The 72089-nt window shown below is 46.0% G+C and overlaps 1 protein-coding gene across 6 annotated transcripts; it reads right to left on the bottom strand.

The window, feature by feature from the left end:
* Positions 1–32097: 32097 nt before the first annotated feature.
* Positions 32098–71546, bottom strand: LOC123442429. 6 transcript variants are annotated; one of them, XM_045118473.1, is made up of 21 exons: positions 71291–71546; positions 68301–68561; positions 67946–68201; positions 67635–67851; positions 67411–67561; positions 65772–66216; positions 65559–65677; positions 65209–65470; positions 61638–61866; positions 61393–61543; positions 61093–61284; positions 59066–59482; positions 52813–52919; positions 52683–52737; positions 49541–49580; positions 41172–41497; positions 40931–41074; positions 40691–40845; positions 39200–39265; positions 38845–38964; positions 32098–32310 (listed from the first exon to the last, which is right to left on the bottom strand). In XM_045118473.1, the coding sequence occupies exons 2-21, from the start codon at positions 68469–68471 to the stop codon at positions 32256–32258; spliced, it is 3678 nt and encodes a 1225-aa protein (XP_044974408.1). In that variant the 5' UTR covers positions 68472–68561; positions 71291–71546; the 3' UTR covers positions 32098–32255. The 6 variants fall into 6 exon arrangements, with proteins under 6 accessions (XP_044974408.1, XP_044974407.1, XP_044974411.1 ...); XM_045118472.1 differs by having other exon boundaries at positions 65772–66222; positions 71291–71545; XM_045118475.1 differs by lacking the exon at positions 32098–32310 and adding an exon at positions 37166–37563 and having other exon boundaries at positions 65772–66222.
* Between the last annotated feature and the right edge of the window lie 543 nt (positions 71547–72089).

The following is a 72089-nucleotide window of genomic DNA, read 5'->3' as shown; positions in this document are numbered from 1 at the left end:
TAGCTGAGACACTCCGAAATAGAGAAGAATGAAAGGGTGAGCCAAATATGAGATTTAATTCAAATAGGCCTTGGAGAAGGGATATGACTGATGAAAATCATACTTACGTCATAGTTGAAAAGAATTAATGATCTCCAGAAAAAGATTACAAAAGCTAAAAGATCCTGGGAAAAACCTGTGGGTTATGGGCCCACTCAAAGAAATCACCGTTGAAACAATTGCTAGAACGAGAGAAATTGCACCGGAATAAGAAAATAGATGAGGTTAGCACCCCAAAATAATTAAAGAATTGAGAACCAGAATTCTGAGATAACTTCAACGCTCCGGATAGAATAGAGAGAAATGATAACAAGACAATAGACTGATAAAAATTTCCAATATAGGAAAGAATTACAAGGATAAATTGGATATGATGAACACGGACAACTGAATTAAATTCACCGGAAAAATATAACCAGGTTGAAGGAATGATGAACTAGAACTCCTGAAAATCTACACAATGAATCGTCGGGTAAGAGAGAAAAGAACAAACATCGGAAGCACCATGAAAAGAAAAACTCTTGGATGAAAATCCAATCACTGAAGAAAAGGGTGGGAGGGCGGGAAAAAAACAAAGACAACATGGGACAGATTAGATGAACTCCGGAATAAAATGAGAGAATGATCTTGCAAGAAAATGGGAGAGGATGGAATTACTGAAGAGAAACACACCGGTTGAATAGAAATGATACGATGACTTCGGTTGAAAAGGAAATGACATGACAAAAGAACGAACAAAAGAATTTGCATTCTCACATAAAAACTATGGTAACACCTCTTGGAAAGATCTGAAATCACCACTTGACATCGAAGCAACACAAATTACCATATTCCAACAAAACAAAGGAAGCGGCTTATGAAACAAGCCAGAACAAACACATGAGAAAGATTTCGTCCGATATTTTCGTGGACAGGAATCCACTAGATGTCGAACCCCAACCTAACATCATGCATTTCTTGGAAGATTGTCCTATAAGTAACTAATTGAATTCCCACCTATGAATTCCCGAAATATCTGGTCATGCAATCTGGTACACGGATACAAGGAGTAATATCACACAACTCCTATACTAACCCGTCACCTGTATCACATCCGTCAACACACGACCAGAATCTCGGACCTTCATCTACAACATACCCTCGTGATCACAACGATACAAAGTATGGCAGTACTCCCGAACAATCTGCACCAGTACTGGGGACATCGGGGTTATCTCGCCACTACTAGTATTGAAGCAATTACGAACATCCTTCGTCCTCAGTTATTAAGAAATCTGAATGATAACGATGTGCTCAGGAATCCCCTGGAGCTCAACTCCCCTGAAACTCAAAGCAGATAGGAGGCACCAAGACAGAACTCTGTCACATCGGCATCATATAGATCTCAAAAATATCCGCGTGATCCTAAAAAAAATTGAGTGAGAAGAGGAGTAGAATTAAATTATTACGTCAAGATTCCTCACCAGAGCATAGAAGAGGAGAAAAAAGAATCCTACTCTCTGATATATAACTAGACTCAAAGCAATTTTTCAGTAGACTCGACTCGGCCAAGTTCGATCAATCAAGGGGGATCCTAGGTCGGTACTGCTCTGATACCAACTTGTCACGTCCAAGATGCGACCCTATCCTCAATTTGGCACGAGGGCCTCATCAGGGATAGAAACGCATCTCGTCGTATCACAAGAATGGATATCGTTACAAGTACATGTACTGAAAAGAAGAGATATAAAGAATTGGCTTACACTCGCCACAAGCTACATCAGAGTCACATCAGTACATTACATAAACATCAAGAGTAAGAGCAGGGTTCGACTACGGACGAAAACAAACGAGAAAATAAGAACGACGTCCATCCTTGCTATCCCAGGCTGTCGGCCTGGAACCCATCCTAGATCGATGAAGAAGAAGAAGAAGAAGAAGCAACTCCAAATGAACAATCAACGCGCTCGCGTCAAGTAACCTTTACATGTACCTGCAACTAGTGTTGTAGTAATCTGTGAGCCACAGGGGACTCAGCAATCTCATTTCCAAAGGTATCAAGACTAGCAAAGCTTAATGGGTGAGGCATGGTTAAGTGGTGAGGTTGGAGCAGCGGCTAAGCATATATTTGGTGGCTAACTTACGAGTACAAGAAATAAGAGGGGGAAGATCTACGCATAGCGGACGTGAACTACTGATGATCAAATGAATGATCCTGAACACCTACCTACGTCAGGCATAACCCCACCGTGTCCTCGATCGGAGAAGGAACTCACGAAAGAGACAGTCACGGTTACACACACAGTTGGCAAGTTTTAATTAAGTTAACTTCAAGTTATCTAGAACGAGTGTTAAACAAAGTTTCCACGTTGCCACATAACCGCTGGCACGGCTTCCCGAAAAGATTTAACCTTGCAGGGGTGCTCCAAGTAGTCCATCACAAATTACCACAAGCTGCATAGAAATCCTCGATCACGAAGCTCGCAATCTCGTCGAATTCCCTAGTGGAAAACCTCAACTCTGAGATTACCCAAAGCATCACCGGAATCCCGATGCACAAGATATCTCGTCAAAGGTAAAACTAATCTAGCAAGGCCGCCCGGCGTGTCGACGATCCCGATAGGAGCCGCGTATCTCGTTCTCAGGACACGACGGGTAAGCACAGCATACGGTGGCCTGATAGAAATCTCCCGAGTTGCCCCGGGTTGGCCCCGCAAACGACTCTAGTTTTGGACCAGCACCAAAAGCACTGGCCCCCCTGTATTATGTAGAATTACTCCTCGGGTAGCGCTAACTCCCTATGCATTTCAATTTAACAGAATTATTATGTTGGGCAAATAGTACCAATATTGGGCTTTGCCAGACCAGCTTTAATCTAAAACGAATTATCAAGGGGGTCCCCATAACAACCCTGATCGTGTTAGGAGCGCTCAATTATGGAACATAACACCGGTAGCCGAAACTAAGGGGGCAAAGGTGAAACAAAACACCAGGCTAGAAAGGCCGAGCCTTCCACCTTTTACCAAGTATATAGGTGCATTAAGTTAAATAGCATTTAATATGGTGATATAACAAGGAACCTATGTTTTCACATGGAAGCAATGGACCTGCAACTAGCAACGCTAACACAGGGTTAAGCAAGCAGTAACATAGCCAATCAGTGGTTTGCTAGGTCGAACAGGTTGAAGGTTTCATGGCATTGTTGAGAGGCTGATATTTAACATGTGGTAGGCAACGAGACATAATTGATAGAAACGGTAAACTAGCATGGCAATGATAGTAATGGTATCTGGGGAAATGGTCATCTTGCCTGAGATCCCGCTTGGAAGAAGAATGCCTCCGTGAAGCAGACGAACCGACGTAGTCGAACGGGTCCTCACAATCCGGCATGCTGCGGAACTCTATCGAGACGAAGCAAACCGGAAACACAAATCAACACGCGGAATTCACCACACGATGCACAACACATATGATGCATGAGCAGTCTAATGCAAGGCATGACAATCACAACAATCCAACACTACACATTAAGTGAAGCTCGATATGCAACGAGTTGCATAGCGACGAAACTCCACATTGAATTATTTAGTTCACTCCCGTTCAGGTACACAGAAATATTAAATGTGGTTAAACGTGGCAAGAGGTGAAGCGTAATTAATCTACCTAACTAGGCATTTTAAATAAGGTCGGAAACAACTCATAGCATCTCCGAAATGACCCTACGTGTTGAAACTTAATTCTGTCCAGATTTGTCCTAATCACATTTTAGGTTTGTTAAACAGGAAAACAAAGTGGAGCATGTGATTCTACTCATCGTTCTACTCGATTTACATATATGGCTCATCTCCAATGGAGGTACGGTTAAATAGTTACGGGTAAAGCGGTATTAGCACGACATGACACGCAAAACGAAACGAACAACAAGCTTAACAGTTTTAATCATGCATGGGAGCTGAAAAAATATTGATCTACGCAAAAATCTACACGATATACATATATCACCTGTCGTGATCCAACGCACGGTCTAAAAGCCACGGGTGTTTGAAAATCGATGCCTCTTTCTAAGAATTAGCAAAATTCCTAGCATAGACAAAAGGAAAGAGCTGGGCTGAATATGAAGCAAGAATGTGACATGGATTTAAAAAAAAACAACACATGAAAATAATATGGGCCAACTGGGATGAAATCGGGTGGAGCTAGCGAGCTAGGCAGCACAAGTGCTTGCAGAAAAACAACCATCAACAGGAAAACGTATATGATACATCTGCCAAAGTTGCTGCAATGCAAGACAATTTTGTCTTGCAAAAAAAATGTATCCGCGGGGATTTGATCCCTGGATCTCCTAATTCCAGGTCTACACGCGTCCAGTTGGGCTACAACGCAACTTTAGACGAAACATGGGATTTGCGCTAGATGTATCATACCCATGTGGTGTTCTGACGAAACTGAACTGAATCAGCAACAACACTGTTTGCCAGATCGGGATTGCAGGGAGACCGATGGCCATGGCGAGAATACGCAGAGAGGGGCCGGGGTTTGACGGATCCGGACATGGGGAATCCATTCCCGGGGACGAGGGGCCTTGGGGTGATGGGACGGGCGAGCTCCATCGGCGGCAACAGCAGGCGTCAGTCTGTCTTTGAAAGAAAGAAACGAAGCATAGATGAGAGGGATCAGAGGAGGAAGCAGAAGGAAGGAGGGGTCGCGAGAGAGGTGCGCTGGGCAGAGGGGGCTGAGCCGGAACCAGGCTGGATCTGGCCGGCGACGCGACGAAGGATGCGCGGGCCGGCTCGGGCGGAGCTCCCCTCGGGATCCATGGCACGTGCAGGTTAGAACAGAGAGAATGGAAGGTCAAGGCGGGGAGGGGTCAGGCGCTCGGACGGGCTCCGCGGCGCTGCTGGTACGCGTACGCCCCGCTGCAAGCGCCGGACGCGTCCTGCGGCTCTGCTCGCGAGGAGCTCCTGGGAAGAGTAGAATCGGGGGATCTGGTGGTAAGGATTGGCTAGCTGAGAGGGGATTGGGTAGGCACGCAAACATTTGCAGGTGGAGAAAACGAGGTGGGTGGTGGCGGCGCGGCTCGGGATTGGGGATTGGACAGACCTCCTAGATTTTAGGGTTGCTACCTATATATATATACACGAGATATGATAGGATGGGGCTATCTCATCACTTTGATTTAAATCGAACAGTCGAGATTATAGGTTAGGGAGTCGAGTGGACAAACCGATGACGGTTTGCGGTATATGGGGTTGATCCGGACCCAACGGTCACGACCGCCGGGTTCGGGTTCCGGGAGGTTTTCGGACTGGGCTGCGCGTAGGGTCGATGCACTGTGCAGAGGGGTTGGGCGGAGATGAGAGGGAAAACGGGCACCTGGCAACATATTTTTTTGATATACCGAAAAACGTCCGACGATAGACCGAATACGGCGCCGCTACGGTCGACCGTTCGGGTACCAGACGGTCTCCGATCGCGACGATATTCGACAGGCGGTCTAGCGATAACTAATTGCGACCGCACGTCAAATCTCAACCCGATCAGAGAAAGTTTTACGCACACTTTTAAAACAGGGTTTTGACGGTGCCGCCGGCGCGTGCGAGTGCGGTCAGACTCAAAATGGACAACGACGAGAACGTGCAACTAACCACGTATGCAAGTTTTGAAAACTGGCGGCAAAGGAGCTGCCGATGCAATGCAGATGAGGTGCATGATGCGATGATGATGCGACAAAAGAAAATAGACACCCGACGAAAACGGAAAGAGAGGGGAATCTTCTGGAACGTCGGCATCGGGCTGTCACAATGTACTGCGTGCAAACTTGTACCAATCAGAGAAAATCCTCCATGTACTTAAGATGCCCTATGAGAAGATACATGCCTGTGAGAACGGATGTGCCTTATTTAGGCTTGAGTATGCGGCCTTGAACTATTGCCCCATTTGCAATTCTTCCAGGTATATTGTGGTAGACAATGGCATGGGTGAGAAGAATCAGACCAAAATCCCCATTAGTGTTCTTCGGTATCTGCCAATCGTACCAAGACTTCAACGTCTTTTCATGGTCGAAGAGACGGCCAGACAGATGACATGGCACAAATTGGGCAAAAGAACCGAACTAGATGCGGATGGGAACAAGATGCTGGTACACACTTCAGATGATTTTGCGTGGAGGCACTTCGATGCATTACATAAGGATAAATCGGAAGATCCAAGGCAACCTAGAGTTGCCATCAGCACGGATGGGTTCAATGTGTATGGTATGACGGCATCACAATACAGTTGTTGGCCTATATTTGTCACTCCACTAAATTTGCCACCCGGAGAGATTATGAAAAGAAAGAACATTTTCCTGACGTTGATAATTCCAGGGCCCAACTATCCGGGGAAGAATATGAATGTGTACATGCAGCCGCTTAAGGATGAGTTGCAAGAAGCCTGGGATAATGGGATCAAGACCTACGACGCGGCTACCAAAACGAATTTGACAATGCATGTGTGGTACATGTACTCGACGCATGATTATCCGGCGTTTGCGCTATTCGCTGGCTGGTGTGTGCATGGAAGGTTCCCGTGCACCACATGCAAGGCAACTCTTCAGTTCCGTTGGTTGCAGGCTGGTCGCAAGTATTCTTGCTTCGACATGCATAGACAATTCCTGGATCCTGACCATAAGTTCAGAAAAGACAAGAAGAATTTCATCAAAGGTAGAGTTGTCAAAAACACTGCACCAGCTGCGTTGACAGGCCAACAGACCCTTGATCAGTTAAACGCTCTCGAGCCTGATCCTTTGCGTCCAGGATACTTCAAAGGGTATAATACGGAACACGCCTGGACTCACAAGTCATGCTTATGGGATCTGCCTTACTTCAAAGACCTCCTTTGCCCACACAACATTGACGTGATGCACACTGAAAAGAATATTGCGGAGGCCATTTTTGGTACATTGTTCGGCATAGAGGGGAAGTCAAAAGATAATCTTAAGGCTAGAATCGACCTGGAGGCTCTATGTGATAGACCGTTGCAAAACTTGCGACACCGGAAAGGAAAGCAAAGCATAGCGAAGCCAAAGGCATGGTTCAATCTTGAAAAGCCAGCTTTGAGGGAAATGCTATTGTGGGTGAAAATGCAGTTGATGTTCCCCGATGGGTATGCTGCGAATCTAAAGAGGGGAGTGAGTCTTGAGAAATTGAAAATATTTGGGCTCAAGAGTCATGATTGGCACATATGGATTGAGCGGGTAATGCTAGTGATGTTGCGTGGCTTTATCCCTGAGGATGAATGGCTAGTACTGGCAGAGCTGAGCTATTTCTTCCGTTCTCTTTGTGCGAAAGAACTATTGCCTGGCGTGCTAGATGAAATGGAAGAGTTGGCGCCGGAGTTGATCTGCAAATTAGAAAAGATCTTTCCACCAGGCTTCTTTAATCCAATGCAACATTTGATTTTGCATCTCCCGACCGAGGCAAGAATGGGGGGGGGGGGCGTTCAAAATCGATGGTGCTACTCAACTGAGAGGATGCACAAGACGCTTCGAGCTAAGTGTAAAAATAAACGTAGAATTGAAGCATCGATGGCCGATGCATTCATTACTAAGGAGGCGGCAAACTTCGTGACAACACACTATGAAGCCAAAAATCATCATTTGCATAACCCGAAGCCTCGGTACAATGATGGCGATCCAAAAAAAGTTCGATCCAACCTCAGCCTATTCAAAGGTAAGCTCGCACCATCCGGTGCTTCGAAAGGGAAATCGTTGGATGTCGAAGAATGGCAGACCATTTCTTTGTATATCTTCACCAACCTAACAGAAGTGCGGCCGTACATCGAGTAAGTTCTCGGTAATTTATTGTTCCGCAACTTCTAATTGCTATGAACTACTCTTATTCCCGGATATTTGATATAGTCGATACGTCGCCGAATTCTCGGATAGAGCGGTCATCGAAAAGGATTCCGTCGAAGAGTATGAGCTTCTCGCAAAGCATGGAGGCTACTATCCCGGTTTCATCTCTTGGTTCAAACAAAGGGTAATTAATTACCATTAAGGGCCCATTTGATTTCTTGGTCTAATTTGCGGCTAATGCATCCATTCTTTCGTATTAAACTTGTAGGTTGATGTAGAGCCTATGGACGCCGAGTTGAGACAAGTCGCTAATGGTTTTGACTATAAGGTCCGTTCATTTGACAAATACAACATCAACGGGTATCACTTTCGTACCTTTGGCAAAGAGCTATCTATGCCCGAACTAAAGACCACAAATTGTTCTTTCTCTGCTATCGGCGAAGGAGACACCGAGTATTATGGAAGAGTTGAAGCAATTTATGAACTTCTATTCTATGGTGAAAACCCACCGACCGTCATAGTCTTCAAATGTTATTGGTTTGAACCGAGGGAGACTAGAAGGACTCATGAACATATAGGACTAGTTGAAATCAACCAAAACACCCACTTAGATGTTCCCGATGTCTATATTACGGCTCAATAGGCGACACAAGTTTTCTATCTACCGTGGGCCTGCCAAACTGATCCAAATCTCAAAGGTTGGGATGTCGTTTATGAAGTGCCACCACATTTCAGACCACCTACCCTCAATGAAGGGGATTACGAACCTCACATTAACCCAGACACATATGAAGGAGAATTCTTCCAAGAAACACGTATGTCCAAGAAACGTTTCAAGAAACGCTCTACTTCACCCCAGAACATTGAAGTAGACAGCGACAATGAATCCGTCTTAACCCCTGAGCCCGAACAGGAAGAGCTGGAAGAAGAAGAGGTTACTGCTGCGGATGACCTGTCACTTATTGACCGATTACATAATGGTGGCCTTCCACATGTTCTTCATGATAGTGATTGTCGTGGGTATAAGCCTGACAGTAGATGTGTAGGGTACGAATGAGATGGGCAGAGTCCTAGCTACGACGAGGTTGTATGAGTTCAGGCCCCTCTGCGGTGGAGGTAACATCCCTACGTCTCAGTGCTCTCGGAGCTTGTTACCGAGTGTGATATGGAGTACAAAGATTTGCCAACCCTTTTACCAGTGGGGGAGGGCGGCTTATATAGAGTGCGCTACCCTCCACAACGGTTCTGATTCAAGGGTGGAGTAGTGGCGATTGAATGCATACGTTACAGGTAACGTATGCTCTAAATGCTAGTAAATGCACCCGGAAACGTACAACAGTTTCTCTCCACACAGGTTACGACACACCTAGTGTATCTAGTCGATAGGCCCGGTGCTCTCCGAATGTTAGTCTCCGACTAGATGATTCTGGGCCAGTTACCGACTGGATGATGGGGGTACTTTAATACAGTCGGGGCATACTTAAGGTCCTGTCCCTTGTGTGGGGTAGTCTTTGGGTAGGACATGTAGGGCAGGCCTATGACCCTACCCTAGGACTATGACCCCATCATTAGTCCCCGAATGGATTGGGGTCGAAACGTCGAAGCAGTGCTCGAGGTTCAGATCCGACTGGACTAGGTTCGGCTTGGGCGTTGCTTGCCTCTATCCATTTTATCTCCCCTGACCAATGATCTCAGTGGAGATGTTTTGCGAAATGGACTGTCGGGAACCGAGTGCTTTCGCGGCATCTTTTGATGCGACCGGTCAACTGACAGCGGCGGATTTTCCGGAATCTCAAATTTCGGGTTCCGCGCCCTTAGCGGGGACGACGTCAGCGCGCTCGAGTAGCGCCTGACTCCTTGATCCTCGCGCCTTCAACTCCTCCACTGATATCACCCCGGCTGGTTGGGAAGATAAGACTCCGGGCCCGCTTGCCAGCGACCCAGTCGGTGCTCTATTTAACTCTGGGCGACGAGATCTTTCGGTTACGCTCGCCGAATCCTTTGCTCTTGCCTGATCCGTCTTCCTCGCCACCTCCTGCGCTCATACACCCTTCTCTTCTCCTCCTTCTCGAGAGCTCGCCGTCGCCGCCATGACCAAAGGTCAGACCAGCAAGATGGAGGCGAGGAAGAAGAAGAAGACCAAGGCGGCGGCTGCTCAGCGGCGGCAGCGGCGGTTGCCGGCGGGGTGGATCCAGGGAGACTTTCTCCCCTCCACGGTGACGGATGGGGACCTGCTGGAGCTGGTAGAGCACGTCCAACTCGTGCATAAGTCCTGGAGGCTGCCGGCGGACGACGAGGTCGAGCCGGCGCCACGGGAGGGGGAGCGCGTCTTGCTCCTCAGCCATGTTCACAGAGGTTTTTCTCTCCCCCGGCATCCCTTCTTCAAAGGCATCATGAATCATTTTGGTGCTCAACTCCATCACTTCCCTCCGAATGCCATTGCCCACCTTTCTGCCTTCATTGTTTTGTGCGAGTGCTTTATCGTTTGCCCCCCATTGGGGTTTATTCAAACATATCTTCTCCGCCCGCTCTCAAACCATCAAACGTCTTAGTCAGTCGGATGACAAGACGCATCTCCTCCAGCTCTGCGGGGGTTTAGGGTTTCAGAAGAAGAGTCGGAGCAGCTACCCTGCTCTCCAGTTGAGCGAGTCGGTTAGGAACTGGCAGTCAACGTGGTTCTACTGCCAGGACATAGCATGTCCGAACGCGTCGACTGGACTGCCTCCATTTAGTCTAGACCGCCCTGCTCCGCCCAAACAACTCGCCCTCTCGAAAGCCGAGAAGAACGACATCCAGCCTTTGGTCGAGGCACTCATGGATGTTGTCAGGAGGGGGGTCACCGGTATTGACCTGCTGGAAGTCTTCATCGGTCGGCGAATCCAGCCTCTGCAGGCCCGCCACCATGCTATGTGGCACTACACAGGGCCCGAGGATTCCACTCGGACCAACGTGGAGGGCATTCTCGAGGAGAAGGTGACCTCATGGGTGCTCCAAATCACGGGTCCCTATGAGAACCCCAAAGGAGCCCGCCGAGTGACGCCTTACAGCGCGGACAACCCTCCACCGAATCAGGTGAGTAGAATTGGCCGAGTGCATTGAACTGTCTTGATTTCAGTCGTTTATTTATATTTCCGTGTGACGCTTAATGTTTCCGACTGAACCTCATGCAGGAGTGGACCAACTGGTCTTCCCCCGTCTCGAACGGGAATGCGGAGGAGGAGGAGGAAGAAGGCAGCCAGGAGGGGAGCGTGGAGAGCGCCGAATACGTCTCCGACAGCGGGGAGTCGGAGGAGGAAGACAACGAGGAAGAGGAAGAGGATGAAGAGCCAGATTCGCCACCTCCGCGGCCAGAGCATCGGAGTAAGCGTCGGCATGAGCCTGCCGTCCCTTCAGCCCCTCCTACAGCATCGAGTGCTCCGCCTGCTGCCCCGGTGGTACCGAGTGTTCGAGGCACCAAGAGGGCCAGGGACGCAGCCGCTGAACTTGCAGGCCAGTCCTCCAGGGCGCCCAAGCCGAGTGGGCCCAAACCTAGGAAGGCTCTGCCGCGGATGAGGATGGCCATTCCCGTCACCTCCACGTAAGTGAATCCGACTTTCAGTTCTTTCTGATGACCGAGTGAACTCCTGCTTTACAAGTCGAATGAACTTCACTCGACAGGGTTGCCACTTCTGCGACCTCGCCGGCTCGCCAAGGGGACGACCCCATGTACACGGACGACGTCGTTTCGTCTCAATCAGGTATGTTGTGGGAGAATCGGGTATTTTATTCCTGTAGACTGCGCCATCCTTTTCTTTTTCTGAGGCGTTATGTTATTTGGCTTGTCAGGGGCGATCTGCCTGGACGAGGGCGACCAGGGGAGAGCCGACCCCGTCGTGGAGCCTGTCCTAGAGCCTGTCCTGGAGCATGTCCTTGAGGCCGCTCTTCCTACTGCCGCACCTGCCGTCAACGTTCCCCCGACAGAAGTGCCTCAACCGACTGAAGTGCCTCCACCGACTGAACCGGTACCGGTGGGTGAGGAACCTACTGGGGCGAACCATGGGATGCCTCAGGAACTTCCCACGATTCTCGGTTCGTCTGAATTCAGCATTCGGTGTGTCCCAGAGGAGCAGGTGGGGGCGGCCAAGGGGGCCATGATCCAGGCGGAGCTGATGGCCGGAGAGGCCAAGAGGGTTTATGACTCCGTTGCGGCCTTGTACCGGCGGAGCTTGGAGCTGCGCGATGACATCCGAGTAAGTAGTCTAGTAAGTACTTACTTTTCTTCTGTAACCCACTGGATGTTGTCTGCTGTTTGCAATGGGTTCGCTCCGAGTGAACCCATTGGGTGTAGTCCCCGAGACTTCTGTCGAGTGCTTGCACCGACAGTTGTCTTTATACATTTGGTGTTTAGTTTAGTTGTGTCCGTAGACAATATGTCCGAGTGCGAGTACTTATTGCAGTCGGAGCACTCTTGCGGTAAGAGTCTCCGAGAGTAAGTTGCACGCAGGTGGAGTAGTATAAGCCCCTGAGGCGTAGGTGAAAACATGCATCTCAATAGGGCGGGCCTGCTTGAGGTGCATGCCAGTGGGGTCACTCTTAGTGAACCCACTGGGTGTAGTCCCCGAGACCGCTGTCGACTGCTTGCGTCGGCAGGGGTCTGAAGAACTTATACTGTGTATTGAGAAACTTGCTGATTACCCTTTGTTTCGTGGTGTAGAAAACTTGTGAAATGGGAATTGCTCTTGAAGCCATGAGGGCGGAGAGGAACCAGTATGCTGGTGAAGTGGAAGCTGCTATGCTCGCCATGGCCGGCATGAAGGACGCGCTGGAAGTTCGAGAGAAGTCCTTGGAGGAGGCGCTGGAGGCAAACACAGCATTGGTGGCGGAGGTGGAGAGACTGAAGAAACAGAGGACTGAACTGCACAATCAAATGGCTGTTCGGAACAAACGATGGACAGCTCAGGAGAAGTATGTCAACGACTGGGCTGTCCAGATGATGACTCGTCTGGCAGGTAAGTCTTATGCTTTGTCGAGTGGTTGTACCGTGTGACGAACACTCGGTTTTTACTGTCTGTTTGCTCGTTTGGTGTAGATTTTTGTGGTGACGCCGAAGCTGAAGTGGCGGTTGTAGAGCGGTCCATGAAGGACAATGTGCCACTCGGCGAGGACGCTAACCGGGATCTGCTCCGGGCACATATCCGTGTAGGCAAAGTGGGTCTGTTCGTCAGCCGACTGAGAGAAGTCATCGGCCGCATTGAGAAGGAGCTTTGGCCGGAAGACGAGTCGCGGCAGGAGATGGAGACTCTGTTGGGGCGACTGGAGGAGATTCCGGACCGAGTGCAATCCTGGAAGAAATCGACAGCGCGTTGCGGTGCTGACGTTGCGCTGTCCTTGGTCCGAGTCCATTGCAAGGAGGTGCGGGAAGATAAGCTGAAAGCATTGAAGGTCGCCAACACGAAGAAGCTTCAATTCGAAGACTTCATGGAGACGTTCCTTGAGACTGCCACTCGCATCGCCGATGGAATCGACTTGGACACTTTTGTGGAGCCCTCTAGTCCTGACGCCGGCCCAGCTGACGCGTGATCAAACTTTATCCTCGGTATGCCGAGTGTGTACCTGTAAGATACTGTGGCCACTTCTGTTGGCCGTCATACTTTTAGATCGGTGCGGGTAATCTTGATCCACACTGAGTCAGCTATTGTTTTTGGACTTATGTTGTCAGAATGAAAACATTTAGTCTTTGGTTGAAATGTTGTGTCGAGTGGAACACTTAGTGCGTACTCGAAGAAGAGTAAGACTTAGGTGATTCTTGGTCACGTCTAAGTCCCCGAGTGGGACTTGTAGTGCACACTCGGAGGAGACTAAGACTTAGGCGATTCTTGATCACATCTAAGTCCCCGAGTGCGACGTGAAGTGCACACTCGTAGGAGATTAAGACTTAGGCGATTTTTGATCACATCTAAGTCCCCGAGTGCGACGTGAAGTGCACACTCGGAGGAGATTAAGACTTAGGCGATTTTTGATCACATCTAAGTCCCCGAGTGCGACGTGAAGTGCACACTCGGAGGAAGTTATTACTTAGGTGATTCGTGATCACAACTAAGTCTCCGAGTGCGACGTAAAGTGCACACTCGGAGGAAGTTATTACTTAGGTGATTCGTGATCACAGCTAAGTCTCCGAGCGCGACGTAAAGTGCACACTCAGAGGATGTTAATACTTAGGCGATTCTTGATCACAGCTAAGTCCCCGAGAGCGACGCATAGTGCACACTCGGAGGAGGTTAGTACTTAGGCGATTCAGGATCGCAGCTAAGTCCCCGAGTGTGTCGTATAGTGCACACTCGGCGGAAGTGATTACTTAGGTGATTCGTGATCACAGCTAAGTCTCCGAGTGCTACGTAAAGTGCACACTCGGAGGAAGTTATTACTTAGGTGATTCGTGATCACAGCTAAGTCTCCGAGCGCGACGTAAAGTGCACACTCGGAGGATGTTAATACTTAGGTGATTCTTGATCACAGCTAAGTCCCCGAGTGCGACGTATAGTGCACACTCGGAGGAAAGTAGTACTTAGGTGATTCTTGATCACAGCTAAGTCTCCGAGTGCGACGTAAAGTGCACACTCGGAGGATGTTAGTACTTAGGTGATTCTTGATCACAGCTAAGTCTCCGAGTGCGACGCATGGTGCACACTCGGAGGAGGTTAGTACTTAGGTGATTCTTGATCACAGCTAAGTCTCCGAGTGCGACGTAAAGTGCACACTCGGAGGATGTTAGTACTTAGGTGATTCTTGATCACAGCTAAGTCCCCGAGTGCGACGCATGGTGCACACTCGGAGGAGGTTAGTACTTAGGCGATTCAGGATCGCAGCTAAGTCCCCGAGTGTGTCGTATAGTGCACACTCGGCGGAAGTGAGTACTTAGGCGATGCAGGACCGCAGCTAAGTTTTCTTTTGTGTGTGTGAGAACTCTGAAGCTGCGCAAAACTGAATCTGCTGAATATATTATTTCTTCAAACTTGTTCGTTACACTGCTTCAGTCGACGATCACGTATAAAAACGCTTGAGGAGATCTCCGTTCCATGCACGCGGCTCGTCTGTCTCCCTCTGAATGTTGCATAGTCTGTATGCTCCGTTGTTCAGCACCTTGGAAATGATGAAAGGCCCTTCCCAGTCCGGAGCCAACTTGTGTGGTCTTTGCTGATCCACTCGGAGCACTAAATCGCCAGCTTGGAATGTGCGATTCCTGACATGACGTGCATGAAAGCGTCGCAGATCTTGCTGGTAAATTGTTGAGCGATTGAGTGCCATCTCGCGCTCCTCCTCTAGAAGATCGACTCCATCTTGCCTTGCTTGTTCCGCTTCGGCTTCGGAGAAGAGTTCGACTCGCGGGGCATTGTGAAGCAGGTCGCTCGGAAGGACCGCTTCTGCTCCATAGACGAGGAAGAACGACGATCGCCCCGTTGATCGGTTTGGAGTGGTGCGGAGGCCCCAAAGTACTGAAGGTAACTCGGTGACCCATGCACCAGCAGCATGTCCAACCTCTCGCAAGAGTCGAGGCTTCAAACCTTGAAGGATAAGTCCATTCGCACGCTCAGCTTGTCCATTGGATTGCGGATGTGCTACGGAAGTAAAATCCACTCGGATACCCTGGCTCGCACAGAAGCCTTTGAATCTGTCCGAGTCAAAATTTGTCCCATTGTCTGTGATTATGTTGTGAGGCACCCCGAATCTGGAAATGATGTCCCTGACAAACTTGACAACTGTTGAGGCATCGAGTTTCTTGATGGGCTTGGCTTCTATCCATTTGGTAAACTTGTCGACTGCCACCAACAGATGTGTGTAGCCTCCCTGGCCTGTCTTGAATGGTCCGACTGTGTCTAATCCCCAAACTGCAAATGGCCACACAAGTGGGATTGTCTTTAGTGCAGATGTTGGCTTGTGGGACTTGTTGGAGTAGAACTGACAGCCTTCACATCGGTCGACCATAGCTTTGGCCATTTCGTTAGCCTGCAGCCAGAAGAATCCAGCTCTGAACGCCTTGGCGACGATTGCTCTCGAAGAAGCGTGATGGCCGCAGGTTCCCGAATGGATATCCTCTAAGATCAACTGTCCTTCCTCTGGGGAAATGCAACGTTGGAGGACGCGTGAAACACTCTCCTTGTACAATTGACCGTCACTTGACCGTCAATGACAGTGAATGCCTTCGACCTGCGAACTATTTGTCGGGCTTGGACTTCATCTTCTGGAAGTTCTTGTCTCAAGATAAATGCCATGATCGGCACAGTCCAATCGGGAACGACTACCAGAATCTCTGTGACCAGATCAACCACAGCAGGTACATCGACTTCAGTCGGATCTTTTGCGCTTTTGGGTTGTACTGGTTCTTCAGTGAAGGGATCTTCTTTGACTGAGGGAAGATGGAGATGCTCGAGGCAGACGTCACTCGGGACTGGTCTCCGAGTGGATCCGAGTTTCGCCAACTCATCAGCTGCCTGGTTCTTCAGTCTCGGAACATGATGAAGTTCTAGACCTTCAAACTTCTTCTCCAGCTTCCTGACTGCATTGCAGTATGTCGTCATGGTGGGGTTCCTTACGTCCCACTCTTTCATCACTTGGTTGACCACCAAGTCCGAATCGTCGTAGACCATCAGGCGACGGACGCCGAGTGAGATGGCCATGCGTAATCCGTAGAGAAGAGCTTCATACTCTGCCTCGTTGTTAGAGGAATCAAAGTGTATCTGAAGCACGTACTTGATCTTGTCACCTTTTGGCGATATGATCACAACACCAGCGTCGGATCCATTCAACATCTTAGACCCATCGAAGAACATTGTCCAATGAGCCGAGTGGATGTGAGTCGGTTGCTGTTGTTCTACCCATTCTGCTATAAAGTCAGCCAGGGCTTGAGATTTAATAGCTTTCTTGGCCTCGAACTTGATGTCGCAGTACAGCATCTCCATCGCCCACTTCGCCACTCGACCCGATGCGTCCCGATTGTGGAGGATTTCCGACAACGGAGCATCGGAAACGACAGATACCGAGTGGTCTTGGAAATAATGGGCCACCTTCTTCGCAGTCAAATAGATCCCATAGATAAGCTTTTGATAATCGGGATACCACTGCTTGGAAGGGGTCAGGACTTCGGAGACGCAGTACACTGGCCTCTGAACTTTGTATGCTTTGCCTTCTTCTTCTCGCTCGACTGTAAGAACAGTACCGACGACTTGATTTGTAGCCGCGATATATAGAAGAAGGGGCTCTTTACTGAGCGGAGCAGTAAGAACCGGCTGGGTGGAAAGTAGGACTTTGAGGTCGTCGAATGCGACTTGGGCTTCGTCTGTCCACTCGAAGGTATCTGACTTCTTCATGAGTCGGTACAGAGGAAGTGCTTTTTCGCCGAGTCGACTGATGAACCTGCTCAAAGCCGCTGGGCAACCTGTGAGCCGTTGAACATCGTGTATTCTGACCGGCTTATCCATTCGGACGATGGTCCCGATCTTTTCGGGGTTAACATCGATTCCTCGTTCGGAAACGAAGAAACCGAGTAACTTTCCGCTGGGAACACCGAATGAACACTTGGCTGGGTTTAGCTTGATATCGTACCTACGAAGGTTGGCGAATGTTTCTGCCAAGTCAGTCAGCAGGTCGGAACCTTTGCGTGACTTGACTACGATATCATCCATGTATGCCTCCACATTGCGATCGATCTGGTCGAGGAGACATTTTTGGATCATGCGCATAAAGGTAGCTCCTGCATTCTTCAGGCCGAAAGGCATAGTGATGTAGCAGAAGCACCCAAACGGGGTGATGAAGGCTGTTTTCAACTCATCGGGACCATACAGACGGATCTGATGATAACCCGAGTAGGCATCAAGGAATGACAAACGCTCGCATCCCGCAGTCGAATCGACAATTTGATCTATGCGGGGGAGCGGAAAATGGTCTTTCGGGCAGACCTTATTGAGGTGTTTGAAATCAATGCACATTCGGAGTGATTTGTCCTTCTTGGGCACCATGACGACATTGGCGAGCCACTCGGAGTGGTGAACCTCGCGAATGAAGTTGGCAGCCAGCAGCTTGGCCACCTCTTCTCCGATTGCCTTCCTCTTGTGCGCGGCGGACCGACGCAGGCGCTCTCGGACGGGCCGAGCGACGGGATCCACATGCAGTCGGTGCTCAGCCAACTCCCTGGGAACACCCGGCATGTCAGAAGGCTTCCATGCGAAGATGTCCCAGTTCTCACGGAGGAATTGGGTGAGCTCGGCTTCCTATTTAGGATCGAGGGTGGTGGAGATGTTCGTCGGGGCGGCAGATTCGTCCGTCGGGTGGATGGTGATTTTCTTCGTTTCTCCCGCCGACTGGAACGCGGACTCAGAAGCTGGTCTCTTCGAGCGCATCAGGTCGGCAGGGTCGACTGTCTTCTGATACTCTTCGAGCTCAAGTACAGCCATCTGCTGGTCGGCGATCCTTGATCCCTCTTGCAGACACTCCTCAGCTCGCTGACGGTTGCCGGTGATGGTGATAACGCCTTTTGGACCTGGCATCTTCAACTTCAAGTACACATAGCACGGGCGTGCCATGAAACTCACGTACGCCGGGCGGCCCAGAATTGCATGGTAAAAGCTCTGGAAATCCACCACCTCGAATGTGAGCTTCTCCTTGCGAAAGTTTTTGTCAGAGCCGAAAGTGACGTCCAACGCGATCTGACCGAGTGACTTGGCCTTCCGCCCGGGGACGACTCCGTGGAACTGCATATTGCTCTCGCTAAGTCTGGACATCGGAATGCCCATTCCCTTGAGGGTGTCGGCATACATGATGTTCAGTCCGCTACCGCCGTCCATGAGGACTTTGCGCAGTCGGACTCCTTCCACCACCGGGTCCACGACCAGAGCCTGTCTTCCTGGAGTGGGGACATGCGTTGGATGGTCCGACAAATCAAAGGTGATCGCAGTCTGAGACCATCTAAGGAACTTGGGAGCAGTCGGAACGGCCATGTTGACCTCTCTGTTCACTAGCTTCAGTCGACTCTTGCTTTCGACGTCAGCAAAAATCATGAGGGTTGCATGGACTTGGGGGAACGGATCCTCCTTATCCTCCTCATCTTGTTTAGGATTCTTCTCACTCGGTTGTCCTTCACTGAACCCCTGGATCAGGAGACGACACTGCCGAGTGGTATGCTTCGCGTATATGGGATTGCCTTCTTCGTCCATCTTCGTGTGAATTGGACAAGGCTGATCCAGGATGTGATTATTGAACGGCTTCTTCTTGGGGGCAAACTGCGCTTTCCCTTTGCCCTTGAACTTGGCGCTCGTTACAGCTGCAGCTTCTGCTTGCGGTGTGGGCGGAACCTTTTGTTTCTGCTTTCGAGTGTTACATCCGTCGGTATCACCGACTGTCTTGTGTTTGCCGCTCCGGATGCGGTCTTCTTCCTCGCCATTTGCATAACGAGTAGCTATCTCCATCATCTTGCTCATGGAGATGTCGCCTATCCGGTCGAACTTTAGGTACAACTCTCTGTACCGTACGCCTGCCTTGAATGCGCAGACTGCTTGATGCTCGGTGACGCTCTCCACCGTGTGATAAAGAGTCGTCCATCGCTGGATGAAGTCGCGCAAGGGCTCATTCGGCTTTTGGACGCAATGCTGAAGCTCCACAAGGCCTGCAGGGCGTTTGCACGTCCCTTCGAAGGTCCTGATGAACACTCGGGCAAGATCTGCCCAACTGTAAATGCTTAAGGGGGCTAACTGGTTCAGCCAAGCTCGCGCCGAGCCGTCGAGCATCAGAGGGAGGTGCTTCATAGCGACATAGTCATCCCCTCCTCCGATCTGGACTGCCACTCGGTAATCGTCTAGCCATGTTTCGGGCTTGGACTCCCCTGTAAATTTATCGATTCCCGCTGCCAATCGGAAGTTGGGCGGGATGTCAGCCGAGCGTATGGCTCGACTAAAACACTCGGGGCCGGACACGATGGTCCTGCTGCCACTTGGACGATCCAGATCGCGGCCATCGCGGTGGGCTCGACCCCTGTCGACTCTTCGCTGGGCGATTCGCCCTCTTGCGTCGGGTCTCGGGTCGTAAGTGGCGCCGACTGAACGCCGATCATCATGATGTCGGGACCCATAGGGCCCACCCCGCGGAGGGGTGCGCGAACGGCGACGATCTTCACGGACCATGGAACGACTGCCTCCCCTGTGGTGCTGATAGGAGCCGGGGTTGTGAACCGACCGATGCGTGTTTGCATGGGCGGAACTATTGTGGATCCGATTGTGCGACTGGGAGACTGCTGAATTCTGCTGCTGCGCCGTGTGCAACAGAGCATGGATCTGCTCGATTCCTCTTCCTGCCTCTGAATCAGTCGGCTGGAGGGAATCGGCGATCTTGGCTGCCGCAGCCAAGTTGAGGAGAGGTGTGCGGAACAACTCTATGTTGCTCTGCCGGGTGTGCCGACTGGAAGAACGGCGAGGCGGACGGCGTGCACCGGATGCTTCACCGGCTTCGCGCTCGTTCCGGCCAGCCTGACGGGGATCTTCATGGGTGTTGGCCATGTGAACTTCTGCTGCAGGCCCGAGGCCCAGGTACTCGGAAGGGAGCTCAGTCGGAACCGAGCCCGAGCATTGGGGACGCAGGGCAACCACAACAGACTCCAGAACCGCCACTTGAGAGGACGCGAACTGACGCGCTCGGGCATGCTACACCCAACGCTGTAGACGTGGACTGCGAGATCGTTTGCTGCGGCGCGTGACGAAGGTGCAAGCCGGCAATGGAGCCGATTGTTGGAGAAGAAGAACGCCGCGAGCGCCGACACGGAAGTGAGTGGCCCCGCGACGGGGAAGCGCCTCGACGTCGAGAGGTGCCTCCCGAAGCCACGCCGAATCGTCGACGACGAAGGAGAGAGCGCCGAAAAGGATCTGGTGACCCATGCTCGAACCTCCACCGGACGACATGACGAAAGGAAGTAGTCGCAAACTCGCCGGAAGTCGCTTAGACGCCTGCCCCACGGTGGGCGCCAACTGTCGTGGGTATAAGCCTGACAGTAGATGTGTAGGGTACGAATGAGATGGGCAGAGTCCTAGCTACGACGAGGTTGTATGAGTTCAGGGCCCTCTGCGGTGGAGGTAACAGCCCTACGTCTCAGTGCTCTCGGAGCTTGTTACCGAGTGTGATATGGAGTACAAAGATTTGCTAACCCTTTTACCAGTGGGGGAGGGCGGCTTATATAGAGTGCGCTACCCTCCACAACGGTTCTGATTCAAGGGTGGAGTAGTGGCGATTGAATTCATACGTTACAGGTAACGTATGCTCTAAATGCTAGTAAATGCACCCGGAAACGTACAACAGTTTCTCTCCACAGAGGTTACAACGCACCGAGTGTATCCAGTCGGTAGGCCCGGTGCTCTCCGAATGTTAGTCTCCGACTGGATGATTCTGGGCCAGTTACCGACTGGATGATGGGGGTACCTTAATACAGTCGGGGCATACTTAAGGTCTTGTCCCTTGTGTGGGGTAGTCTTTGGGTAGGACATGTAGGGCAGGCCTATGACCCTACCCTAGGACTATGACCCCATCAGTGATGATGATGATGCATTTATTGATGATAGTGATGATCATGATGCATTTATTGACCCCGAAGCATATATAGACGAGCACGATTGTTATTAGTTCATGTCAGTTATTCAACTATTATACTATATATAAATTTTGAGTTCATGTTAGGTATTCAATTTTTATTAGTCATGTTGGTATTCATGGCGATGATACACTTAAATTATATACATTTTATTACTCATGTTGGTACTTATTTTGTACTAATTTCATTTACTCTTTTGTCATGACATGTGTTGAAAGATGGTGGGAAAGGGTCGAAAGCACTCCGCGGCTCCTTCTTCGTCGGCGGGTGATGGGATGGGTACTTCCATTCCTGCCTCGCCTCTTCGGAGAGCGTTGCTCTCTACTCTGCAAGGAGCACCCCCCGTGAGAGGAGGTCGACCCCCCGCGAAGCCGAGAGGTACTAAAGGTACACGTTGTATTCATGTTGGTATTTATGTTGTACTCATGTTGTATGCATATTGGTATTTATATACATTTTATTACTCACATTGGTATTTATGTTGTACTAAAGGTGCACGTGGCCGCGGGAGAGGTAGGGCGGTGGCTGCCACGCCTTCTGAGGTGGCGGCTACACGATCTCCGCCACCACCCCAAGCTGTTTCACCTGAGCACATGACTTCTAGGGTGGATTCGTCTGAGGTGGAGGCTACACGGTCTCCGGTTGACGAGCCTCGGGTTGACGAGCCTTAGGTCGACGAGCCTTCGACCCACGAGACTCATGTCCCAGAGGCTTCATTCCAGGCGACTCCGGAGCAAAGCAGGGATGAGGGTACGTCCCAAGAGACTCAGTGGGATGCTGGTAGCAACGAGGAGCTGGGTGAGGGGGCTACCGTCTACCAGCGTGGTAGTTCGGGGCTCCCGCTCGTGCCAGCGACCCCCGAGCAGAGGTGGTCGATTAGGCCAAATGGGGACAAGTAAGTTAATTTACTCTTATTTAACCTTTTGCCTTCGCGTTTTCTCAAATATCTAATGTTTTGGCTTTAATTTTTCATAATGTAGGGGTTGGATTGTTGCCAAGGGTGTCCACAAGCCCAACAACGTCCTTGGTCTACTTTGCCGTAAAAACTTCCCACGGTTTGTTACGTTACCCGGTCGGGAGCGAGAGGTAGGAATGACCTGGGAGCACTACTTGGGTGCCCCGGCCCCGCCGGAGGTGGAGATCGACGGTGTTTTGTGCAACACGAGGGCGGACATGGTGATTCGAAAGTTCTGGGTAATTTCTCCTTCACACAATTATAAATCAACCATAGCTATTTATTGTACTAATCGGTGTTGTCTCGTTTGCAGACCTACTACAGGTGTGAGAAGGGATACGAGGAGGACACGGCAAAGGTTATCGAAACCGAATGTCGCCACCTACTTCAAAACTTTTGGCACGAGGCTCGGGTGCAGACTGTTCGAGACTACTATGCCACGCGGCGTATTAGGATTGACAAGGCGAAGTGTCGTGATGCTAAGATGGAGAAGGAGCATTACATGAAGGTAATTACATATTATTAAGGCTTTGTAGTTAGTTTCCTTGATTTGGTTCTTACGCGCTCAAATTTCTCTTTATTAACTTAGGTGCCCCCGAGATGGTGTGTGGATAAGATGGATTGTTGGGAGGCCTTGGTGGATCAGTGGTGCTCCGAAACATGGGAGGCCAGCCACAACAACGCCAAGGAGAGGCATGGCAAAATGGTTGGCGTGCCACACCATCAAGGGAGCATCAACTTAATCCAATTTGGCGAGAACTGGGTATGTGGTTTGCTTCATGCCTCATGCAATTCATTCTTAATGATATCTTGAGCCCTTTACTAATACAATTTCCTCCCTCTCTCTCTTCTAGGCGCGTCACAATAAGACGGAGGTGCCACAGATGTACGACATGTATGCGATGGCCCATACTGCCTCGTACAAGAAGGTCAAGGCATTCTCTGAGTCCGACCTCGAGCATCCAGAAAACTTCACCAACATCTCCTCCCACCACAAGCTCGTGAAGTACAGAGATCACGGGAAGGCGAGGAAAGGGGAGGACTTTAACCCGAGCGAGGGGCCTATTGATCCAGAGCTGGTGATGATAGCTGGCAATGGGAGGCCCCATGGCTCGATCGCCATTGGAGACAGCCTTATACGTTGTCCTAGCACTCTCCGGCAGATAAAGGCACGCCAAACGAGCTCTTGTCCGGAGATAACACGTCGTCCACGGCCAGTCGAGCTCGCCATCGAGGTTAGTTTAATGGACTCAACTATCTTTCCGCATTATGTTGTGCGTTGGAACCAATATGATTACATTGCTAACAATGAGTTGTGTTGCAGGCTGCTATTCAGAAAGAGAGAGAGGCAATACAAGCGGCTATGGCGGAGAAGGATAAGGAAATTAGGGAGCTAGAGGAGAGGACGACTGCATTGATGGAGGCGGAGAGGGCACGGAATGATGCGTCTAACAGGGCCATATACGAGCTCTTCGTCGTAAGTTTCTTCTTCATGTTATTTCAAATCTTGCATTTGAATGTCCATTTCATTAATAAATAAAAAGTTTAACTTGTCGAAACCAAATGTACAGTCTATGTGCGAGAAGAGCGGCCAAGTCCCTCCGCCGATGCCAGTCATTAACGTGGCGGGGACGGTGAGTTTCATTTCAGTGCAATGATCTTAAGAGTGTCCTCATGCTAACTACACATTGCAAACGATGTTTGGTGCAGAATATCTCCCGAAACGCATCACACGACCCTTCTACAGTCGAGCCTTCTCCAGGGCAGCCTTCTCCAGGTGAAACAAGCGAGAGCCACCGTGCTTCACCACTGTGATGACGATAATGGTATGTCATTTCTAGTGTTTTAATAAAAAATAGCTAGACTTCCATCTAAATGACATAATTAGCTTAGTTACCTCCAAAATGGCTATATTGGCTAATTATCCTACGAAATAACATAATTAGCTTAGTTAGCTCCAAAATGACCTATTTAATAAAAAATGACCTATAGTTAGCTAAATTCTCTCCTAAATGACATAATAAGGCTTACGTAGCTGCAAGATGACATATTCTCCCTAACTTAGGTATTAAATGGCCTATAATTAGCTTAGCTAGATCCAAAATGCCTTAATAAGCATAGTTTGCTCCGGAATGACCTATTTTACCCAAGTTAGCTCCGAAACGACCTATAGTTAGCTAGGGTTCCACCTAAATGACATAATTAGCTTAGTTAGCTCCTAAATGGTCTATTTAATAAAACATGACCTATACTTAGCTAATTTTCCTCGAAGTGACATAATTAGCTCCAAAAAGGCATTCTTAGCCAATTTAGCCCGAAGAAGGGGACAAGAGGAGAAGAAAGCGGAAAAATGAAAGGAAGGAAGATGAAGAAGAAGAAGAGAAGAAGAAGAAGAGAAGAAGAAGAAGAGAAGAAGGAGAAGAAGGACGAGAAGAAGGAGAAGGAGCTCCTCCTTCTCCTTCTTCTTCCTCCTTCTTCCTCCTTCTCCTTCTCCTTCTTCTTTTCTTCTTCTTCTCCTCTTCCTTCTCCTCCTCCTCCTCCTCCTCCTCCTTCTTTTACTTCTTCTTCTATTTCTCTTCTTCTACGTAGCTTAGACTCATCCAAGAAAGGCTAAATTGGCTAATTAGCCTATGAAATGACATAATTAGCTTAGTTAGCTCCAAAATGACATATTTAATAAAAAATGACCTATAGTTAGCTAAGTTATCTCCTAAATGACATAATAAGGCTTACGTAGCTGCAAGATGACCTATTCCCCCTAACTTAGGTATTAAATGGCCTATAGTTAGCCTAGCTAGATCCAAAATGGCTTAATAAGCATAGTTTGCTCCGGAATGACCTATTTTACCCAAGTTAGCTCTGAAACGACCTATAGTTAGCTAGGGTTCCACCTAAATGACATAATTAGCTTAGTTAGCTCCTAAATGGTCTATTTAATAAAACATGACCTATACTTAGCTAATTATCCTCGAAATGACATAATTAGCTCCAAAAAGGCATTCTTAGCCAATTTAGCCCGAAGAAGGGGACAAGAGGATAAGAAAGAGGAAAAATGAAAGGAAGAAGAAGAAGAAGAGAAGAAGAAGAAGGAGAAGGAGGAGGATAAGAAGAAGGAGAAGTAGGAGAAGAAGAAGGAGAAGGAGCTACTCCTTCTCCTTTTTATTCCTCATTCTTCCTCCTTCTCCTTCTCCTTCTTCTTTTCTTCTTCTTCTCCTCTTCCTTCTCCTCCTCCTCGTCCTCCTTCTTTTACTTCTTCTTCTCTTACTCTTCTTCTACGTAGCTTAGATTCATCCAAGAAAGGCTAAATTGGCTAATTATCCGACAAAATGACAAAATTAGCTTAGTTAGCTCCAAAATGGCCTATTTAATAAAAAATGACCTACAGTTAGCTAAGTTCTCTCCTAAATGACATAATAAGGCTTACGTAGCTGCAAGATGACCTATTCCCCCTAACTTAGGTATTAAATGGCCTATAATTAGCCTAGCTAGATCCAAAATGGCTTAATAAGCATAGTTTGCTCCGGGATGACCTATTTTACCCAAGTTAGCTCCGAAACGACCTATAGTTAGCTAGGGTTCCACCTAAATGACATAATTAGCTTAGTTAGCTCCTAAATGGTCTATACTTAGCTAATTTCTATCCGAAATAACCTATATATACACTTCTTCATCTAGTATTATTCTTCTAACTTTCTTATTTGTCATTTTGCAGATTACCTTCACTTCACGGGAAGCTTGGATTATATTGATGGAATGCTTGAAGATGATTTCTTGTACCATGTCTTGTATTGAAACTATTGTAGTATATGGATATATATGAAACTTTGTATGCATGTGTATGAAACTAGTGTAATATATGGTTTGGTACGGATGCAACTTGCATAATATGTATGCACTATGGATGAGAGTTATTTTAATATGGTTATGAGTACGGAAAGAAATTTATTTATGTCAAATATATATATATCCTGATTATTGTTAAAAATGCTGGATATAATAAAAAATAAATTAAAAAGGGGCTGGTTCCCCCCTTTGCCGTCTGCCCCCACATGGCAAAGGGGGGATGGCAGACGGCAAAGGGGGGAATCTGCCCCCTCTCTCTCCCCTCTTTGCCGTCTTCCCCCACATGGCAAAGGGGGGGTAGGCAGACGGCAAGAGGGGAATCTACCCCCTCTTTCTCCCCTCTTTGCCGTCTGCCCCCACATGGCAAAGGGGGGGCAGACGACAAAGGGGGGAATCAGCCCCCTCTCTCTCCCCTCTTTGCCGTCTGCCCCCACATGGCAAGGGGGGGATGGCAGACGACAAAGAGAGGAGGCCTGTCGTTAACACTTAACGGGGTCGTTGCAGTATGTGTCGTCCCATTTAGTTTGCCGTCTGCCCCCTCATGGCAAAGATTCTTTGCCGTCCGCTTTAAAAAAGCAGACGACAAAGAACCTCTTCACCGGATTTTTTTACCGTCTAGTTTGCCGTCTGCTGACCGACGGCAAAGCCTTTGCCGTCCGTGGTTCCCCCCTTTGCCATCCGCCATGGCAGACGGCAAATTTCTGAATTTCAGTAGTGCCTTCATAAGGACCCTTTTCATCGAATCCAGTTCGACTAAAGTGGGAGAGACACACACCCGCTAGCCACCTTATGCAACAAGTGCTTGTCAGGCGGTGGAACTAGTCTCACGTAAGTGTACGTGCAAGGTCGGTCTAGGCCACTTCATCCCATAATACCGCCAAAAAAGATTGGACTAGTAACGGCAAGCAATTGACAAAATCATCGCCCACAACTTTTGTGTTCTACTCGTGCATGGAATCTACGCATAGAACCTGGCTCGGATGCCACTGTTGGGTAACATAGTAGTCATTCAAAAAAAATCCTACGTCATACCATGATCTATCTAGGATAAACCAGCAACAAGTGAGGTTGTAGAGCATCTTCATACCTTTGAAGATTGCTAAGCAGAAGCATTACTAGAACGCGGTTGATGGAGTCGTACTCGTAGCGATTCTCATCACAGAAGATTCCAATCTAAGCGCCGAACAACGGCGCCTCCGCATTCAACACACGTGCAGCCCGGTGACGTCTCCTTCACCTTGATCCAGCAAGGAGAGAGGAGAGGTTGAGAGAGAGCTCCGGCAGCATGATGGCGTGGTGACGGTGGAGCTGCGTGGTACTCCAGCACGGCTTCTACAAGCGCTACGAAGGACGAGGAGGAGGAGAGGTAGGGCTGCATCGAGGGAGGATGAAACTTGTGTGTCTAACAGCCCCAAACCCTCACACACACACACACACACACACATATATATATAGGGAGGAGGAGGAGGGTGCGCCATCCCTAGGGTTTCCCTAGGTGGTGCGGCTGCAGCTCTAGATGGGAGAGGCGGCGACCAAGTGGAGGAGGGGCGGCGCCCTAGGGATGGGCTTGCCGCCCAAGGCAGCCCCCATGCCCTAGGGTTGGCCCACTTAGCCCCCTTGTGCGCCTTGGGCACGGTGGGTGGCGCACCAGCCCACCTAGGGGCTGGTGCCCATCCACTTTTGGCCCACGTGGCCCTTCAGGGCTGGTGGCCTTTCAGGGCTGGTGGCCCTTCCTGGTTGACCCCCGAAACACTTCCGATGGTCCCGATACAATACCGACAATTCCAGAAACATTTTTGGCGATCAAAACTCCACTTTCTATATATGAATCTTTACCTCTTGACCATGCCGGAGCTCCTCGTGACGTCCGGGATCTCATCCGGGACTCCAAACAACCTTCGGTAACCACATACTATTCCCATTACAACTCTAGCGTCATCGAACCTTAAGTGTGTAGACCCTACGGGTTCGGGAGCCATGCAGTCATGACCGAGATACCTCTCCCATCAATAACCAACAGCGGGATCTAGATATCCATGTTGGCTCCCACTTGTTCCACGATGACCTCATCGGATGAACCACGATGTCGGGGATTCAATTAATCCCATGTGCAGTTCCCTTTGTCTACCGGTATTATACTTGCCCGGGATTCCGTCGTCGGTATCCCTATACCTTGTTCAATCTCATTATCAGCAAATCTTTTACTCGTTCCGTAACACATCATTCCGTGACTAACTCCTTAGTCACATTGAGCTCATTATGATGATGGATTACCGAGTGGGCCCAGAGATACCTCTCCGTCACACGGAGTGACAAATCCCAGTCTCGGTTCGTACCAACCCAACAGACACTTCTGGAGATACCTGTAGTGCACCTTTATAATCACCAAGTTACGTTGTGACGTTTGATACACCCAAAGCACTCCTACGGTATCCGGGAGTTGCACAATCTCATGGTCTAAGGAAATGATACTTGACATTAGAAAAGCTTTAGCAGACGAACTACACGATCTTGTGCTATGCTTAGGATTGGGTCTTGTCCATCACATCATTCTCCTAATGAAGTGATCCTGTTATCAATGACATCCAGTGTCCATGATCAGGAAACCATGATCATCTATTGATCAACGAGCTAGCCAACTAGAGGCTCACTAGGGACACATTATGGTCTATGTATTCACACATGCATTATGGTTTCCGGTTAATACAATTATAGCATGAATAATAGACAATTATCACAAACTAGGAAATATAATAATAACCACTTTATTATTGCCTCTAGGGCATATTTCCAACATATCTCAACATTATCCTCGCGCTACCAAACGTTAAGCGTGCGACCCTACGGGTTCGCGAAGCACGTAGACATGATCGAGACACCTTTACGGTCAATAACCATTAGCGGGATCTGGATGCCCATATTGATCCCTATATATTATATGAATAGCTTTATCAGTTGAACCACGATGTTGAGGATTCATATCATCCCGAATATAATTCCCTTTGTCCGACGATATGTTACTTGCCAGAGATTCAGTCGTTGGTATCTCCATACCTAGTTCAGTCTCGTTACCAGCAAGTCTCTTTACTTGTTCCGTAATATAAGATCTCGTGACTAAGCTCATTAGTCATATGAAGCTTCTTATGATGTTGTATTACCGAGATTCCAAAGAGATATCTCTCCATCACACAAAGCAACAAATCCTAGTCTCGATCCATGCAACCCAACAAACGCCTTCGGGGATACCTATAGAGCACCTTTATGACCATCCAAATTACAAAGTGACGTTTGATAGCACACATAGTATTCCTATGGTATCCGAGAGTATCATGATCTCATGGTCTAAGGAACTGATACTTGACATTAAGAAAGCTATAGCGAATAACTAAATGATCTAATGCTAAGCTTACGCGGTTGGCTCTGTCCATCACATCATTCTCCTAATGATGTGATCTTGTTATCAAATGACAACTAATGTCTATGGTCAGGAAACCATAACCATTTTGGATCAACGAGCTAGTCTAGTATAGGCTTACTAGGGACACAATGTAATTTATGTATTCACACATGTACTTAAGTTTCCGACCGGTACAATTCTAGTATGAATAATGAATCATGAACGGAAAATATGATAATAACAGTTTTATTATTACCTCTAGGGCATATTTCCAACAAGTGGGAGTATGTGTGGAACAACATGATTCGTTCATGAAAAACTTGTTGGACATCGGGATCTAGTCGAACTAGAGACATGGTTGTAGTAGACTTAATTTGCACGCTATGTACCGATGATTTGTGTTATTCTCTATCCGAACTTTGATGAATATCAACCACCGTCACCGGCAAGATGCGCGCTCCTCCTCGTGTTGTGGCACCTCCGCCCCTACTCGTGCCTCATCTGCGGATGGGGAGATGTGGCAAGGAAGATGGACCCGATTGTGATTTAGCGAACATTTTGGGGGGGCGGGGGGGGGGGGGGTGTGCAATTTTGTAGGCACCATGAAATGTTTTTACGGGATCTGTTTTGGTAGAGAAAAAGTCATACCTAAAAAACTTTTTGCGGTATCTTGTAAAGAATTTTTTACAAGAAGGTGTTTACATGATCTGCTAGAGTCTAGAGATGCTCCTATACTATAGCAACCTGGAGACTCTCAACTGAAATGGCAGGATAATGCTAATCCTAGTCCTACCAATCTAAAGTAAAGGTGGGTGACACACATAATTTGCTTCACCTTTTACTTTCCCTGGTGGTGTTTGTTCACTCTAATGGTATTACCTTCTTCTCATGTTGTTGTTTTTTACCCGAAACCGTAGAACAATCGTTCTAGGTATAATTTTTCCATTAATAAAAACCAATAAGTACAAATAAAACAAAAGAAAGAAAAATTACCAAGGACATCTATCCAATGCTAGCTCTATCAAACATTCTAATTAGTTAGAAGTTATTTTGCAGCCAAATATGAAACACTAAGAGTGCTTGTCCTTTAATTTGTGCTGCAAAAGAAGAAGATCTTGTTTCAAATGAAAGCGCCAAGATTGAAGTGTGTGTGGAATTCCTCTCAAGATAGTTCCATTTATTTGTTTCCAAATGTTCCCACATCCGAGGATAACGATCTCAGTTGAGAATTGCTTGGGAAGATGTTCTGCCGCTAGGATAGTCTCTTCATATATAGAAGTGCCTTTCTTCCTATGGGGAATCAATGTGTCCTGGCATTGTTATGCAAAATTGCAGTCTAACAGAAGATGCAGAGCTGTTTCTTCAGCATGTTGATCGCAGGTTGGGCATAAAATGTTGTTGATTTGCATACCTTCTCTCTTAAGCAGTGATATAGTGTTGATTCTGCATGTACCACAAGCCAGAAGAAAATCTTGTGCTTGAGTCTACTGGAACTATTCCAGATTACCTTGAAGATAGGATGCCCTTCCTCATTGCCCTTCAAATGGCTGTACATACTCATAGAACAGTATTTGTTTTGGATCTCATTGCAGCTCCAAATATCCTTACCTTTACTGTCCAAAGTTGGAAGGATATCTATCAGTTGGTTAAACTGTTGAAAGGCTTGAGTAGAAAGAGGCATGAGGAAATGAGCTGCCATGTTTTCCAAGCTACAAAACTCCGTGACAGAGATTGTATTCTTCTGAGCAAATGAATGAAGGTCAGGAAATATCTGTTGTAGAGGTGCCCCAGCCGAGTTGTCCTTCCAAAATAAGGCTGATTTTCCTAAGGACATTGCACATTTGCTGGCTTTTTTGAATTCAGGGAAAAGTCCCAAGTGTGCTTTCCACCAGAAGGAACCTTCCCTTCTTTCAGTATGGAAGTTTGGGTGATAGTATTTTTCCCAGATTAACTTGACCCACAACACATCCTCATTGTTCAAGAATTTGTAAATGTTTTTCATCAGCAGTGCCTTATTATGATTTATGTATAGCAATATACAACACTCCAAGACCACGTTGTAATTTTGGTTTGCTAACCTTGTCCTAAGCAATCAGAGCAGATCTCTCTCAACAAACATTACTTGTTCAGTGAGATGTTTGGACTAACAGAGAAGGGGGAGAAGAGTACAAGCATGCAACCAAGGACTCTCATTGCAACTCTTTTGTGGATCAGTTAATTGATGAGAATATCTCAGCGTTGCAGGATGGAGAATCAGAAGAAAACCGTCAGCAATTTCACTGCCAGGGTCGGATATGGTTTGCTGCCTGCAGGCTGCACACTTGTGCCAAATTTCACTGGTGACAATTTTGAGGTATTATTTTTGCCAGTGACGTTATACCCTACATGCTTTACTTTGAGTTTCCCACACTAGAATTAGCCATGCAACTCTACATGAGAAGGTTCTGTTGGTTCCAATCAAATATATGGTACTATATGTGATTCTCAATGTTCTCGGCCTTGCACTATTCGACCGTCTGAAAGGCTCAACAATAATAATTTGCATCAATTAAAGTTCTTAAAATAACTTTCTATATACAAAGTGTTTTGCTCACAACTAGAATCTTCACAGGTAATCGATTTCCACCATTGCTATTCCTTGCTCGCATCCAACCACAACCCTGCATAAACCAGTCAGTGCGCCGCCGTTAATAATTTTGTATCAGCAAAATTAAAAATAAATTGATAAGGCAACCCTTCACAATTCAGTGAGTAAAATGTTGTCGTTAATTTCTTTTGCAACAGAAAACAGAAGAAAAAAAAATCAATAGAAGGGGCATGGACTGCGAAGCAAACAAGTGATTTATAACTAGTGAAGATGCAAATAAATAAATTATACACATGCTCCTCATATACCACATACATGGATCCGTTATGCCTCTTTAACATTTTTAATATACCTCATCAATAAAGTCAGTTCCATAAATTAAATAACTCCATCTGAATCCATGTACTTCATATTATTCGCTCATAATTTGATTTTTTCTACGTAAAAATGTTATATTCCATAAACTAATGGACACAATGGTATTTGTTTGTACAATTTGTATTGCAATATCTTAGAATAATTAATAAACTTTATTGAATATGATAAAGATATATAATAGTTTGGTATATGTATATAAGATAGCAATATATGACATGGTATAGTTACACCCACACGACTTTCGAACGTTCTAGGTACTATCTATAATACTTCCTCTGTATCTAAATACTTGTAGTTGGGGAAGAATTGGAAGAACTAGTCTAGTTATCTCCAACTACAATTATTTAGAAACAGAAAGAGTACAAGAGAGCGTGTACACATAGTATGTGGTGTATCACTTCCTAGGTTATATCATTTTTTGATATCTCCTTTTTCGTACAAATACAAACATATTATATATATATAAAATATCATGGACTTACTTGCAATTTTTCAAATACAATCTTATATATAGTATGCTGAGCATACTCAAAATGATAAAATAATAAACATACTACCATTTATAGTATATGAGACGTGAATGTAACTACACTCGCTTGTAGGTCTCTACACAGCCACACCTATCATCGTAGGAGCCTGATATGTGATCCGGCACCAACAGGAGAGGTGAAAATGCCTGCTTCTTTTAGCAAGTTTTCGAGTGGACTAAAACCCAACGTATGTCGTTTAGTGATCGAAGATTTTTTGCACATGGACTACTAACTTGGCACTAAAACCCAACGTATGTTGTTTAGTGATCGAAGATTTTTTGCACATGGACTACTAACTTGGGCGCAGCGCTCCCCTCTTGGTGCGGCGCATGAAGGAAGGAGGAGGAGGGGATCGACCAAGACGGGAGCTAAGGCCGGTAGCGCTTGGGTCGCGAGGAGGCGACGTATGATGCGTTCTCCTCTCTATCGTCGTTACAGTGCTTGGTCACGAGCAGGCGAGGTATGGTGCTCGTGGGGGATGGTTGGGGACGGCTGGATGGGATGGGATCCGTTCTTCCGAGCTCTATGAGCCATTGAACACATCTTTTGTGAAGGTCGGCATCCTCTAGGAGCAGCAAAAGTACCGACCGGCGGCGACCTGACAGGGCCCAGCGGCAGATCCATTATTCCGAGATCTGTGAGCCATTAAACACATCTTTTTTGAAGGTTGGCGTCCTCCAAGAGAAGCAACAGTACGATAAAGATCTTAATGTGTCTCTACTGTAAGAACCTACGATATAGGCCTCCAGATCGAGCAATCTCAATTTGTCCTTAGTCCTTAGAATTTTTTGTTTTCTGCAGTTATGCTACATATTGGTCCGTCCACGCTAGTTTCTATGTTACTCCAGCCACAATACAGTTTTAAGGTAGTAGCAGGTGCCAAGTTAACTTATGATTATAGGATGGAAACTTTGTATTATTTTGCCATCTTATTTCCTTTGTGAAACTAGCTGCAACAGTTAGCAATTTCAATTGATGCAAGGAAGTAATTAACACAATACTGCATTCTTCTTATCTAATTTCCCCTCGGAACATATTTTGAAATTCATGGTCAGGTCGTTTTGGGGATTTTGATATAAGCATGGTATGATGCTCCAAGCTCAACGACGAGTGCTATTGTCATGAGGCCATACAAGTGTTGTGCCAATCCGGTGAGAGCATCCAACAACGGAATGTCCCGGTGCATAATCCAGCTCCAGCAACAAGACCACATCTGGTTTCTACCAAGAAGAAGGACCAGCGACATTGTACTCAAGTAAGCTCATGAAAATTCTTGCAATCCAGATATGGGACAGTCAAATTTATACTAATAGCAAACATCAGCTTACTGTGGTTTATATGGTCCATGTAAATCCGGCATCCTACACTTCCAACAATTTTACTTGCTAATAAAAATCAAGTAAAACTAAAAGAATTGTTCTTTCCTTGCTGAAATAGGTTTGGACGCACGGTGGTATATATATGTCAAGTTTAGCCGTATGCAAATGCAATGCTTATGGTTAATAGTGCTACAGATTTGCTTAGTGGGCAGGAATAACTGGTCAGCCTTTCGTAACTTCTATTTCTATTACTGCAGCGTAATTGATTTTTACATGAAGCTTACTGTTATTTCTTCTTTTTGTCAGGAATATGCATAGAAGCTTTGATTCTTCGTCATCTATATTTTACTTAGAATATAACTCACAAGTTATGAACATAGTTACTGTTTTTTGTCGTGTCAATGTATCTGTGTTGCCTGCCTGACAAGCTATCTTGGTAACATTATTATGTCTTGTGGATGGAATAAGAAGAAATATATATTCTGGCTGCATGCATCATATGAGTGGGTGGAAGCTAATGCGTTCCAGTTTTTATGAAAATGATAATTTTTACTAAAAATAAGGAATTATCTCTGTTTTCAGAAAAACAAAAGAAAAACAATTGTTCTATGCAAAACTAATCTTCCATCGATGAAGAATGGTATGTTGGCTTCTTCACGACCGAACTTGAAGGGGTTATCTATTGCTATACAGCGAACGGAACTACCAGCTTGCATCGAGATGGACTCATTTTCAGCGGTGAATATTCTGAATGGAAGGGACACAAACAGGTATGTGTATGCTTCTTTGGTGGCGGAGATCAAGCATTTGAAGTCTCTTTGTATGACTCTTATTACTCATATCAACCGTGGTTAAAATGTAGTTAGTGATTTTTTTAGCAAGTTGTGCAAAAACTGAAAGGAGAACTATAGTTTGGCTCGGCTCCGGCCCCTGGAGGTTGTTGATTTGTGTAAGTATGGGTGCAAGGTTGCTGCTTGAGTAATTTAACCTTATTATCAATGATTATCAAAATTGGATTAAAAAATGGTGCATAATGGCACATGAAGCAGGTTGTGTCTCTTTTACACCTGGTGCAACGCACTTCTTGCTTCCGTAATTTCATTCATTTTGGTCCGTGGTCGCTCTGTATCCTAACTCTCGGATGGGCTGAACTGGGCTGGTCCACATATTTTTCAACAAAAAAGGATGATTTGAAAGGGTGCGAACCCAACCTGTCTGATTGTTTTGCAAAACAACGTTTCTCCCGGAATAATAGTCCCACCTCACTCCTTTCCACCCAAATCTTATCAATTTTTATACATAGGCGATCTTCCCGTGTTAGAACTTCAGTCAACAAGCAATCTCATGTTAGAACTTCAGAAGTCAACAAGCAATCGAGGGGAACCGAACAAAGAGTTAACTCCGGAAGTGGAAAGATGGAGCAGATGGATAAACTATCCAACAGGAGGTTGGGTGGCAAACGTGGGAATAACACAACTGGCATAACCGGTGTCCGTAGGCCTTCTATCTCGCTTGGAGCATCTACAACCAGACATAGCAAATATGACCCCCTAAACATCCGCGGACGCGCCCTCCTATTTGTCCGCCCGCGGAGCTATACTCCTCATTTTCTTTCTCATATGTCCAGTCACTTGCACGTGATTGGTGGAGAGGAAGATAGATAAAGAAAAGAATGAGTAAAAAAAAAGAAAAATGTGGTCCAAGATGGGGTCACGTCCTACGTGGGTGTATGAGGAGTAGTTTGAGGGATCCGGTTGTAGTTGCTCTTACGCCTTGCACTAAAACGTCTATTAGATAGTATATTTGGTTCCGAAAGTTGCCTTTTAGGTACGCAGTTTCATCATTATTTTGTCAAAGCTCTGAGTTTTTTTTATAATGTCGACCTTACAATAATTGGGAATTTATGATCGATAATTAGTTTAAATTATACTTTGTCTCTTACACAATTTTGTAACTAAAAGTCTGTATTTTTCTTATGTACCATACTATAAATATCTAATGTACGAAATGATCACATTTAAAAAAAATTAACATTAATTTTAAATTCATATTGATAACAGGCACTCAAAATCAGAAATAAATGCAACATAATTTAGATTCTAATTACTTAGTATTTGAAACAACCATTAGGAGCCATCAAGACTTGCATGGGAGGTTTGAGAAAGAGCTCGTAGGGATAATACGCTGACGGAGTCGACCAGCGAACGAGGTACACACTCCGATAAGGTCGATCGAGCGGCTAAGCTTAGCCATGCAGAATGCCTCCAAGGCCATGGACGGCAAGGGCAATAATAAGTGGCAATACAAATGGATGTGTTTTATAATTATATGGGCTTGTGGAGGTCTCGAGTCATACTTACTGTGAGAAGGAACATCTGATATATTTGTTTTCACAAGTTGCAACACACAGTTTTTCCAAAGACAAGTGATTAATCATACTAATCCATGCACTACTACTCTTCCATCAAATGAAGGATATCACGATGATATCTTCATGTCCACAATTCATGCTTCAAAAAGTGATAATTAATTTAAACTTATGACCACATTTATCACAATGGATATAAGAAATGGTGAGTAATGGCACGTCCAATGGCGAATCTAGCACGGCTTCGATAGGCTCGAGCCCTCCTCCAAAAAATGGAAAAGAAAAAAAATACTATTATTCTATAAAACATTTGACCTTATTTGGACCAAAGAATTGAGGAGATTTTGACTTTTTATACACATATTTAACTTTGAACCCCCTTTATTTTCTTTCAAGATTCATCACTTGATATGCGTAGCAGGTATTGCGATTTTTTCGTCCGTTGCAATGCACGGGCATTTGTACTAATAAACACAAAGATAACAACCTTGCAAAGGCATGTGCATTGTAATGACAGACTACAATCTTGGGCAACTAAAATTGAGTCGACTTGCTTGTCCCAGTGGGCTGATGGTGACAGGATCCCTTGACCCAATTTTCTTATGAAGCTGACCCAGTAGACCCATCGGCCTTGAAATTATGGGCTCGACCAATGTCCCAATGGATAACATCGGCCCATTCCCGTCGGGACTCGCGCATGATCTAGCTTCGACCACCTCCCTCATATGCCACTTTGGACAAAAACGTGAAGAACCCACGTCAGAAAAAGAAATGTGAAGAATCGTAGGAAACCAAGATTCGAATTGTACAGTTCTGGATGAAAAATTGAAGAACCGCATGTAACTTTTGTTGTAAGTATTGACGACCTTTTGTTCCTCTCTTGGAATTAAGTTGGAACCTTTTCTATTTAGGGTCATAACCGGGGCACCTACCTATGTATGAAATTGATAGGCTCCGCAGCTTCCTCTGGCAGGCTCCCCTCGTTGGCTGGCTTGCTGCTGACCGGCCGACGGCGTGGGAGGGGCATGCCCGGTCGTGACGGCTAGATCAGGCCGATAGGTGGTGCGGGCCGAGGCGGCCTTGGCTGAACGCTGCTGCTCCGTCTGCTGGCGGCCGTTGCTGATGGCGTTGGTGGTGGCCCTAACATTCTTCTTCCGCCAAATCTTGTTTTTACCGGATGTTGACCTCTTGGATCTGGCACCTGACGAGTTCCGGTCTTTTGTGTCGGAGATCTTTATAGATTGGTGTATATCGCCCTTGGATATTTACATAGGAAAAGCTTCGGTCGAACACACTATTATTATCAGCCAACACGACATTAAAAGGACGTGACGCAAAGCTTCGCTCTTTTTTTGGTGTCATGAAACATGTCTAAGTTAAGATTCTTAAGGCATTAACAAAGGTGCAAAAAGTCATGGCGGCTATGATTGAAGGTCTTCAAGTTTTGATGAAAGAATATGTTGGATGCGAGGAAGATTGTGTGCCTGGTGTATGGTGACTTGTTTCAGTGGCCTTGGTTAGTGGGGATGACAGCATGGGAGAACTGCATTTTTGGTGGCGCTCCTCAAGTACCGAGTCCCGATTCCCAGGGTGAAAACCCAAGGTATGGCCTTTATTGGTTGTACCTGGCAATGACCTTGTGAAAGGCATTGTTTTTTGGTGAACTCGGTCTTTCTCCAAGGTGAAAGCCCAAGATCTTCGATCGGGCTACGACAACGCTTGTGCATTGTTTCCTTGTTGGAGACGTTGCTTTTGAGAACCTCTTTTGTATTCCGAGTGTTGTATTTGATGATGGTTTGAGTGCCGCTGCTGCTAGTGATTGTTCACCGTGGCAGGTTTTTTTTGTTCTATTTTTTTGGTTGTGTGTATCTTTCTTGTCTTCGGACATCTTGTTGGTACAAAAATCAGATGTAATTGATATCTTCATGATATTAATATATTCTTCTTGTTGAAAATGTATATGCAATTGATCGACATGACTTTTTCTTAAAAATCTGGATCGAACTTCTCACCTCTGTACGAAGGACATGGATGGGTGTTTGGAACTTTCTGATCCGAGACAACAATTAATAAATTCGTTAAAAGCCTCCTTTAGAAAGTGCCACAACTTGGTATACGGAACCGTCTGAGACCTGTGTACAGAACCGCATTCATGCTAGTTAGATGGGAGGAAACCGGATAATTAATATATAAAATAAACATGCATCGACACATGAAGAACTATTCACTTAACGCTGGCGACTAATCATTATTGTGTGCATTATGTATATTTGATCTCATTTTTGTTCATTACGTACTAAAACTTAGCAGTAAGAATGTTTCTAGTAAGTAATTAAACTAAGGGCCGACAATAGAACATTTCATTACCTTGCTTCCGGTATGTATGCAAGAGCAGTAACTGCACCGAGGTTAAGGCGTATTATGTTCTCAAGTCTGTACAATATAAAGACCACTGTCAACTTCTAAGAAAAGTGTCAAGAAAACCATAAATATAATTAGTCAGTTCCAAACTCAAATCAACTAGGCAATTATGTGTACCATATTGTCTCAATCCTGAGAACCTGCAGTCTTGTACTACTTTGTTGCGCAGTATCCCGGAACAATACATCTTTAAAAATCTATTTCTTTGCTAAATTATTAAAATTAGTTAACTGTAAATTAGTATTTGTTGCACAATAAATGCACTCACAACATAGATATTACTCCAAATCCATCTCTAGCAGTACTCTTCATCTCATCTAGCAACAAAATCAAGCCGGTGCATCTAGCAACAAAATCAAGCCGGTGCATATTAAGCATATGTTGTAGTATCTAATGAAGCACCCCATACAAGTTGAAAAGTTGTATCTATTACTTCACTATTTCCAACAAACCATCAAACCTAGCGCACTATGCCCTACAAGGCTAACTCATCTCCTAACGGAACCTTGCTAATACAAGACTAAATATGCATAATTTGGAAAAGTGTCTAGAAAGAGGTAGAAACTCATGAATGGAAATTGAAAAGGAATACAGTTCCTTTTAATTTAGACGGTAAGATTTTCGTGCAAGAAGGGATGGCAGCCTATTTTTGCTAGGTTTTATTTCCCATCTTTTTGTGCAATATTTTTGTCCAATATATGGACACAGTCGATGGAATTTGTATAATAGAAACAAGGCGTCTTTCAAACCAAGAAAGTCAAGTATTTGTAGATTTGTGCAACGATTTTCAATAAAAATACCAAAATTAACTATACTTAATTTTATCACTGGATTTATGTTGAGATATACTTTATTATTGTGTAGTCGACTTTTTCAAACAACATATTTTCAAATGAATTGGTAGTCAAAGTGTCATCTGAAAGACTCTGTAAATGTATAAAATGATCTAAATTTGGGCAATATGTAGTATGACAGATGAAATGACATTTGAAAATTATCTGGCCGTCAAAAAAAGAGCTACTTAAATAGGAACCACCTCTTGGTGTGAGACGGTCTTCCAAAAGTGTAAATGTATAAAATAATCTAAATTTGGGCAATATGTAGTATGACAGATGAAATGACATTTGAAAATTATCTATCCGTCAAACAAACAGCTACTTAAATAGGAACCACCTCTTGGTGTGAGACGGTCTTCCAAAAGTGTAGTCGTGATTATTAGTCACTGACACGAGTGTTTAAGTTTGGTAGTGTCTACTTGTATATTTTGAAATCACAAAGGAAAAACCTACTAGATGAGCTATGATCTGCGAGGTAGCACCAAAACAAACAAACAATTTACGAAAAGCCATGTACTTTACATTTATACCATTCCAACCACCAAAAGAAAATTGAGCACCTAAGGGTCAGTGACCATAATAGTATATAAAAGAGCAGTACCTGTATCTAGTGCTAGTTTGCTTCCAGATTTGTACGGTCCCATCAAGGGAACCTGTTACTAATACTTCATGTTTGGGGTGCCAACAAAGAGCAGTGAGACAGTTTGTATGTCCTTCAAGCGTACCAACACATTCTCCCTCAAGCTCATCCCAGACCTTATTGAACAACCAATCAGTACCCCTTGATGACAGAAGTAGAGTTTTATTGTCGCACCGAAGAAGCAATATGGATGTGTAATACCTTTGCAACACCATCCGAAGAGCCAGCAACCAGTAATCTCCCATCATAGTAAACTTGCCTATCTCTGATGTAGTGAAGACATAGGAGGCCACCTGATTTGTCTACAAACGTGTTGTCGCAATTACCATAGTAGAGGTACCAGCGCTGTAAATTGTAAGCAATGTAACGTAAAAGTAACACATGTTCAACTGAAAACCATGTGGATATTTGGGTACTGAATTCATATAAGAGAAAAGAAAACCTTGACACTGCCATCCATGGAAGCACTTAGAAACTCATTACTCGACCGCGGGTCAAACATCACTTGTGTGACTCTGTCATAGTGTCCACTAAATGTCCGCATACATTCCCAGCGCTTGTCCCAGTCCCAAAGCTTGATCAGGTGATCGTCAGATGCTGATAGCACGAAAGAAAAACTCGAATGCAGAGCCAAAGACATGATGGTATTCTCATGAGCTTTGAAGTTCATGGCTTCTTTCATTGTATCATAACTGTACACATGAATGTATCCATCGCCATCCCCAGTCACGAACCAATGCTTTGGTTCGATAAATTTTGCGGAATATACTACAATTGAAAATATATAGTTATAATTTTTAACAGAGGTTCATGTGCAAAGGAAGTTAATTCATGAAGCTAAGTAGTGCTCCCGCCTTTAACTTTATTTAAAGGGGTAAAAGTAAATCGAGAAATACTGCAACAAGAAATTAAAAGGAAAACAAGTTTGTTGATGAGTAGTCGCGCCGAGATAGGCCTACGCATAGCGGCGATGAGGCGGGGATGGGACTGGCGATTGGTGGCATTGTCGCCACGATCGGGGAGATCAGTCACAAGACAGATGACAGGATCGCCCGCAGTTCTGCAGACGACGAGATCCGGGATCCTAACTCGGTATGTAAGTTTTCGCCTCCTGTTCGATTTGGTGGTCATTTTTGGTGCCTCGCCGAGCAGGATGAGGAGCTGCAGAACGAACATGGTGAGATGCGAACGGAGGAGCCGGCAGCTGCGGAGGCGTCGGCAGCTCCTTCACCGTCTACGCCTTCCCCGTCCATGGAGGTGCTCCAGGAGTGCAAGCTTCGTCACGATCCCATCCTGGCGAGGAAGAAGGAGCCTCCTCCGCGGAAGCCTTGGAAGGGGCCGATCCCTAAGGTAGTTCGTAACCCTATTTCTCTTTCAGATTTCATTAAACCAGATTGTTGGATCAAGAAACCCAAGAACAAACGTCATGTTCCCAGTGTTCTTCGGCCATCCGCGTTATTCTCGGATTCTGAGCGGGATTCTGGGGCGCCGGCCGTGGAAGCTGTGCGCAAGTTTAGGGATGATTTTTTGAACGCGATAACGGCTGTTGGGCCTGATGCGAGATCGACTAAAACAACTATGCCCGGGTATATGGCCCAGGACTTACCAGCTACGCAAGATCAGGCCGATCTGGACTCGGTGTCGTCGGGGTATATGGCCCAGGATACACCTGATCTCAGCAGACCGATTCTCTTGATCACGAGCGGCGGTGTTTCTGAAGAAACCCATCTCGCACCATGTCCTACTCCCTCACGAACTAGGGTTCGTAGATCAAACCCTGGATTCCCTTTGCTGGGGCCAGGCAGAGCGCTTAGAGTTCCTGCGCCGGCTTCTCTTTCTATGGCGGCTCGGGGCTCAAAGCAAGCGCCCTTCCATCGCCCGTCGGGGCAACAGGCGGGTCAGGGGAACCCGTCTGTGGCAAAGCCAACGGCGACGGCTGATGCACAGCTAGGAAAGGCGGCGACTGCGACGGTAGCTGCTCAGCCGGGGAACGCTCGTGTACCGGCGCATGCCGGCAGGTTGCCTAATGGAGCAGCAGGTCAGGCCAGGGAGCAAACTAGCGCAAACTCATATCATTCGCGCAGTCGATGGGGGGATGATGGTTCTGCCGGTTATGGCGAAGTGCATCATAGAGGGGGTGCATCTGCTAGAGGTGGGAGAGGGAATGCTTGGAATAACGATGGGAATGCAGGAAACGGATTCAATGCACCACCGGGGCGGTTTGTCCCGGGTCCTTCTGGACCTTGCATCCGAAAAGAGGAGGTTTTAGGCAGAATTGGATTGGCAGAGGAGGTGGTAGGAAGCCTAGACCTCCTGTTGAAGCTCCCGTCCAGCCAGTAGACCCTATTGCTTCTACCTTAGTCGACAATACGGAAAAAGTAAAGGAGGTGACGGATTCGTCTATGGCTGATCAAAGCTTGGTGAACGCCAAGGGAGATGGGCCAGAGAGACCTTCTAAATGGGCACGAAAGAAAGAGAAAATGGTATGTTACCGTTGCAGTGAGACAGGTCACTTTGTCTCGGAATGTAAGGCAGAGTTATGTGTATACTACTTGAAGCTTACGCATGGGGTTGCTAAGTGTCCTCTTACGACTGGGTCTCTGCCAGTCGTTACTATTTATGGTGTCTCTAGTCAAGACTTGATGTTCTTTGAGTCACCAGCTGCTATGGCAAATTTTCATGCCCCTGACGCTGGCTTCACGGGTACAGTTACGGTGACTAGGGGGGCGCTCACTGTGGAGCAGTTAGTGCAGCAGCTTAAGGAGCTAGTCTCTCCAACCTTCAGATGGGAACCGGTTTTGATAGCGGGTAATGTTTACACGGTTGTTTTTCCTACAAAGGAAGATCTAGCCCGACTGCTGAAGTTTGGGATGTGCAGGGTTGCTAGTACGAGCATAGTGCTTGAGTTTGATGCATGAAAATGCGAAGAGCCGAAGGGGAGACCTTTACCCCAGATTTGGGTGCATTTTGCAGGAGCTCCATCTAGAGCGACCAATGATTTTCAGGTGACATGGAGTTTGGGCTCGCTTATTGGTAAGACTGAGGAGGTGGATATGATATATACTAGAGCCAAAGGTGTTGCCAGAATGCTGGTGAGTGTTCTTGATATTGAACTAGTTCCAGATGAGGTTATTTGGACCTTTGAAGGGTTGAGGTACACTCTTCAGCTAGAGATTGAGAGTCCTACACTTTTTGATGTCCCTGATACAGATAAAGACACTCATATGACTGATGGCGATGATGCCAGTGGGTCCAAAGATAATGCAGATGGGTCAAATGACACAGGGCCTAATAGTTTCCCTAAGCAGACATCTAATACGCAGCAAAATCAGACTACTATGGGCGCTGATTTGGGCCCAACAAACTCTGATCTGCATAAGGAATTGCGTTTCGGTGCTTTTGAACCATCTTCCGCGCCGGCAAAAATTGGATCTCGTGCGGGATCAAATGACTCTAGTTTGCCGAGATTCTTGGGACAGAAGCCTAGGACTTATATTGGAAGTGTGCAGTCTAAATCGGCGCTGGAACCTTTGTCACTCGAAGAATATTTGGTGGGGGCTAAGGCTTCGTCGACTACTCTTTCTTCGGTGCAGGGGTTGACTGGCGCTGGATCTGCTTATGCTGGTATGGAGGGAAGCAAGGCAGATGGGCTCGTATACCCCGACTGTCAGCCGCTGGTGGATGGCATGTCGCAGCGCATGCGGATGCATGCAGACACTACCAACGTCTCGCTCGGCCAGGAGGCTTCGCTTCTCTCGCCTGAAGATGCGGCCCTGGCGGGGCTACTGCAGTTTTCTACTGGTGCATCAGCAGAGCAGCCAGCACAGGGTGTTGTTTCTGAGGATCGAATGGACCATGATGGGGTTGCTCAGGTTGATGGCGGCGAGGGGTTTGTCAGCGCAGGAGACGCCCACGCAGGGTTCGTTCCGTGTGCTGATCAACTGCATGACAGTCAGGCCCACGAGGAGAATATGCATGCTCAGGTTGACGTGCTGGATACGTATGCCGAGGTGATCGCTAGGGATAGCCACATGCATAAGGCAGCCAATCGGCCTACTACAGTGACTGTACAGGAAGTTTGCGCCGACGTGTTAGTTAGCGATCGGGTAGACCAGACAGGTTATGTCCTTTCTGCTGCTAACTCCGACCACAATTCGGAGGTGGTTGCCGTCTCGGTGGAGGGTCCATTGCCCATGGCTGGTTCGGAGCATATTCCTACGGTCACTGCACCAGAGTCTGGATCGATCTCGGTTGAGGAAGTCATAGCTTTTGGAGGTGTTACCAATTCGATGGGGCCGGATAGACGCGCCAGTCATCGGGTACAGTCACAGCCAGATGCGGATGACCTGCAGATTGGTCGGGCGATGCGTATGGCCAAAATGAAGGAGGTTCATAATTCAACAGGTATGAATTTTAATACTGAACATTCTATTCTTCATTTCACTACGCAAGAGATTTTAGATAATGCTAAGGCAGTGGGGGTGTCTTTGGGAGATACTAGTCAACAAGTTTCAAAATCTATTAATGACTTATTAGACTTGAAAGTCGATAGGGCATTGGATATTATTCGAAACTTAGTGGCAGTTAGACCTATGAATGATAAGGAGATATCGGATATGGGGGAAGTGAATTTAATATGTCAAAACTTACTACGTGAAGAGGAAATTAGACAGACGCAAGCAGCGTTCGATGATTCGCACGTATCTTCTACCCATCTTAATGATACGGCCAAAGATATTCATGGTTATATGGACCAGGAGTATGCTTCGGATAAACCAAGGCGCAATTCGAAACGAAGAGTTTATCCAGTATCGGCTGTTCGTAGGAGTGCTAGATTCAAGACTGCAAAAAAAATTTATGATGAAATATGAAAGGAATTTTTTGGAATAGCAGAGGTCTTAGAGACTTGGCTAAAATTAGGTTCCTTGCAGAATCAACGTTACAGCATAGTCTTGACTTCATCGCGTTGATGGAGACGGGGCGGGATAACTTTACATCGCACTTTCTTAACTCCATTTCTGGAGGAGTGGATTTTCAATGGCATTGTCTCCCTCCAAGAGGAAGGTCCGGAGGGATCCTACTCGGGGTTCGTTGCAATACACTGCAAGTGTGTGAAGTAATATTAGGTGACTTCACAGTAAAATTTAGAATTAGAAACAAGGAAGATGAGTTTCAGTGGGCACTAGTTGCGGTCTATGGTGCCGCTCAAACGGAGCTCAAACCTGCTTTCTTGGCTGATCTGGTTAGAATCTGCGATGAAAATCTACCACTGGTGGTGGGTGGTGATTTCAATATCATTAGGCGACCTGATGAGAAAAGCAATGATAATTTTGATGGTAGATGGCCCTTTTTGTTTAATACGATCATAGAGAGTCTGAATCTGCGGGAGATTGAACTTTCCGGTAGGAAATTTACTTGGGCAAATTCCTTACCTAACCAGACTTTCGAAAAACAGGATAGAGTACTGACTAATGTTGACTGGGAGCAGAAGTTCCCTCTAGTCACAGTTAGTGCCATGCAGAGGGCTATATCTGACCATACTCCACTATTGTTAAATTCTCGAAATGCCACACACAAAGGAAAAAAAGATGCCTTCTCATTTGAGGCCAGTTGGTTCTCTCGTGAGGGATTTTTAGACATTATTGCTAGAGAGTGGAGTAAACATACGGATGGGACATCAAGTGTCGACATGTGGCAACGCAAAATCCGACATCTTAGACAATTCCTGAGAGGTTGGGCTAAGAATGTGTCTGGACAGTATAAAGAGGAGCAAGACCAACTGCTTCACTTTATAGATGCCCTAGATCGTAAGGCTGAGACCGTCATGTTAGATGAACATGAAAGGTCGTCAAAATATGAGGCCGAACAAAGGGTGCATGTGCTGCTAAGGGAAGAGGAAATGAAATGGGTTGTCAGAGCCAAGGTTAGGGCACTTGTCCAGGGGGACAATAACACAAAGTTTTTCCATTTGATTGCAAATGACAAACATAGGAAAAAGAGAATCATACAACTCGAGCAAGATGAGGGTACCGTAGTAGGGCATGAGAACCTTAAACTTTACATCACAAATTACTATAAACGGTTGTTTGGTGCTCCAGATCATAGCTTTGTGTCTATGGACGAGCATCAGATTGCGGATATTCCTCAAGTTGGACAAGCCGACAACGAGAGTCTATCTGCACCATTCCTAGAGAAAGAGGTGTTACAGGCAATTGAGGGTATGAAATGTGGTAAAGCTCCTGGTCCAGACGGGTTTCCGGCTGAGTTTTATAAACGTTGCTGGCATATTATTAAGGCGGATCTTATGTCTATGTTCAATGATTTGTACTCTCGTCACCTGCAACTTTTCCATCTTAATTTCGGTACGATTACGCTATTACCGAAGAAAGAGGGTGCCTCCAGAATTGAACAATTTCGTCCTATATGCCTGCTCAATGTCAGCTTTAAAATTTTCACAAAGGTGGGAACGGATAGGCTAACTAAGATGGCACATTCGGTTGTGCAATCTTCGCAGACAGCGTTTATGCCGGGTAGGAATATTCTTGAAGGGGTTGTCGTTTTGCATGAGATTCTGCATGAACTACATTCCAAAAAACTGAATGGAGTTATATTCAAGGTGGATTTCGAAAAGGCATACGACAAAGTTAAATGGTCTTTCCTGCAACAAACTCTACGTATGAAAGGGTTTGGTGATATTTGGCGAAAGCATGTGGATTGTTTTATAAAAAAAGAAAGCGTCGGTGTTAAAGTAAATGATGATGTGGATCATTTCTTTCAGACGCTTAAGGGGCTTAGGCAAGGAGATCCTATGTCTACTATTTTATTTAACATAGTAGCGGATATGCTGGCGCTGATGATCAGGAGGGCTAATGACAAAGATTTAGTAGGGGGACTAGTACCGCATCTAGTTGATGGGGGTGTCTCGATCCTACAATATGCGGACGACACGATCCTTTTCATGGAACATGATCTCAATAAGGCCAAAAATTTGAAGCTCATATTATGTTTATTTGAACAACTATCTGGGTTGAAGATTAACTTTCACAAAAGTGAGCTTTTCTGCTTTGGGGATGCACAAGCTGAACAAGTCACGTATTACCAACTTTTTGGATGTAAGGGTGGCATGCTACCGTTTTCATATTTAGGTATCCCCATTCATCACCGAAAGTTGACCATAAAGGAGTGGAGATGTATCGAGGATCGTTTTGAGAAGAAGCTAAGTTGCTGGAAGGGCAAGCTTCTATCCTACGGAGGACGTTTAGTTCTTGTCAACTCAGTGTTGACAAGTATGCCAATGTTTCTCCTGTCCTTTTTCCTAGTGCCGGTTGGGGTGAGGAAAAGGTTGGATTTTTATCGATCTCGATTTTTCTGGCAGAGTGATGAGGTCAAGACTAAATATAGACTTGCTAGATGGGATATTATTTGTAGACCCAAGGATCAGGGGGGTTTGGGAATTGAAAATCTCGAGGCCAAGAACAGATGTCTGCTTAGCAAGTGGTTATTCAGATTGTCTGTCGAATCACAAGGGATGTGGGGTCAAATTCTAAAGAACAAATATCTACAGTACAAAACCCTAGCCCAAGTCACTGCGCGACCGGGTGATTCCCCCTTTTGGAAGGGTCTAATGAGGACAAAGGCTGCTTTCTTCAACAGAACTAGATTCGTCGTTGGGAACGGTGAAAGTACTAGATTTTGGGAAGATACTTGGTTAGGACCGCAGCCTTTGGCTTTACAGTATCCGCAACTTTATCATATTGCACAACGAAAACAGACTTCCGTTGCGGCAGTACTGCGGCATACTCCTCTTAATATCCAATTTCGCAGAGCCTTGATCGGAAATAGATGGGTAAGTTGGTTACAGCTAGTCAGAAGACTGATGGATATTTCCCTGTCTGATTTTCCCGACAGCATTCGTTGGAGGCTGACCACCAATGGTATTTTTTCAGTGAAATCAATGTACAACCATATTATTAATACGTCGTCCATTCCAAAGTCCATACATATTTGGAAGGTCAAGGTTCCCCTTAAGATAAAAATCTTCATGTGGTTTGTTCACAAGGGAGTTGTTTTAACTAAGGATAACTTGGCTAAAAGAAACTGGAAAGGAAATAAAAGATGTAGCTTCTGTCAAACGAATGAGTCGATTAAACACCTCTTTCTGGATTGTCCTATGGCGAAATTAGTATGGCGCTCACTACAAATTGCTTTTAACATTACCCCACCTACTAGCATTCGCATGTTATTTGGGACGTGGCTAAACGGGGTTAATGTACTTTTTGCCAAACTAATTCGGGTTGGAACTTGTGCCTTGTTGTGGGCGATATGGAACTGCAGAAATGATCTAGTTTTTAACAGATTACATCACATTAACTTTTTGCAGGTCATCTTCAGGGCTACCGGATTGATCCGCACGTGGTCCTTACTCACTCCTGTGGAAACCAGGGAGCCTTTGGTTACTGGGTGTGTCCGATGGAAGATGGTAGCTCAGGTTATCTTCAACCGATATGGATGGCGGCATGCTAATAGGATTGGTCCCTAGCCAGCTTATCTGTGGGTTGTAGTCGGCTTTTCGGTGGTCTGATCACCGTGTAATTTCTTTTGTCTTTTTTTTCTCTTTTCTCAGACTACCTTATAGTTTTGTCTCGGACCATTTTGCGTTATCAATAAAATGGCTGCATGCATCAGTCGATGCAGAGGCCGGGGCAACGCCTCCTTTTAAAAAAAAATCGGTCGGCTATAAGCCTTTTTTTTCTGTAAATCAAATAAATTTCATGAGCAGAGAAATGTGGATATAAAAGTCAGAAAGCTTGCCTGGTTCTCCTGGAGTAACTTCCAAGGAGTTCAACGTTTCCTGCACAAAAGAAACATGGCTATTTAGGGCAATATTCCGAAGTCTTCCAGCTCCGAGCTTCACAAACTCCACGGATGAAATTGTCCCGAACGTTTGGGCTCCGAGAAGCCGAATTCAGGAAGCTATGCCCGATGGTAGTACAAAATCGATTCAGATGTAGTGCGGGTTGATTACCAGGATTCTGGTAATCAACCCGCAGTACATCTGAATCGATTCTTTTAAAATCCATATCTTTTTAACATAACTTCAAATGTAACATGTTATATATGAAATTTAATTCGTAAAATATTTAGAATCTGAATATGATATTATTTTACGTGTTAACCATTTTTTTTTATTATTTATGATGAAATTTTAATCAATAGTGCATGATTAGTCTTTCTTTCATACCGGTGCCGATCTAAATTAAAAATAAACACTCCAGCATCCAAGATGGGAAAAAAAATATTTATAACCATGCATGCATGCCTTCATCGAAACTTCACAGAAAAAATAGATTTATCATTATATGCTGAGGGAGGCGTCTTAAGATTGACAACATTAGAACGTGTTGTGTTGGTGTGAACACTAAGGCTAGTGTCCACGAAAGTGGAAAGAAGGATACATAGAAACACAAATGGGATGCCATGTGTTAAAATAAAGTACATGGACCTATGAACTCATGGTTATTGGATTAGTGAGTATTTTTTTCATCCGTTACAATGCATGGGCTCATTTGCTAGTCTGGTACAAAGAAAACTCAACAATGATATAAAAACCACAAACAAAAGTACAACAAAAATACCGTTATGCAATACTGGATCCGCTAACACCAGCGTTTCCGACCCACGTGCGTCACCAGGATCAGTTGAGAGCAACACCGACTTATAAGAGGCCTCAGGCCCTCTCCCCCTAAAAAACTAGCATGTTAGGAGGGGACACCTGCACTCTAAGTCGTGTTCTTTCTTCCCCCACAACTGATGTGGGACTAAACCCAATAATCTCCCCCTCACACATTGATCACCATGGGCCTGCTAACAGCAGCTAGCATTTCCATCCTACCAGGGGCGGGCCCACCTCAATTCAAGGGAATTCACTTGAATACCCATTAATGTTAACAAAAAATAGGTATATATATTGTTATGTATAAAAAAGCGAAACTGGTACGCTACCGGTGCTAGTTAATCAATTAAGCCCAAAACATAGGCTCCTCAATCCTCACGGACGGGCGCACACGTACTTGGCCCATAGCTACCCAGCCCAGCCACCCACGAATGCATCGCAACGACGCACACGTACATCATGGCCGAAAAAGTAGATCGATTGATCGACCAGAAGCTAGACGAACCGCAGTCTGCAGGTCCGCCGCCGCGGCGCCGCGACGAATCCCTCGCTCCCTACCGTGCAAGGCTGCGAGCCTGCGACAGCAACAATATATCTCATTGATTCAGGTTCAAAGCCACGACTGCAAGTTGAACTGAAGTATAATTGCTAATTGCATCCCTTCTGTAGTGCTCTCTTTTCTTTGGCCACCTTGCATATTTGTTGAATGTTCTTGGGATGTCATGTAAAAAGATCTGTATGCTTCGTGTAGCCCAGTCTGAGTATATGATTGAAGCATTGAAACTAGGTGAAATTGAAGCTGGCCAAGGTTTGAATCAAGAGATGGGCCTAGCAAGGCCTGGTGATACACGATGGGGATCTCACTACAAAACGGTAATGCATGTTATGTATTTGTATCCTTCAATGAGGAAAGTTCTCTTTAGGCTTGGGAAAGAAAGTAATGGGGCAGAGGCTTTAGGAGCTCAAACTATGTTGGAAGTATTTAAATCATTCGAGTTTATTTTCATGCTGCACTTGATGAATGAAATATTTGGATACACAAATGACTTGAGCAATGATTTGCAAAACAGGGATCAAGATATTGTAAATGCAATTGATCTTCTTGAGTTCACAAAGGTACAACTACAAGTTCTAAGAGAAGATGCTGGATGGAAAGAATTCCTTGAAAATGTCACTTCTTTTTGTGGGAAGCACAATGTCACATGTGTTGACATGGATGGGAAGTACAAGCCTATACAGAGAGCGTTCTGCAAAAATGCCATGAATTACCACCGGTTTCATGCTGATATGTTTTTGGGTGTCATTGATAGGAAACTTCGGGAGCTTAATAACAGGTTTGATGAGGTAAACACACACCTACTTAGATGCATGGCATCATTTAGTCCAGCCAAGTCATTTTCTTCTTTTAATAGTGATGACTTGGTTAAGCTTGCTGGATTCTATCCTCGTGATTTTGAATTTGAAGAAATGCACCAACTTCCTTTTCAATTGAATCTCTATATTAGTGATGTGAAGAATGATTAAAATTTCACAAACTTGAGAAGTCTAGCAGAGTTATCTATGATGCTTGTTAAAACAGGGAGGAATCTTTTGTATAATATTGTTTACAAACTTCTCAAATTGGTGCTAGTTCTTCCTGTTGCAACAGCCGGTGTTGAGAGGTTCTTTTCATCAATGAACTATATAAAAAACAAGCTAAGAAGCAAGATGGGGCAAAAGTACTTGAATGATTGCTTGGTCACATTTGTTGAAAGGGATTTCTTCTTGCATGTTAAGGATGAGGACATCATCACACATTTTCAAGGCATCAAGGATCGCAAAGTTATCCTGTAATTTGCAAGTTTTTATCATTTACTATTTTATATCCTCTATATATTTTAGATGTTTTCATGATATGTTGAACAATGTTTTACTTCTGTACTCTGAAGAATACCAAGTTATGATCAATATTTATGAGTATATTATATTATGTGGTATCTTTTATATAGTTCAAAACTAGTATAATATGCTTCTAGAATTGGATATACGCCCAAAAGGAAGGCCATAGACTATCAAATATATATATTTTTCAAAATTGAATACACAGTTGTTAATTCCTGGGCCCTCCCCTGCATCCTACCAACAATGAGCGAGATTTATGAGAGGCCTTAGGCCCTATCCTGATAGGAGGGACATCCCGTCGTTATAAGTCGTGATCTGCTTCTTTCCACAACCGATGTGGGACTAAACCAAACAAATACATTCCTACAGATATTGGTCATGGGGTCCTGCCTCACATACCTTCTTCTGGTAGTTCCAAATGCAAAGAGTGCCCATTTGGTTGGTCGTCAATAGCCTGCACTTCACACTGAGGAATCAAAACACAGATGCGCACACCAAGTAACTAGAAACTAGGAGGGCATAAACTCACCAAGGCTCCTTTGGATGCACATCTATGGACAACACCTGCCGGTAATTTTGGCTGATTGAATGAACATCAACGGATGGAACCACTCGGCAATGCTGACTGGCTATGATCTGAACTAATCAAAGTTAGAGAATTCCTCCCGTGTGCTAACTGATTAAGGGCCATTCTTTTAGGGCTTATGGCTGGCTGTGGAAATAAGGTGCCCTCTACCTAGCTTATTCTAGAAGCATGACCTATTTCTGTACAAGCCTGTAGTAATTAACCTAGTTGTAGTCTAAACGTACACGTGTGTCCTAATTTGGTTAGTATTGCAAACCAAGTAGGATTAGTAGTAGGCCTAGTTTAGCAATATATATACGTACCCCTGTGTAGTTTTTGTACCAGATCAGATCAAAGCAATACAGAAGTTTACCAGGCTCCAGACGAGCCTCTAGCAATACTACATCGATAGGTTTCTCGTTGAGTTACGAATCGCTGCGATCCGCCGGATACGTACGATCGCTAGCTTAGCTAGCTTTGCTAGGAATTCATCCAGCTGCTTGCTAGCTTGCACGTACGTTTGTGTAACTCCTGGGTAGTTTTGTTCTACGGTTCAAAAACCAACATTTGGTATCAGAGCCTCGACGATCTACGATCTACGATGACGGACAGCGACGCTGAGTCGGTCGAGTCCGGCAGCGGCGGTGCCAAGGCGAACAAGAACGGCGACAAGGTGAAGAAGGGCGTCAAGTCAGCAACCAGTGGTGGAGGAACGAGCGGCGCCAACGTCCAGGCGCATCGCAACATCCCCATCCAGTACCCGATGCTCAGCGACGCCAACTGCGGCGTGTGGGCGGTGAAGATGAAGATTATTCTTCGATCCCTTCGAGTGTGGGAGGCCATCACGGACGACGACGTCGACGAGGAGCGCGACAAAGGTGCCATGGCCGCCATAGCCCAGTCTGTGCCGAATTCCGTGCTGATGACATTGGCGGAGTTCGAGACGGCAAGAGAGGCGTGGAACACACTCAATGAGATGAGGATCGGAGAAGATCGCGTCACCAAGGCACGGGCACAAGTGCTGAAGCGCCAATTTCACAAGTTGCAGATGGAGGAAACTGAATCGGTGAATGACTACGCCATGCGTCTTACTACTTTGGTGGGAGAGATCCGCGCGCTTGGTGCAAAGCTCGATGAGACCGAGATCATGGAGAAGTTTTTCAGTTCAGTGACTGATAAATTCACGTACATCATCGGCACGCTCGAGAAGCTTTACGACATCGACGACATGACCATAACAAAGGCGATCGGACGATTGCAGACATGGGAAGAGAATGCTCGTGGCTGTCGGAAAGGAAAAGGAGGAGGTAATGACCAACTCATGTACTCGCGCGCAGATTGGGAGGCCCCAAGTAGCAAAGGAAGGCGTGACGGTGGCGAAGGCTCAAGCAACACGAAGGGCGATGGACAAACCGGAAAAGGCAAAGGAAAAGGCAAACCACAAGGTCGTGGTAAGGCGGGCCAATCTAAAGAGCAAAAACCACGGAACTTGGACTTGTCCGAGGTCAAGTGCTATAACTGCAATAAGATGGGTCACTTTGTGAAGGATTGTCCAAAGCCTAACAAGCGGGTGATCAAGGCAAATTTGGCAAAGCAGGAAGACGAAGGTCCAGGTCTTCTGATGGCCGAAGTTTGTGATCTCACTGAAACGGTGGTTGTGAAACCAAGTCGGAAGGTGCTACTTCATGAGGAAAAAGTGACACCAAAGTTATCCGGTGATCAGAACGTGTCATGGTATCTCGACACGGGTGCCAGTAACCACATGACGGGGTGCAAGGAGAAATTCCTCGAGCTGGAATACGATGTTGAAGGCTCGGTCAAGTTCGGTGATGGTTCGGCTGTGGAGATTTGCGGGCAAGGATCTGTCCTCTTTGAGGGTCTCACAGGCGAACATCGCATACTCACCGGAGTGTACTACATCCCACGGCTTCGCAACAACATCATCTCTATTGGGAAGCTTGACGAGAATGGATGCAAGGCGAATATCGAGAACGGAGTGATGACGATCTTCGACAACCTCCGAAATGTGCTAGCTCGTGTTAATCGCACACGGAATAGGCTATATATCCTCAACCTTGATCAATCTCAACCGGAGTGTTGGCTCGCCAAGAGTGATGATGATTCGTGGTTATGGCATGCTAGATTTGGACATATTAACTTCTACGCCTTGAAGAAGATGTCAAAGATGGAGATGGTATCCAGGATGCCAGTTATCGACCATGTTGATCGAGTATGTGACGGGTGTTTGGTTGGAAAACAGCACCGCAGGCCATTCCCTGCTCAGTCTACCTATCGTGCAAGTGATGCACTCGAGCTGCTCCATGGTGATCTATGTGGCCCTATCACCCCGGCAACTCACGCTGGAAAGAAGTATTTCTTCCTTATGGTAGACGACTACTCGAGATATATGTGGGTCATTCTCCTACGGTCTAAAGATGAGGCGTTTGAAGCGTTCAAGAAGTGGAAGGCTCCAACGGAGATGGAACACAAGCTGAAGGTTCGCGTTCTACGGACAGATCGCGGCGGAGAGTTTACGTCGAATGAGTTCAACGACTACTGCGAGAAGATTGGCATAAAGAGGTTCCTCACGGCACCTTACACGCCGCAACAGAATGGGGTCGTTGAAAGGCGCAATCGAACCGTCGTTGACATGGCAAGGAGTTTACTCAAGAGCAAGAACCTGCCGGGGACTTTTTGGGGAGAAGTTGTCTCGACGGCGGTCTATCTTCTCAACCGGGCTCCAACGAAGGCGGTGATCGGCAAGACTCCGTATGAAGCAATTTACGGACGTAAGCCGAATGTGTATCATCTACGGACATTCGGGTGCGCGGCACATGTGAAGACGGCGGAGCCGCACCTCTCAAAGCTTGCCGATCGTAGCACCAAGATGGTGTTCATCAGATACGAGAGAAGTTCTGGCACCAAGGCATACCGCTTCTATGATCCACAAACCAAGCGTCTACGGATTTCACGCGACGTCGTGTTTGAAGAAAACAAAGCGTGGAATTGGAGTGCAGCAGCCGACGGTGCTCCAAACGGTAACATATTCACGGTTGAATTTCCAACTAATGATGATCCAGGGGAGGATGTCCAGGTGGTTGGCAAGACGCCCAACCAAGGTGACCACAATGGTAGTGATCATCATGGTGCCGACACCGACGACAACGCGCATAGGTCGCAAGGAGATAGCGACAACGACGCGCACGGCACGGGTAGAGATCTCGACGACAACATCGACAACGAGGCGCATAGTGACGACGACAATCAAGATGATGGTCACGGTCACGACGACTACGCCGACGACACGGATGTCGATGACACGCCCGGGTCTCAGCTATCTTCCTCAAGTGCATCAACACCGACACAATTTGTGTCGCCTCCTTCGCAAGCCACAACGGATTCCTCAGGGCCTCGTCGCTACAAGACCCTCAAGAAAGTCTACAAGTACACAAAGCCAGTTACGCTCGAGTACTCCGGACTATGTCTGTTCGGAGTTGAGGAGCCGGCGAACTTCGTAGAGGCAAGCAAAAGTCCTAGCTGTACGCACGCCATGGACGAGGAGATGAAGGTGATTGAGAGCAATGGCACGTGGACTTTGGTAACCCGACCTCCAAACCAAAAGACGATAGGTTTGAAGTGGGTTTACAAGTTAAAGAAGGACACGGAGGGTGCCATTGTGAAGTACAAAGCAAGACTCGTTGCAAAGGGCTACGTACAACGTCAAGGAGTTGACTATGATGAGGTGTTTGCACCGGTTGCTCGAATCGGGACGGTGAGAGTGCTCCTAGCTTTGGCAGCACAAGAGGATTGGAAGGTTCATCATATGGATGTTAAATCCGCTTTCCTCAACGACGATCTCATAGAAGAAGTGTACGTGAAACAACCCCTCGGCTATGAGAAGAAAGGCGAAGAAGGGAAAGTTTACAAGCTCAAGAAGACACTTTACGGGTTGAAGCAAGCGCCAAGAGCTTGGAACTCAAAGTTAGACCGAAGTCTGGTCTCGCTCGGGTTCAAGAGATGTCCCCTCGAGCACGCAGTCTATACAAAGAACTCCAAAGGCTCAAACCTGCTAGTCGGAGTTTATGCCGACGATCTGATTACCACCGGAGATAGCGTACAAGAAATTGAACATTTCAAGGCGCAAATGAAGAACAAGTTTAGCATGAGTGATCTGGGATTACTCAGCTATTACTTGGGCATCGAAGTGAAGCAAAGCTCCGGAGAGATTTCCCTATGTCAATCGGCCTACGCGGTCAAGTTATTGGAAAAGTGTGGCATGTCAGATTGCTACGAGACACAAGTTTCAATGGAACAACGTCACAAGTTGAGCAAGCGTAGCTCAAATCCGCCGGTGGACACCACAATGTATCGAAGCGTTGTGGGCAGCCTAAGATACTTGGTGCATACCCGACCTGACTTGGCTTATTCAGTCGGGATCGTGAGTCGTTTCATGGAGAATCCGACAATCGAGCACATGAGCGCGGTCAATCAAATTCTACGCTATGTGAAAGGCATCATTAATCTTGGTTGCACGTACAAGTGCTGAAGTGCTATGAGAAGATCGCGTCACCAAGGCACGGGCACAAGTGCTGAAGCGCCAATTTCACAAGTTGCAGATGGAGGAAACTGAATCGGTGAATGACTACGCCATGCGTCTTACTACTTTGGTGGGAGAGATCCGCGCGCTTGGTGCAAAGCTCGATGAGACCGAGATCGTGGAGAAGTTTTTCAGTTCAGTGACTGATAAATTCACGTACATCATCGGCACGCTCGAGCAGCTTTACGACATCGACGACATGACCATAACAGAGGCGATCGGACGATTGCGTACATGGGAAGAGAATGCTCGTGGCTGTCGGAAAGGCAAAGGAGGAGGTAATGACCAACTCATGTACTCGCGCGCAGATTGGGAGGCCCCAAGTAGCAAAGGAAGGCGTGACGGTGGCGAAGGCTCAAGCAACACGAAGGGCGATGGACAAACCGAAAAAGGCAAAGAAAAAGGCAAACCACAAGGTCGTGGTAAGGCGGGCCAATCTAAAGAGCAGAAACCACTTGACCTCGGACAAGTCCAAGTTCCGTGGGAGAGGTTGTGGTAAGGCGAGCCAAACTAAAGAGCAGAAACCACGTGCATTAATTTTGGTTGCACGTACAAAAAGGGAAAGGAATGATTGATCCTTCGTGGATATTCAGATAGCGACATGGCAGGTGATGTTGATGACCGAAAGAGCACAACGGGCATGGTTTTCTACCTTGGCCCGAATCCGATTAGCTAGAATTCTCAGAAGCAAAAGGTGGTGGCACTGTCTTCATGCGAGGCAGAATACATAGCGGCAAGCACGGCAGCTTGTCAAGCAGTTTGGCTGAGAAGACTCCTAGCTATTCTTGCAAAGCGGGAGGTGCAGAAGGTGTTATTGAAGATCGACAACCAAGCTGCAATCTCATTGTGCAAAAATCCGGTTCATCACGAAAGGAGCAAGCACATAGATACCCGGTTCCATCACATCTGGGAGTGCGTTGAGGAAGGGATGATAGAAGTTCTGCACGTGAATACGAAGGACCAGCTTGCCGATATTTTCACCAAGTCCCTTGGTCGACAGAAGTTCATCGAGATGAGGAAGAAAGTCGGAGTGCAAGCAATGAAGACACATCAACAAGGTTAAGGAGGTGAATGTAGTAATTAACCTAGTTGTAGTCTAAACGTACACGTGTGTCCTAATTTGGTTAGTATTGCAAACCGAGTAGGATTAGTAGTAGGCCTAGTTTAGCAATATATATACGTATACCCCTGTGTAGTTTTTGTACCAGATCAACCAGAGCAAAGTAATACAGAGTATTTCCTCTATCTAGCTTAAATCGCTGAGTTAAGTTCCGAGCTGTTGAGACGATCGATCGTTCCGCTCGCTAGTACTCGCCGAAGTCAACGTAGGGCTGTTCGTACAAGAATCCATCCACGTAATTGCTTGCTAGCTTAACTAGCTTGCACGAATCGTGTGCGGGGGGATTTAATCAGCGTTCTAAATCCAACAAAGCCTACTAGTTAACCCTTAATTAGTAGGATTCTAAAAGAAATTATAGGTTGGACTTCTAGAATAAGCTTGAAAGGGGCAAGGTTATTTCCACAACCATCCACAAGCCCCAAAAGAACTGGCGCTAAGCAGCTATAGCATGCAACTCCAATCTGAGCAACTGAAGAAGATATAACACTGAATTAAGTAACCTGATTAGAGATAGTCTCTTCCGATGAGTCACAAACAACAGGGAGCATCATCTCTTGCACCTCATGATCGGGGTTCCCAAAAAGGACTGCGGCAGAGTCTGCGTCGAGATTCTTGAGTTCCTTCTCATGCGTTGTTGTGCAGATGAGGGTCAAAAACTCGTCGCTATTTGATGGTAGCTGCTTTGTCTGCTCGTGCACTACCACGTTGATAGTGTAGGTGCACTTTGGCGGTACAATACCGCAAAGCGGCAACTCTGTATGGTACCTCCCTGGGTTATCCGTGAGGAGCCTGAAGGCGATACACTCATCCTTGTTGTTTGTTAGGCACAACAGGCGGGAAATCAACCTTGTGGAAGGGAGAGGGAAGCAGAGACGCTGGGGTTGCACGCTCAACAATAAGATGGGACCGACTCCTGGCTAAACAAGGGAAACATGCGATTATATACAGTGGCAGAGTGAGAGATTCAAGGATGAGGAGGAGCAACCAAGGCAAGCAATGCAACATGATGGGTCAAGCAATATTAGTACACATATTTTCCTTATAGAGTTCAAAGTCTAAAACCTAGCATATATGTACATAAGTGAAATCATCTGTGTAGACCCGCGATTGTATGGTGATTGTTTGATTACCTAACCCCCTCTTGGTTTTGCCGATCCTGGGATTCTGGGGGCTAGGGAAACAGAATATTGGATGCCCTTTTTCAGACCTCACCGAAAAAATATTATTTACTTCAATTTCCAAGTGAAAAGAATACTGGTACCCCTCAAAATAAATGTTAAAATAATATCAACGCATTCTAAACTTTAGTATAGATAAGATTAATATATAGGTAAGAAAACACTGAGTTACACGCCGGAGAAGATTCAGTAATGCATGTTATTGACGACACATATTACATTTGGAGCAGTGTAATGGCCACAAGGAGAAAGAACAACACATAACAAGGTGTGGGTGCAAGCTTGCCAAGGTAATATAAGAGACAAATGAGATTTCTACTATATATTTGTTGCGAAGGCAAAACCCTACGGAGTGTGGAAGGTGAGAACCAAGTTGCACATATTCTTGCCAAAAAAATAGTAAAGCTAATTGTACTTATGCCTATTTGATATGAAATCCTAGGTTTTATGTCGATAATTCAAAATGGTGATGGGCTCATTTGCACCCGATGAACAGTAAAATCAAACAACAAATAGCAGAAAGAAAAACTAAATTATTTTCATCCAAGATTCTCAAATGCATGATGTCGGTGCAAAATTTGGGGCGGGTGTTTGAACATTCGAGGAGCTCGTGATACGACATTAGAGGAGCTCGTGGCAAATAGGAAAAAAATCGGCTCGGAAGTGGCGTTTTCCCAGAATTTGTCTTTTTTATCATGATCTTCTCGAATGTCCAAACTTCACCAAATTTTGCACGGACATCACGTGCAGGGGTATCTTGCACGCCAAAAAATTATTTTTTCTTCTTCTTCTATTTTTCTTATTTTTGTGTTTTTACTGTTCATCCTCGAGCTTATTTGAGCCCGGATGCAGATTAGCCGTGTCTGTTTTATCTGTGTCTCAGCGCGATGAAAAATTCTTTCAGCGGCAGGCAACTTAAGTTTGTTGCACATATTCTATATCCCAATACAACATAAACTGGAGGCATGTAGGAGGCATTTAAGTCGGTTTATCTTCATTTCTAATATCGTGGATGATTTCATACTTGGAGCACCATTGCACGAAGCAGCCAGTGAGCAACATGTAATCTAGCATTCTCCTACTCATAAAAGCACATCAATCATTGGGTACCCACCCTGAAATTAAGCAATATCACATGACTTAAGGCACAAGATGCAATTCACGTACATTCCATCTTTGATGGGACTATATATAAATTGTGAAAGCAAAGTACTATTTTCCCCCTTCTCACTCAGTAAACAATTTTAATGATCCGTAAACTTTTGTGAGGAGAGGATGACCGAAGCAATACACTTGTTAACTAAATGGAGCAAAAATGGGTACAAGGTTTAGGTTTTGAAGATGCATACCTTGTTTAATGCTCTGCCTATATATGGATTGTTCAGTGTATTGACAATTTCCCGTATAGATGGCCTGTCCTGTCTGTTGTCCTCGACACACCATAACGCAATCTGGAGGCATACTCTGAGTTGACCAATGCAAGTGACATCCAGTGATGTATACTTTGATGCTATGTATTCATCCGTCCACTTTTGACGTACCTATCAGATTTGAATACGGTGTTTAAGGGACCGAGTAAAAGAAGATACAACAAAGTTCCACAGAAAATATATCACCATTCTTCAAAGTTTGAACAAGATTTGACTTACATTCGCAGAATGGCTACTATCCATGGTTTGTCGAGCATGAGAGCTGTCCTTCTCTCCTGTTGCGATATCCATTATTAAGAGACCTAAGCTGTATATGTTTGATTGGAATGAAATAGTGTATCTGTTTATGTATTCTGGAGCCTTGTACCGACTGAAACACATTAAAATCAACATACAAATCATTAAGTGACTGAAAAAATGCAACTTATTTTTATTAGTGTAAGAAAAATATATACTGAGATTACTTTATTTCCGGATCATATTCTGTGCCCTCTGGGGATAGTCCTTCAAACAAATCTGATAGACCAATATCTGAAAGTTTTGGTACCAATTTTTTGTCTAATAGTATGTTCTCAGGAGTAAGAGGCAGATGACTGATAGGCTTGTTTAACTCAGTATGTAAGAAATGCAACGCCTCACAAATGGCCAAAATTATCTTGAAGCGCATATTCCACTCAAGTTGACAAGAATCACCTACATAAAAAAATAGAAGAAACTGGTGGTTTAAAACATGTAAAACTCTCATTTACAGTTATCCCATTCTTTAAACAAGACAAGGCTTGCCATTTCCATTGGTTCAGAAGAATGTGGGAGTGCTAGTTAATTCGTGGAAAACCAGACAAAAAAGTTACAATCACGCCCAAAGAACAACCGTCATCGAACATGACAGCACAGGGCACCATCAGCCAACCTGGCTAGTAACACATCTCCACACGCACACAAAGAGAAGAGAACGTCTACCTAAGCTGCTGACAAGCGTCATCGTCATCACCCATCACCCTTGATCGAGTAACTCCAATTTCATTGCAGGCGACCATCAACGAATTGATGATCAGCACAATCACACGAATCCCATGTGGCCCATGCAAAACAATTGACCACACCCGTAAAAATTATAGACAACTCCTACTTTGATGACTAACTTCAAAGGAGAAATATGCCCGGCTTGCACCGATTGAGACTCCCACACACGACCACCCTTCCCATGTCAACTCGCTCGCTGTCGAGGCTTGCTCCATGGCAGCTCTGACTCGACAACAAATGGCAAAGCACAAAAGGCTCATCAGACATGTAGGTAGAGTCGACTACCTAAATCTACGACGCAACCCATTCAAGGTCATCATCATTTTGAAACAAATCGACATGCCAAATGGATCAAGGGCAGCCTCCCTGAGATTCCCCACTAGTCCCACCCACCAATATTAACTCCAAATAGGATGCCACTAAGGGGAGTGTGATGCACAAGCACCACCATCGTTACATCCTCAAGATGATCTAAGATTTTCCCAGCGTTGTCGGATGGCAGGACGAGCACAACACCTCAATGACGCCTTCGAGAAGGAATCGATGACTTTGAGCATGACTGCTGCCTACCAAGGCTAGTGGCAGAGATCAAAGTCTTTACCCAGTGATGTTTCGCAATCCTCGCACCTGCTCTGAGTCCAAGTCCAGCCAAACCACCTATCTGCTACCAGCTCACCATCTCCACAAAAAACCACTTTGTCAGTCACCTACATGAGATCTGCAACCCTTCATACAAACTCTCTACAACGCAAATATAATGGGTCCAACGCAGCGCCTTGCATGGTCGGTATCACACCACACCAAGTTGCATCCACATGCATAGCAGGGGCTCACCGCAACACCGAACTAGAGGCTACAAATTCATTCCGCTCTCTCATAATCTGAAGAAGATTGGACAGCTAAGATGTCTCTGTGTGTGTTGGAGGGGGGGGGGGCTAGAACGAGACAAACAACGACGAGAACGCCCACCGGCGCCACCAGAGGTTGTAAACTAGATTGCTAATTATGTTCTTCAACAGAAATTCCCATCAAAGGTTGTGCATGATGTCTCTAGAAGGTCATTTGAATATTATCAGCTTATGATCATGGTTTCCTACGTGTTTCTGCAATGCATACTCGGTTTCTAGAAGGGGTGCTAGCCTGAAACTCAAAATATTTAGCAAATTAATGAAAGACCGCAGATAATCACTGCGGAGACGCGAAGGATTTGCGCAGGCCATATGTCGAAGATAGATAGATCTCTATTCTTCACGATGGAGTGGAAGGAGCTTGCCTGTTTTATGTTATTTTACCTAGGAGAGAGTAATAAGTTCTACCTATGAAAGAATAGTATGTGCTTGCTAAGAGAGATGACCTTTTGTAGTTTATGGCATTGTGTAGTAATGGTTAACTTGTCATGAGTTGTTAGATGATTAAGATGATGACAAGTTGTTACGTGACTAAGGATGATGAGTTATTAGATGATACATATTAGATTAAAGTGGATGGGTGCAAGTGATCAAGTTGAATTAGTAGAAATCCCTTTATTCGACACTTGTGTGTCGTCGTAATATCATATTTTTCTACTAACCCAACATAATCACTTGCACCCATCCACTTTAATCTAAATGTTGTTTCTTGCACAATTATTATTGATGTTCTATATTAATATGTATAACCGTGTATAAATATAAAATAAAGAAATATACGCAATTGGTAGTGGCGAGGAGAACATAACTTTGTTGTTAATAGTTAGCAGTAGCAGCGAGGGCTTGGAACTGTGCCACTGATACGTTTATTACGAGTAGCGCATGTCCGGCCAACGCTACTGCTAACTATTAGTTGTAGCGTCTTAGTAGTAGAGAGGTCACTCACGTTATTGATACGGAAAAAATCCACGCTACTGCTAGCTTTTCTCTAAGAGTGATATCTAAGTTCATATTTTTGACTTTTAAATGTTTGATGAGATCAAACAGGTCATCACTACCAATTTATTTCTTAGAACATGATAGACCGATCGAGGTCCTACCTGGATCCTGTTTTAAACCTGAATCAACATATATGATTCACTATGCAATTTAATCAAAGTAATATGGAAAACTCTATCCTTCAACCGGCGGATCTGCGCGATCCATCCACCACATGCTCGTCCGTTCGATCCCGTCATCGCAATCGTCTTGACTTTTTCTGAAACTGGAGCGTTGTTTCCGCAACTGGAGCGTTGTTTCGGAAAACTACCCAGTCCATGTCTCCGCCTCCGCCTCGGCCCGACAACCCTCGCCGCCGCCGGCCTGCTACGGCTCGCCGCCCTCCGCCGTCGGCCTCCGGCGTCGGCCTGCCCGCGGCCTCGCGTGCCCTCCGTCGCCGCCCCTGCCTCGGCTCCGCCTCGGCTCCGGCGACCTCGCCCGCCGCCTGCTTGTTGCCGCTCAGCCTCGCCGGAGCTGCCGCCGTTGCCATGGCCTTCCCCGCCCTGCTCCCGGCCCCGTCGGCGAGCTCCTGCGACCACGGGGCAGCCGCCTCGCCTCACGCGGCCAGGGGGCAGCCGCCTCGCCTCACGCGGCCAGGGCCAGCCGCCGTCGCCCACACCACCGGAGTGCTGCGGCGTCCCAGCCCGCTCTCGGCTCCGCCGTAGCCCCTCGGCCACGCCGGCGAGCTCCCGCAACCAGGGGGCTAGACGCCTCGCCGCCCGTCGCCCCGCACCGCCGTAGCGCGGCCCCATCCCAGCCCGCTGCAAAAAATTCTTCCGCAACAGCACCCATGTTTGCAGAAAGACGAACATTTTTTTTCCTGAAACAAGCAATTGTTTCTGAAACTCGACCGTTGTTTCAGTATTTAATGGATCCAAAGTTTATTTTTTGCAACAAAGCGATTGTTTCTGAAACTCGAACGTCGTTTCAGGAATTAAATCAGGAGCGGATCGGACGGCTATGGGCGAGATCGAACGGCTGTGGAGGTGATGGATTTTTAGTAAATATCCACCGGTGGATTGGTAGCAGCCCCAAGTAATATAGAACATATGTCGAATTATCTTACCATAAATATATTGGTCAAGGCTTCTATTTGGCACATACTCGTACAATAGCAAAGTTTCTACCTTGCATGTCACAATATATCTCCCGTCATGCTTCACAGCTTCCCTCTTCTTTTCGTTGCAATAGCCGAGTAACCGTACTATATTTTTGTGTTTGATCTCCATGAGCTTTCCAACTTCATTCTGAAACTCCTTATCTGGAATATCCTTTTTACTTGCCCTAAACCTCTTCACCCGAGTCTCTTCTCCAGAGTTAAGTATACCCTGCTTAACTTCACTTATCAGTAAATGTATGCATGGCAATACAGATGAGATATAGTTAACTTACTAAGAAAAGAGCAGAAGTATATACCTTAAAAATTGTCGCAGATGCGCATTCAGAAACTATTCGGTCCTTTGAAAAATCATTAGTAATTTCTCGTAGAAACTCGAACGATAGTTCACATGTGCGAATGTGTGAATCTTCCGGTTCTGATAAAACAAATAAGCTATAGCAGTTCACACTAGCAAAATCTTCACACTAGCAATACTGGAAATTGAGAGAACATCTACATCTAGCACCAACCTGGTGAAGGCATCTGAGGAGTGTCTATCTCCTGGATGTCTATCGGCAACCATAAGTCCGTTGTAGAATTGGCAGACATACACTCCACTTCAAAACCAGAATCCGATGTAAAACAGGCAGGAATATAATTGAGATGCTGGGGGCTAAGTTCCTCCTCTTCGAAAAAAGGGGCAGGCATATAATTGAGATGCTGGGGGCTAAGTTCCTCCTTTTCGAAAAAAGGGGCAGGCATATAATTGACAGATATACGTTCTACATCGCACGTATAAGGTACCACTGTCCTTCGTACTGGAATCAGCTTACTGACAATATGATTCAGCGAAGGCCTATTAAGTCGCTCAGGATCCATACATCGTAGTGCGATCTCAATACAAGTTCTTACTTGTTTGCAATCTTCAAGCCATGGATACCGTGGTATCTCCTCAAACCTTTTCCTCCAGTTGTCCTGTACCTTCAAAATCAAGCAGGCAGGAAGCACTAATAGGGATAATATACAAGTATCACTGTCTCCACCGAACGCACAGAGTATAGCTAGCTTAGAGCATCTCTAGCACACCCTGTATAATGCCCCGATCTGTAAAATAACTGTCAAAATACGGGCCTACGCGAAAAAAGTTGCCCGATCAAACCCCGCAAATGCGTCGGACCCGTAAATATTTTTACAGGACGCGGTAAAAAGCTCCTTCCGATCTGCAAAAACCACAGTTTTCGCGTCCGCTTCTACGGTGCCCTGTATCGAGAGAAAACAGTTGACAGGAGCACAACTGTCATGAAAACTTCCGCGTCTGTCATCCACGTCCACTGTGCGCCGCCCCGGACATCGCCCTGCCCGTCCCCAGACGCCGACCGCCCGTCCTTGGATGCCAGCCGCCCTGCTCGTCCTGGCCAGATTCGGCGTCGGCGACGGAAGCTAGCTAACTAGCTCCTGACTCCTGGATGGATTTGAGGACCGGAGCGTGGATGGATTCGTGGACGGATTCGTGGATGAAGCTAGCTCCTAGATGGTTCATGGACGGAGCCAGCTAGCTCCTTGATGGATTCGTGGACGAAGGAGCTAGCTATCTAGCTAGCTCTTGGATGGATTCGTGGACGGAGGAGCAAGCTAGCTCCTAGATGGATTCAGGGTCGGTGACTCCGTATTTAGCCGTTTCATACGGTCGCTTTTAGGAACGAAATTAGTTGACCATGGACACAGGCGAGAGGAAGAAGAAGATGTGGGGAAAAATATAAGCGAAAATTCGATTTACAGTTTAAGTTTAAGGGGTCTGTTCGGTCGTAACTCGAATCGACGCGTAAAAGAGCATCTTCTACAAATATCTTTTTTTACAGGTCCGTTTTGTGAGGTATGGCTCTGCCCTCGTCCGTGCCGGTCCAAAAAGTCGTTTTTTCGCGAACTGTAAACATTTTTTACAGGTTGACGTTATATGGGGTCTGCTAGAGATGCTCTTAGGTGTCTAAGTTCGTCCTATATTTTTTTTAGAAAAGGAGGATTACCTTCGGCTACTGCACCAGAGCGATGCATACGGTCCCTTTATTAATTAACTTTACTAAGTTCACCCTAGATGATATACTAAACTCTACAAATTTATAAATATTAGAACGATTTCTCTTAATATTAATATGATTAAAGGGTTCTTACATGCTCAATACATTCCTTGTCATTCATGTAAGAAATGTTCCAGTAGTCCATTGGTTCTGTCAATATCTTCATAATTGTAACCCCTAAGCTAAAGATGTCAAACTCTCTTGAGATAACTTGATTGTCTATGAACTCCCTTGGTATGTATCCACTGCATTAAATCATTATCATATAAACCATAAAGCGAGATTGTGAGTGTAAATAATTAAAACCAGTATGCTTACATTGTCCCTAACTGAGTTGCCTCTCTGATGCATTCTTCGACCAGTAGCCTTGATAATCCAAAATCCGCAATTTTCGGTATCATTTTCGCATCTAGCAATATATTACCAGGCTTTATATCCAAATGCACAACGGAAACTTCATGAATATATTTCAAACCCTCACACATCCCGTTGATTATCTGGAACCGTGTGTACCAACTATGTCCAGTATATTTTTCTGCAAGCACACAATGGGAAGTCGAATTGTAAGAATCACATTTTGATTACATGCTGACCAACGTACCTGTAATGAATCACCGACACCAACATACCACGAAGATAGTCACTAAGGGGTCCGTTGGGTAGGAACTCGAGGCAGAGTGCCCTATGTATTTCTTCGGCAATTATTGTTTTCCCTTTGTACTCTGCAAATACATGCTCTGTTTCATCACAGAAGCCCACTAGCCGCACGATATTATGATGCTTGAGCCTCTTAAGGTGTTCGTATTCGTTTTGGAATAGCTTCTCGTCAATCCCAATCCTGAATGGAAGTTTCTTTACGGCAATCACTTTTCCATCGAACTCTCCCTGTTCAGAGTTATGCTCTATAATTTGATAAAGTACAGTGCAAAGTATGATATATAGTACTATCTGCGCAATAAGATTGGGGTGTGGGGATAGAGATACCCTGTAAACTTCTGAAGATGCACCGCTGCCAAGTTTGTCGGCGAAGTTGTTTGTGACCTCCTTTAAGGATTGGAATGTCAGTTTCACTGGCAAGTCACTTTCATGGTATCGTTGCTTATTCTTCATGGCACACATTGATTCATTTGCAAAATTCCTTCCGGGCAAGAGCATGTGCGCCTGCAACAGGCCTTACACGAAGCAGCACGATCAACAGGTATAGCTTGCTTAGCCTCTTCCTCTCACCATTTCCAAGCCTTTTAACTGTGCAGAAACACTGGCCAATATAAAAAGGAGTATGGTATATATAGATTATGCATACTCGAGAGCTATCTAGACAACAAATTACCACAACACTGGGCAATATAAACATGACGTGGCTCAATGAAGAAGACGTAACTATAGCGAATTATATTCGGATTGGAATAAGTGCATTATGTTAGGCTATATGAAACACTAGAAACGATATGATTTTTAATGGCAAGAACTTTAATAATTTTTTGCAGGTTATTTACAGAACCATGGCTTGGATCCGTACATGGTTACTCACTCCTGCGAACTTCAGGGAGCTTATGGATATTTGGTGCAACCGGTGGAAGACAGTCGTACATGCTATCTTTAACCGATTTGGATGGCGAGCTAATACTATGCTAGGTGTATCTCTATTATTAAAAAAGAATTTGCCGTCATGATGGTACGACCACCTCTACTGATTCCCCACCTGGCAATCGATACCCCGCCCCACTCCCTCGCACAATCCAACCTACCGTGTCCGCCGCTCCCCACGTTTTCTTCTAAAAAATAGAAGAAAAAAACAGAAACATACACCCCACGTCCCACTCCTCCACCCCCCCCCCCCTCCCTTCCTCTCGATCTCGTTTTTCTCCTTGCTCCCAGAAAATTCGCCGCCGCCGCCCCTCCCTCTACCTCCATCTTCTGCCGCCCTGTCATGGACCTTATGCCATGGCCGCCTCCTTTTGCCATGCCCGCAAGGTAGACATGGTCGGGACCTGCACCGCAGGTCTAGGAGAGGGCATGGGATCTGCGGCGGTGGAGGCGACTATGGAAGGTGCTTGCAAGAATACCGCCGTCCCTTGATCTCCACCGCTGTGGCGGCGTTGGGATTGCGCACACTACCCATGAGTCGTCATCACCATGCCTCCAAATCCGGCCGCTGTGAAATATAAAAGCATTTAAATTACTATTTTAGTAATCTAAATATTTTTATATTATACTCCCTCCGTTCCTAAATATAAGTCTTTTAAGCGATTTCACTAAGGATCTACATACGAAGCAAAATGATTGAATATATACTCTAAAGTATGTCTATATACATCCGTATGTAGTTTACTAAATCTCTACAAAGACTTATATTTAGGAACGGAGGGAGTAGTTTATAAAGGGAGTAAAACTGTACTTGCATGTGTGTGAGAAACAGACATGTAGTTACGCCTAGATGGAGCAACGAAACTAGCCCGAGAGCGACAAAGGTGCAATTGCGCTAGATTGATGTGGTTGAACCAGTACGTAGTTGCGACATATAGCCATATGGTTGTGTGCAATTCTAGTTATTACTCACACGTGCAGAAAAAATAAAAGAAAAAATCTTAAAATGGAAAAAAAAAATCTTCACGAATCATTATGAACATACGGTGGTTTAGTATTTCTTAATCTATTAATGAAACTCCATGGGCACTAGCACCCATGGTTTTATTGATATAGAAGAAGCATCCCTCATGAGAAACCATAAATTCGTCCCCGACGTGGATCGAACCCTGGTTGCTGGAGACGCCACTGCGCTCCCTTGCCACTAGGCTACAGCCTAGTTCTCGTATTTCTTAATCTATTGAGATATAGCAATCCGGAAAGGAAAAAAAAAGCACCGCTCTACGCCGGCGCACCGGTGCGAGCGTTCCCGCCGGTTGATAGCCGTCAGATCTGGCATCTCGTCCCCGCTCTGCGTCGGCGCACAGCCCCACGTGCCTCCGACCTCCTGCCGCACAAGCACACCATCCCTCTCCCCCCGTCGTCGTCGTCGATGCTCGTGCGTGCACAGGCTTGTCTCTCCAAACTTCGGTTTGAAGCTTTTTTCATTTTGGTTGAAACTTTTTCCATGTCGCTTGAAGCTTTTTCCACAACGGTTGAAGTTTTTTTCCATGTCGCTTGAAGCTTTTTGCTGGTTGTAGCAAAAATGACAGGCTTTTCTCGTTGGTCTGTGGTTGAAGCTTTTCAAACATATGGTTGAAGCTTTTGTCTCAACGATTGCAGCTTTTTGTGTTTCGCTCTCGTCGGTTGAAGCTTTTTCTAGCCGGTTGAAACTTTTTTCATCACCGGTTGCAGCATTCGCGGTTTACGTGGTGGGTCGTCCTTGATTCCCCTCGTCTCTGGTTGAAGCTTTCGACAATGCCGGTTGTAGCATTTTTGATCGCCGGTTTAAAGCTTTTTTCGTCGCCGGTTGCAACATTGTCGTCTCTGTCATAGCTTTTTCGTCTCGAACACCGATGGCATCCGATGCGACTCCATGACGGTCGGCGGGATGAGATCCAACAGGGGAGGCACGCCGGCTTGAAGGAACACCGTGGATCTGCCTGACGAAGGCAGGGACCGGTGACGTCGACGGCAACAGCGCAGGAGCGCGCGCGGGGGGGGGGGGGGGGGGGGGGTACGCGAGGGGGCGATGGCGGCATGTGCAAAAGGGAACGCGTGATCCGCGCAGGTCGAACGGACACGGTGCGTCCGGTCGAAACGGTTCGACCGACGTTTCCAAAAACAAAACAAAAAAATGGGGAAGCCTGAGAAGTTCCTCCAGTTTGCAGTATCACTCACTACAAAGCAATCACCCCATACAAATCGAACGCATGACCTTCCCCGAGAGAGCAAGAATAATCCCGGGAACAGCGACTGCAATTCCAAATCAACCAACCGGATCGAGTAAAACGCCGAGATAGTAAATTGGGCATGCATGGGTGATGGTCTGATGCATGCATGCTTACCTTGATCCTCCGTCTCCACAGGGTGCGTGCAAGTGTGCAATGGATGGCGGCTACGTACGGGCAGTGAGGGACACGTACGCGCGGGCGTCCCAGCTGGGCCTCGGGAAGGAGAAGCCGTGTGGACGAGGCGGCGGGCGGAGGAGGTGCCGTCGACGATGGCAGCGGCGGGCGGCGGTGAGTTTGGCTCGAGGGCGTTGCAAGGGAGCACGGGCGGGGATAAGAGGTGGGCAGGGCACACATGCAATCAATCATTCTGCATGGTTGGGCGATTATGGTTGCATAAGTCGTCAGTGTTCACATTGAAATGCCGGTAAGACATCCCATTCCTAGCAGATAACCATCACGCTATAGGTTGGAGCAGATCCTCCGCATCGCTCAACTGTGCAAAAACTAAGAAAAATTAAGAGCTCCTGCAAAAACTGGCCTCCTAGCTAGGTCCCAGTAGTAACTATCAAGCTATATAGGTCTCCTGTGCCTAGTCGCCTCCATTGCCTAATTTCAACCTTTCAGTTCCCACTTAACATCGATCATAGCCGGAAGAATGGACGGAAGTTTTACATCAGGAACAAATGAAACTTAGCCTGAGTTTGAAATAGGGAACCATTTTCTAAGCACTTTTGTAGTAGAAAGACTCAAATAAAGATCTTTTTTCCTCATCTTGCTATGTTGTTCAACATTGGAGTTATCATGGATTGGAAATTATTGTGAACTTGTTGGCACCCTATAATATATATTACATTGTGTGGACTTCAATTCTTGCAACATATGGTCCTATATAATTAATTAAACTATACTAGCC

Source organism: Hordeum vulgare, chromosome 3H, assembly GCF_904849725.1.
Source record: "Hordeum vulgare subsp. vulgare chromosome 3H, MorexV3_pseudomolecules_assembly, whole genome shotgun sequence".
Taxonomy (NCBI): Eukaryota; Viridiplantae; Streptophyta; class Magnoliopsida; order Poales; family Poaceae; genus Hordeum; species Hordeum vulgare.
This window is presented reverse-complemented; position numbering and strand designations above follow the sequence as displayed.

What these genes read in the sequence shown, in the direction of transcription:
- LOC123442429 (XM_045118472.1), bottom strand. Translation starts at nt 68,471, where the DNA reads ATGCTCTTGCCCGGAAGGAATTTTGCAAATGAATCAATGTGTGCCATG. An exon ending in CCTTGACCAATATATTTATG is followed by an intron (nt 61,867 to 65,208) that starts GTAAGATAATTC and finishes TTTTTTATGTAG; the next exon opens with GTGATTCTTGTCAACTTGAG. An exon ending in GAATATGATCCGGAAATAAA is followed by an intron (nt 61,544 to 61,637) that starts GTAATCTCAGTA and finishes AATGTGTTTCAG; the next exon opens with TCGGTACAAGGCTCCAGAAT.